We start from the raw sequence: 72,089 nt of genomic DNA, 5'->3' as shown, positions 1-72,089 counted from the left end.
AAAATATTTATAAGGGGAAGTCATGTCTGACAGCATTAAGACCACTGCCATAGAAGCTCAAAGTTCTTAGCACCCATTTCTTTCCTACCCCAGAGTAAATTCCCCTAGATACTCATCCAGCAACTCTTTTGACTTCCCCTTTTTAGGTGTCAGAGCTCTACAATACACAGGAATTTTTTGCCAACCTTCAAAGTTACAATCCTGAAAAAGTTCTATAGTTGGCAAACCACAATCTTGTAGAAAGTGGAGTGGAAAACAGAGGGGGGAAAAGTTACTTAAAAAATCAACAACTACATGTTATAGTCAGCATGTATTTCCAATACCAACCAAATTCACTGGCAATAACTACAATACCCTTCTCTTCAATTATCTTCTTCAATGAGTGCAGAAAAATATGGCTATGATGTAGTAGTGACCTGCTGAAAGCTGATTCTCCTCACAAGTTTCTGAATAGCATTTTCACAAGTCTTGAGCCAAACACTGTACCTGACTAGTCTTCTTCCATTAGCTCAGTGCCTGAGGGTAGGTCTATTCTTCAAGGCCTGACTTCTCTCTGTAACCTATCTCTCAGATCTTCCACATAGTTTACGGGGGTAAGTAGGAGTATTTTTTTATGGGGACTAAACAGAATGAAGTTTACTAAGGTTTTTACCAAGTTCTGATACCTGATTATAAAATTATGTGATATCAAAGCCTCATTTAGCAAGGCATAGTTGGTGAGGGGCTGTACATCTAGGCTCCTGCCTCCTTATGGATGCCTGCTGTTTTCTTAGAGACTCACTTCCCAATCATCAGCTTATAGACCCTAACCTAGCAGTGTGTCATTTACTTTCATCTTATTCCCTTCTCTTACTGTGTTCTGCCTACAAATGTGCACATTCATTTGTCCAGCAGCTATGTATTGAGAGTCTGTTTTGTGCCAGGTGCCATTCTAGATGCTATCTCTATTCTGGAACTCTCAACCGCAATATTTTCCCAGATTTCTCCTCATTCTTCCTAAACTAAGCAGAAGTGAGGTGTACCCATGTTACCTTACAAATACATTTCAAATATCCAAAACCATGCCAAAGTAAATGTTTTTATAGACAAAAGCAAATAAAAACCCCTCCAAAACCAACTGTCCAGTTCTCTTAATGGTTCATAAAAAGGACATGAAGGAGGCAGCCAGTAGTTATAGAGTAGATGCAGACTAAAGAGAACACAATTAATAAAATGGACCAATATCTAAAGAAAACAATTCTTGCGCTAGCTGTAATAAGTAAAATATATCTATGCTAGATAAGGAAGAAGAGATGTTAATGACCAGCAAATAAATTCTATTCAGCTGTTACTAGAAAGGGATACTATAAGATCATTTCCAGGAAAGAGTTGAAGCCTAAAGAGATGATAACCGCATACAGCGATCTTTAGTAGATCTAAGTACAGCATAGGATTCAATTTCAGAGGCAACCAGATGAAGCTTCTTTCAGTTCCCAGAGTGTAGCCATTCTCTCATCTCCTTATCACCTCCTCCATACTTTTCCCTGGCTAACTTTATTCATCTTTCAGGTCTGAGCTTAGAGGCCAACGTCACTTCTTCCAGGAAGCATGCCCTGACAACTCCCAGGTCTGGGTAGGTGTCCTTCCTAGGTGCCCTCTATCATAGCACACTCATTACTTTGTTAGGATAGAAGTCTGTCCTCCTCTTGAGAGGCAAGAAAGCCAGTCTGACCTGAACTTTCAGAGAAGTTACTATTAATAGATCACAAAACGTACCATATAGAAATCCATATCTTTGTAAAATGCAAACTCACAACTATCATACAAGATGGGAGCACAGTAAAACTATGCAAGGTTTATATATTGCCTTAAAGTTTACAAAGCACTCCATATCCATGATTTCATTTAATCTTCATCACAACCTTGAGTAATATTAACCCCATTTTACAGAAAAGGAAGCTAAGACTCAGGTTTGGGGCTTTCTCAGAGGCTCACATTAAATGACAGATCCAGTCTCAATCTATGTCTTTTATGCCAAGTGTTTTTTCCATTACTTCCAGCATATCAGGCATTCAGAACAATCAATCAAAAAGACAAAAGAATTCAGGAAATGTATTTCCTTTTTCCTTCTGTGTTTCAATTTTACATTTTTATACAAAATAAAAGTATTTCTAACTTTCAGTCAAAGACATCCTTTTTCCAGTAGATCAAAGGACTTTTAACGTTGGGGCTGGTGGGGGGGGAATGCCCTACTTATATACTACTGAAATTCAACAATTAGTTTTTGAGCTCAGCACTGTGCTAGACTCTATGAAGGATATAAAAGCATCACATAATGGGATATCTGACCTGAAGAGTTTACAATCTCCTTAGGGAGACAAAAATAACACTAACAAGGTAAAGCAGTGCTATATTATAAACTGAGTGCTTCCAGGACTGAGAAAAGTAGACAATAAGACAAGCTTAACAAGTTCTAAGGCAATGGGAGGAACTAAGATGAACCTTAGAAAATGCCCAGGATTTGGCTAAGTAGATGGGGAGGGCAAAAAGAAAAGCCATTCATAGAAGACCGTACTGGAAATGAATATGGCATGTTTCTGAGGCGGCACCAGGAGCCTGGACTGAAAAGAAGGTTTCCTTTACGGTGGCATTGGACATAAAGTCAGGAGAGTGATAGGGAGAAGAGACAAACTAAAGGGGGATGGATTAAGGAGCAATCATGTTTTTGATGAGAAAAAGGACATGAAGGAAGCAGGGCTAAGGAAAATAAATTGAGAGCGGAATGGATTGGAATGCAGATAATACTAAGGTCAAGAGAGGCAACTAAATGGCTGATGCCCTTCCTTTGTGGTCCCAACACCCACTGTGCTTATCATTAGCATAGCTGTACCAATCAAACTGTAACGGGTTGTCTCTTCTCTTATCTGTCTCCTCCATTAGACTTTCAGATCCTCTAGAGCAGTGACTACATTATTCATCCTCCCACACTAGCACTGTGCCTAGCACCTGGTAGGCACTCGATAAATGTTTGTTGAAGGAATTAATCATTCCATTCAGGTATCTGGTTATGTGAGACAGATTAGGGTGGCAGCAATAGGAATCATTAATACAAAGGACATTTTGAGGAAGCAGTTCACGAGATGATTTGATAGGTACAGGAAATGTGGTATGTGACATATCTTGAGTGACTACTTCAAATCTGGGTGCCTGGGTACAGAGAACACTAAGAAGCTTGGAGAATAAATCCCTCAGTAAGACAAAGACCTATCTTAATTTTAGACACACTGAATTATCTTGGAGGTAACAATATCCAGAGAGAAGAGCTAAACAGCAAGCCTGGGGGATAACCCACTCTTTGAGGATGAGAGATGAGGAGCCAATATTAAGATGTTACCAACATGCATTTGTCAGGGAACGTTTTCAGCTAAAATCTAGCTAGAATCTTAAATTTGCCCACTAATAAATGGACTCAAGAGGCGCCTACTTTTACATGGAGGTTAACCTTTCTTTGCCCTGAAAGAGATTAATTTTTAGTGTGGTAGGGAAAAAGGGCTCAGGTACTAAAACAACAAGTACAGTGCCTACCACAGGATATGTCTAAATCAGAGTGTTATGACGGTGATCAAAACCAAAAGAGAAAGTAAATACTGCACTTTGCCATTAAAACAGTAGGAAAAGTAAAAAAAAAAAAAAAAAGAAAGAAAGAAAGAAAAAGAATTGGGATGTAGACCTACTAGAGAAACCAAGTTTCAGGCAATCAGGCATGAGCATATTTATTCCTAAACAAGATAGCATAAGTTTTAACTGAAAACCTAGTATCATCTAAAAACAGAAAATTATTCATTTTAAACCAGTATTACTTTTCACTTACCTGAAGAAGCTCTTGTTTGAAACTTGGTCTAATTGGTGTGAAGTAGCCAAAAAGTACACTGGATATTAAAAACTATAATCTGAGTATAAAGTTTGACCTACTTATGAAAACTCACTGTTTATAAGACATCCACAAAATAAGGAGAAAAATACATATTTGTGGGTAGCTAGAATAAGGCAACATGGTAAACAACTTACAATATTACTTGGACTTGGAAAATTACAAACATACTCACTGCACTGTCCCTGTAATTATAATTATTACAATGTTCTTTTTGGAGAATGTAGCATCCAAACATTGAAGCACAATAAGCTTTCTATTATCCGGCATGGATGGGGGATTGAGATCTACTCATATTCCATTTAAAGTTACCATTGCCATATGTAAACTGCCTTTAAAAGAACTGGATGATGATGAGCTATTATTCAAACTAAAGCTATCTTTAACATAAAGCTTTGATTCAGAAGGCACTTGAGAAACTTATAGTGGGCTTCATTTGAGGTCAACTTAGGCATTTATTGTGCACCTTCTATATGTATAAATTGAACAGAACTGAGAATTGGCAATAATTTAGTTCATTCTTATAAACAAATTACCCGATGGTGTGGATTTTTGGAACGTATGTAGTGTCAGATACAGTTCCAATTTCTATAGATACTGGCTCAGAAATTAGAAGCTATCGCATTTAACTCTTTGTTTTATCAATATATGATTATAAACCACCTTACATTCTCCAAAAATGAAGAGTGCAATTTAATAATTGCATAATAAATGTCAAAATATTTTGATAGCATATTAATAAATATTTTTAATGTATGTAATAATTCTAAAGAACATCAAAAATGTGTTAGAACATGATGGAATAACGCATCAGCATACAGTGAGTGGTTTATTAACATGAAAAGATATACACACATACACATACACATACACAGCTATTCTTGACGTTCAAAGTTAATAACATACAAACAGCTTCTCTATCTAAATGTAAAGACTATGTCAATTTGATCTAATAATTTCTGGAGAATCTTACTACCCTTTTAGCCATAATTCTCTGACTGAATTGTCTCAGAATATCTAGTTTTAAATAAGTAAGACTCAGAATCACTCCATTTCATTTGGTATGAAGCTCATCTTTGTTTACGTTTACCTATCAACACTTTTAAAAGTAACCGATAAAAAGTATTAAGGGGAAAAATAAAAATATATATTTCTTTTTTGGGATGTTTCTTTTGAATTATCCTAAAATTTATCCTTTAGTTTAAAATTTCTCAAAACCCAAAGGCTTCATTTAATGGGAGATCATATCTTTAGTTCATGCAAGAAAATGGAACCTGTCTATACTCTACTGAAACCAGAGGTACGTAATTTTCTGGAACCAGAAAATCGAGACGTCATTACCAGAATAAACTTATTTCATCAATACATTAAAATACTTCAGAAGACACTTTTTAGAAATGGATACCTGGTGAAAACCACACAACAATTCTACAGTTATCCACAACTGCCTGAGTTTACCAGAGAGGTGAGGTCTAGTTTTCTGGTTCTATTCAACTTTGAAACAACAAAGCCAGCCACATTTGCTTACAACATCTTTTGTCTTTCAAACATAGGGCCACATAGGGATACCTGCTGTGATCTTTCCCTGGAGAATCACTAATGTAAAAACCAGATCAGGTGCTCTAATTTAGATATGTTAAAAAACCACAGTGTTTAAGCAGCTTTCACCCACGTTCTACAAAAACATTTGAGCAGTTAATCTTCTCCAACTATGAGATTTAACATGGTTGACCTAATACCGTAGTAACTTCACCAAAATATATCCCGTAATGGTTTTTTTAAAGTCATACACAGATCTCCACACTAGAGAAAGCTCGGAATGTGCTACGCAGTAGTTTACCTGATATACCTACTGTTTGTTGTAGTTGCAAAGGCTACTGATTTCCTTGTTCTCTTTGCTCATCTCTTACTCCAAATCTAATGGTCTTCTATTCAAATATGCATTTGAAACTTTGCTCTTTTAGGACCTGATCCCAAAACTTTGATGCAATAGGATCATTCAAATTTATGCTAAACATTGTACTACTAACAAAAAAATTATCTCTAGATAACTTCTCATTCTTCAACAATTGAAATTAAGGTGTTCTGATGCTTAATAGTATTTTTCAACAAGGGCATACTCACTGACTGGGTAAAAGAGTCTTTTATGACATGGGTTATTGAAAAAGAAGTTCCCTACAGAACCATGGTAGGGCTATGTCTCTAACTCAGCTGAGTAGATTTATTTATATAGACCACGATGAAAACTCATTATTCACCTTTAATTTCTTCAATTCTGTTTTTCCTGATAGTATATTATGTTTTATATGTTCACAGTCTTTACTGAGAAAAATCAAGCTTCATATAGCTAGAAAAATGATTAAAATCCGGCTGTCTTGTAGTTAAAACTAGTTGGTTGGTTCTTTTACGTCGTTCCAATTGGATATTTTGGATACAAAACTGATTACTTCAGCCTCTGTCTCGTTCTTCCCTAAAATTAGGAGGCTACCTTTGGTTGTTTACACTCTGTGGCCACCACCTCCCTTCTACCTACCTATTTTTGTCTAGTAATGGTCTCTGTGTGACTCAATGATGGTTGTGTAATGTGTATAAGAAGGAAAGAATTGGTCAGCTCTCTTCCTAAACATTATTTTGGTTCCCCCTTTCTTCTATCAATACTGTATTATTCCACTACTAGAGAAGGTTACTTAAAACTTAATAAAATGTTAAAAATATAATTCACTTTTCATTGTCTTGACTATGTATAATTAATTTGCAGACAGTGACAAAGTTCAGGAAAGAATTAAGTCAGAAAGAATAAATATTTCTGAGGAAAAGGAAGATTTATCAAATTAGACTACACACACCCCTATAAGGCCAGCTCTATTCTGACATACAGTGGAAAGATTTGGGGTGATCTGTCCCTTGAACCTGTAAACAGATTTTAGTATCATAGCAGTAATCGCACTCACTGGCATGTGTTATAACTCTCACTCTCTTGTCTGAGTCAAGGATTCTAGCCCCTTTCCCTCTTCTCCTTCAGTTTGAGTTGTTTCATCTGTTTGATATTTCTTATTTGAGTTTTCCTTTCTCTTCTTTGAAAAGAATCATCCTATTTTTGAAGTTGTTTTAAATTAGGACCAATAATGACAAGTGCCAATTTGCAGGGATCCACAACATACCAGGCACTGAATTTCATATTTCTGACTTAATTCTTACAACAACTTTACAGATGATGAAGTTGAAGCTCACATAAATTAAGTAACTTGCCTATACACAGCTAGGAAAGGACTTCACTAGGAAACGTCCGAACCAGGACTTCAGCCTCCTGCTGTCTAACCCCAAAGCCCAGGCCCTTTCCCCTCCACCCCCTTCAAAAGCCTTTCTTATCCGTCTCAGCAGACAGCTAAGTGTCTGAGACTTGATAATTTTTTAAGAAGCGTAAGGCTATCAAACCACACCTTAGCTGGTTTGTTATAACACATTCTTCCCGATTTTTTTAATGGTTTTTTGTATATTTTACCAACTTTCAAGAAGCTAGTGTTCTTTGGTAAACAAAAAATTTCAAAAGTGACAAGCAACACTCAAATTAGCTGTTCATATCAGATATAACTCAAGATACAAGTTGTTCACACAGAATTCTTTTTTTTTTAAAGATTTTATTTTTCCTTTTTCTCCCCATAGCCCCCCAGTACATTGTTGTGTATTTCTAGTTGTGGGTCCTTCTAGTTCACACAGAATTCTTGACTGACAAATTTAGCTTTTCTCCTAAACAACCATAGTAGCAGTAATAATAAAAATAATAATAACACCATCTTCTACTATCATTCAATGAATACTTAATGAGCCTGACATTTTCAACTATTTATTGAGGAATCTTAAGTGATTTTTAATCTAGGTGATTAGATTAAATCACCTAAGGATTTCTGGGATTATAAACACAGAAAGCTGTCTGGCTGTGTGCAGGAACTGTCTGCTTGTCTAAGGAAGAGTGTTAAGTTAAACCTATCCCCTCAACTAATTTGTGTGTGTAGGCACAACCCAAACTGACGTATTTAACTGATGTATTTAATATAGCTTTTCTTGGTAATAACCAAACTAGTCTAAAAGTGGGGCTAATTAAATCATTATAAAGTCTCCTGGTGATAGGGACAAAAACAAAGTTAACATAATGGAAAAAATAAGAACTAACACCTCCTATTTCTCTAAACTGAGAAGATGTGAAGATAAGGTGTCAAGTATTCCAGGTGGGTCTCCATCCAGCTCCTCACCTTCCCTTCCAGTTCAATTTCAATAATCAAGCAGCCTTACTCCCTTTTAGCTTGCCTCCACTTTACCAATCCACATCCCCAAGACATCCGGTCTACAATGCCTTTTTTCGGGGGGAAGGGGGTGGCCAGCAAAAGAGGGTTGGGGTTTGAATAAGAACTGTAGTCAGTAGAAACTTCCATAAACAAAGCATCTCAGCCTTGCCATAGTTGAGCGAGAGTTAAACTAAAGGTACTATTTGGCTGATAACACTAACAGGGTAAGAGAAGAAGAAAGGGACTCATTCGGCTTCACTGCTATCCCAGATGTATCTCATCCTGACCCTTTTTTGTGTCCTCCTTCCCCTGGACACAGTTCAGGCCTGTGGGCCCTGTGTGTTTCCCAATCCTCTGAGGAGTCTTAGGCTAGACTTTATTCCTTAGAACTAATGTGTTAAGAGCATGATAATCTGCTCTTTGAAGAATTCATCTTTCAATCTCTTGCAACCTTATCATACTTGTCCCACTTAATTTATTCAAAGCATAATCACCTCAGGTATGTTGCTTAAAAATATGTCCTCTCACCAAACACAAGGAAATTTTGGAGAAAAGAAAGGCATTTAGGTTATCAAGAGTTTATTTAAATTTTCTAATGACTGCTTTCTAAATTCTGATATTTAAAACATCACTCGGACATTCAAACCTTAGAGACAGTCAACGAATTAACCAAAAACAGAACAAAAAAACCTTCTGACCTATTCTCCCACCCCTTTCCAATTATAAAAGATCATCAATTTTATTGTCTTGCTTTTGCTGGATATTAAAGTCACAAAAGCATTCTCCAAAAGAAACATTCTTTAAAATGAAAAACAAGCATTCTACAAAAAAATGAAGCTGACCAAGTCAGTAAACAACTACCCAACAGACAATTCTTTACAGTACAATATTAAAGTCATGAATGTCAAGGAGTCTTTCCAAAACAAAAGAAAAAAGTTATAAGCCTGCATTTTCAGAATTATAATATTTGGCAGATTCAAACACGAAAACAAACAAGACTTTTTGATAGACTCTTAAATACATACTACTTACATGACACCTTGTAGAACTTTCTGGGGATCAGGGTCAAATAGCCTGTCAACATAGTGGCGACTGCTAGCTGTTACTTCCTAGAAAGTGGGGGAAAAATTATGACATCTGAAGCCATGCAAATCACAAATTCACAGCATCACCCACAACATCAAATAGCTATTTAATCTAACTTAAGGTAGATGCATTAGAATTTCTATAAAATACTTATTATATTAAATCATTCTGAGAAAAGCTTGTGACAAGATAAACAATAAGATGGGGAAGAAAGAAGATATCTGGTCTCACTAAAAACATAACTAGACAGTGGGACCTTGGTGGTGAGCCCTGCAAGGTTTGCCAACAAAAGAACTGGGAGTAAGTGTTAAGAAGCAAGCTGAGTTTCTTAATTAACTTAATCACCTACATGTGAATAGCAGATAGGACTGTTGCTTCTGTTCAGTATCCATGAAAGGCAGAGAAAAGCTGGCTCTCGGCAAGGAAAAAGGATAAGGACCCCAGGAACAGTCTCCGAGGGGCAGTCTAGGTCCAAGAGGAAGATCCTCGGATTGATGCAGAGGATCTGCACTGCTAGGAGGCAGGCACATGCAAAATGTAAAAACCAAAATAAAGCAGTTGTCACACTTTCTGTGAGGGAAAAACAACTAAGAATAAGAGTGATTTATCAGGTCCAACAGGATTCTCTAGTCTCAACTGGCTGAGGCTCGGCAGAAGGGGGAGAGTTAGTGCATAAGGAACAAGGGCACTTACCTCCTTTTATTTGTGTTGTGGGGTTTGTCCGCTATGTTATTTCTTGTAATACTTATTTCTGGGGGGTTATGTTTATCTTTTATATTTAATTTTCAATACTTATTATTTAAAACAAAGAATGTATGTCTAAGAACCAGAGAAAAAGAATTTTTGTCCTTTGCTGTTTCTTTCTGAAGTCTGCTGGAATATGCTTATGTACTGCCACTCATTAGCAGTAAATTATTATAGAGAGGAGGAAATACTTTTCCAATCTACCCAGAACTCTTGATCAGAAAAAGAGTTAACTGCCAAGACACAATGCCAGCTTAAGCTTCTGAGTCACCAAAAACAACTCTGGAGAAAAACTGCACAAATTCTAATTTCCTGACAATATAGTTAATCCAAAATCAAAGCATATTTTCACATTATGAGCTTGCTACCAGTATATCCTCATAGGCAAATCAAATTCCCACATTTAGTACGTACTCCATTTATGAAGAACAAACCATGGCAGCAAACAAACAAAACTGATGAAAATTCTTGTGCCCACCAGCATACCATTACAATACCTAATGGGTACCAACAGGGTCTGGTTTCCTCAACATAACAGAATCATAGGGTTAGAAGGACTCAATAATTATCTGTCCCAATCCCTTGGTTAACAAATGAGGGATGATCTTTACCCAGATTGTCAAATGTCAAGTAGGGATGTAAACAACTACACAAATATATCAACAAACAACATAGGAAGAGCAAAATCCAGAGTAAAACTGAAAACAACACTCCTGTAATAAAAACAGATGAGTTTTGTCACTCTATTTGAGCACATGGCTTTCCTGGCTCTCCAATACGGTAAATGCTTCTGAGCATCTCACCCCCTTAGTCTCTATCTAGGGACTGATCTTTGATTTCACTCTTTCTCTCCACACTCTCCCACAGCTCTACATCTCTTGCCTCTCAATGAGGTTTAAAAAAGGGTACTTGGGGTTAAGACTTGTATCTTTTTTTTTTTTTTTTTTTTAATATTTTGCTTTTTTTTCCTTTTTCTCCCCAACCCCCCCCCCCCCCCCCGGTACATAGTTGCATATTTTTAGTTGTGGGTCCTTGTAGTTGTGGCATGTGGGACGCCACCTCAGCATGGCTTGATGAGCGGTGCCATGTCCACACCCAGGATTCAAACTGGCAAAACCCTGGGGCACCGAAGCAGAGTGCATGAACTTAACCACTTGGCCATGGGGCCAGCCCCCAAAACTTGTATCTTAACATAAATTTCACCTATTAATAGCAATGTTCTTTACTGTTCTGTTCCTGGTTCATTCAATTTAACAAGCACTGAGTACCTATTATATGCAAGGCACTGAGGAAGGCATTAAAGACCAAAAAAAAAAAAAAAGAATTTAGTAAGGCATGGCCCCTGCCCACAGGAATTCATGCTCTATTGTAATTGTGTTTACATATTTATACTCCCTACTAGAATACAAAATAGAAGTATACACACATAAAGGCAGCACTGAGGAGGGGTTAATGAACTGGGAGAATCAGTGAAAGCTTCTTAGAGGAGTTGGTTTTGGAAAGTGAACAAGGAAAGAAAGAAGGAATTAGTGTCATAAACACAGCCATAGGGCATGTGAAGCCAACACACACACACCACCTGCAAGTATACCAGTTGCTGGGCTGAAAAGTCTGGAAAGTACAGAGGCAACCACAGAATGTAAAATACAAAAGGCTAACCAATAGGTGGCCCATGACTGGAGAGTTCAGACTGCCTCTTGGTCAAAGTTCTTTGCCAGGTGCCAAAGAAGGTACAAGAGGATGTTAAGAAAGAGCCTTGCATTCAAGGAGCTTCAGTCTATAAGGAGGGTCAGTCATGTACGCAAAAAAATGATCCTCTGAGCTGCCTAGGTAGTAGCAAGCTAAGGGGATATAGTAATTTATTCCATCTTATTTTACTCTGTGCATTCGCCCAACATATTTATTTTTCTGTCTGCGTGGGACAACTCTCATTATTTCACTGCTTTCCTTTGCAGATCAGGTCACTTTCCCCCTCTTATCTCTCCACTCTTCTCTTAAAACGCAGCCTGGAAAATGTAAGAACTTGAGAGAGAAGGTAATTGGTGCAGATATAAATAGGTTGGTCAGGGAAAGCTTCTCCAAGGTGACATTTGAGCAAAGATCTGAAGAAGGTGAAGGAGTAAGTCACGTGGCTATCTGGGGGCAAAGCTTTTTAGGCAAAGAGAACTGCAAATGCAAAAGTTCTGAAATGGGAAGCGCCTGCTGTGATACAAGAACAGGAGGCCATCATAGCTGGAGCAGAACGAGCAAAGGAGAAAGCAGCAGGAGATGAGGTCAGTGAAGAGGGGCCAGATGGTAAAGAGCTGTTTTGTCCAATATGATAGCCACTAGCCTCAGATGGCGACTGAGCATTTGAAATGTGGCTAGGAATTACATTTTAAATTTTTTAACTTTAATTAAAATTTAAACTTAAAAACCAATACTGGATTCAGTTATCAGGAAACTGTTTAAGAATGTTTAGAACTACTTGGGTATGTAAATCTACTTTTTCAACTGTAAATTTTATGAAACCTAAATGCCAGTCAAGTATTTCTGATCAAAATTTAGCATCCAAATTGTGCAAAATACACACCAGATTTTGAAGACTTGATATAAAAAAGTAAAATAATTTGATGTTAATTCCTTATATTGATCACATGTTGAAATAATATTTTGATATATTGGTTACATTAAAATTAATTTCATCTATTTTCTTTTTACTTTTACAGCATGGCTGCTAGAAAAACTACAATTACATATGTAGCTTACATTATTTTTCCACTGGACAGTGCTGGAGTAGAGCTTTGTTGATGACTGTAAGGATTTTGATCTTATGGCATGAGTTGGAAAGCCATTAGACAGGTTTGGGAAAACAGACAGGTTCTGATTTGTTTTAAAAGGATCACTCTGGTTGCAATTTTAGGAACAGACAAAAGTATGGAGTGGGCTAGAGGACGAAAGCAGGGAGGCTAGGTAGGAGGCCATTTCAGTAGTGTGAAATGCTGTTATTTCAGAGATGATGGTAGCCTGAACAAGAGCAAGAGTTTAAGAGTAGTAAGACTTATTCAGATTCCAGGTAAATGCTGAAATTGAAATGACTGTCAAATTGGATATGCTGTCAGACTGGATTCGGGGTGTGAAGGAAAGGAGGAGCCAAGGATAACACTTAAGATTTTTGCCTGCACACCTAGGAAGACTGGGTCACCAGTTAATGAGATAAGGAAGACTGTGGGAGATGCCGGTTTGAGAGAGAAGATCAAAAGTTCACTTTGGGACATGTTAGGGACAGTTGATCTGGGCACTTCTTATTTACTCCAGAAATATGAGAAGCACTGGGGTTCCTTCTTCCCTCCTGCCCACAGAGGCAAGGTTAGGAGGGTTTCTGATGTTCTGTCCTTTCAAGATGTGGCTTCACTCTGACCTCAAAACAACAAGGGCCTTTTAAATTACTTTCTGTAGCTTCCAGCAGCTAGAAGGGATTGTACACATGGTGAGTCCTCCATCCTCCCAACCAATAGAGTGAATGTGCCAAGCAGCCAGCCTAAAGCTCAAGGTACAGTCTGTGCCTATGAAGGAGAGGAGAGCTAGCCAGGGTCAGACTACGATCTCCACTTTTTGGCACAAGGCTTCAAACAAACGACCTAGCAAGACCTCAAAACCCAGCTCTGAACTCATTTTACACATTCAAAGCTGCAATAAAGTCACCACAAATGTACACATTAAAAACCTGTTAGAGTTTATGCTTAATAGTACTCCCCCCAAAATTATATTATGTGAAAAATGTACATGGATCCCTTCAGCAGAAAGTTTGTAGACACCAAATTTGTGACTAGAGAAGAGCTGAATCTACTGTGTGTAGAAATGGGTACTGATCATTAAAAAAAGAAGAGAAGCTTGAAGCAAACTTCTTGCAGGAAAACAAAGACAGAAACGGGTAATGAGTCGCCTTCTGTTGTGGAGAAGTATTATGTGGAAGCAAGTTCCCTTTTATTAGGTGAGCATCTATGATAGGCAGCTTCTAAGACGGCCCCCAGGGATGCCCACCTCCTGCTAGTCAAGCCCTGTGCAATGTCTCCCTTGAGTGAAGACTGGACTTAGTGACTTGATTCTAGCAAACAGAATGCAGCAGAGGTGAAGAGATGTCATTTCACAGTTCTGTCTGTCTGTCTGTCTCTGTCAAAAGCCAGCTGCCATGCTGTGAGTTGCCCTGCAAAGTGGCCCACCTGGCATGGAACTGAGGCCCTTAGTCCAAGAGCCCACATAGAACTAAATCCTGCCAATAACCATGTGAGCGAGCCTGGAAATAGATTCTCCCTCAGTTGAGTCTTCTGGTGAGACGTGACTCCTGCTGACATCCTGACTGCCACCTCAGGAGAGACTTTCCGGCAGAGGCATCAGCTAAGCCACACCTGAATTCCTGACCTACAGAAACTGTGAGATAGTAAACATTGTTTTAAGCAGCCAAGTTTTAGGGTAATTGGTTACATAACAATATAATAGATGACTAATAGACCTTCAAATTTGTCACCAAACCAAGGTAATTTTAAGACTGAAAGAGGGAACTATTAGTAACTGGTACAGAATATTACACATAAACCAAGAGTGTTGGAGACAAACTGAGCCATATAATCCACCTACCTTTTATTGGTCTTTTATAGTACAGTAGACCCCCTTATCCAGAGGGATACGTTCCAAGACCCCCAATGGGTGCCTAAAACCATGGAGAACAGAACCCCATACACACTATGTTTTTTTGCCTATACATACATAACCATGATAAAGTTTAATTTATAAGTAGGCACAGTAATAAATTAACAATAACTAACAACAAAATAGAGCAATTATAACAATATGCTGTAATAAGTTACTTTAGATCTTATCAACCTCAGCATATGATTATTTTTCTTTCCTTATTAAGTCGAGAACTTTCACCTTTTCACTTCTAGGAAGGACTTCATGGCTTCTCTTTGACATATCTGAATTACCAGCATCACTACTCTTGTGCTTTGGGGCCATTATTACGTAAAATAAGGGTGACTTGAACACAAGCCACAACTGATCTGATAACTGAGAAGGCTACTAAGTGACTAACGGGTGGATAGCACGTACAGCATGGATACACTAGACAAAGGGATGATTTCCATCCCAAGCAAGAGGGAGTGGGGCAGTGTGGGATTTCATCACACTACTCAGAATGGTAGGCAATTTAAAACTTGTGAACTGTTTATTTCTGGAATTTTCCATTTAATATTTTCAGACCACAGTTGACCACAGGTAACTGAAACCGCAAAATGTGAAACTGTGGATAAGGGAGGACTACTGTGTATACAGGGTCCGATACTATCCATGGCTTCAGACTTCCACTGGGGGTCGTGGAACGCATCCCCTGCGGATAAGGGGAGACCACTGTGCAAAAGAAAAGAGGAAAAACTTAAGGGCACACTAGAATAGTCTCTAATTGCCCTCCTGAATAAACTACCCATGAGTGGGGTGAATTAAAATTCTGCCTTTTGAAAAAAAATTCTTTAGGAAGGATTTTGAATGTCAAATTACTAAGTCTTAGACTTGCCATGAACAGGATTTAACTCAAAAATTGGGAGAACTAAATGTGTTCAACTGAAGTTTTTGAGTGAAACGGTGAGTTTATTAGACAATGAAGAATGGTAGTTTAAGGGTTAATAAGGAGATATCAAACTTTTCTTTCTGTCATTGAAGTCTTGCTCTACGTCTATTCACTATGACACAGCATTCTTTACTTCTAACGTACTCAGGCACCGGGCGGCAGAAAGAACAAATGATGTGGCATTTGAAGACTTGAGTTGGAGTCCTAGTTCTAACACTCACTAGCTTTGTGACTTAGGGCAAAAATAAAATTTTGAGACTGCTTCTTTAACTATAAAATGGTGATATTACCACATAGCTTGGAGTGTGGATCAAATGAGATAATATACAGGAAAATCCCTCAAAAACTGCAAAAGTACCACACAAATACTGATTTCAGGGAAATTCAATTTCTGTACAAAAAAGTTAATTGCTTTAACAAGTGTACTAATGTGCACTAATGCTCCTCTTGGTTATTTATATTCACGGTTAAAGCCTAATTATTCAAAGATTCTTTTCCTCACCTGATAGTAGCTTTCTCTCAGAGCAAGCTAAGTACTTAGCAAGAAATAAATATGCACTTAAGGGCTGAACTTAAAAATCTAACTTTCATTACTAGAGATTTTTAAAGCTGCTAAAAGATGTATAAACATTTGTACAGTTTTTATCACTAACTTTAGCTATTGCCATGGACTCAGAGAATAGAAGATCACAGTTTAGAATACCAATGTATAGTTCAAGGAAGAATCAATTTACAGTGTTCTCTTTCCCATACAACCAACCCAGAAAGAAAAGGTAGAGAGATAATATTTCTATGATACCTGACACTTATTTAGTATGTTACAGTTTACAAAGCATTTTCATATCTATTTACTCATTTAAATTCATGTGCTCTTTAGAAATTAAAATGTTACAGTTCTCAAAGGAGAATTCTGACCCCTAAGAAATGAATGTTTAAACTAGTGATTGCCAACCAAAATTTAATGCTGATTATTCCACAAACTACTAGGAACTTCAAGATAAAATTGTTCATAATGTTCATCATTCAGCAGTGTCAGGGAAAATCTTGGTTTTGGGGAGAGATAAAAGAAACACGCAAAAAAACAGGACGTTTGAACTTTATAAAGATTTAGTTTAAAACCTATTTCAGGCTGAAATTCAACAGGTGAATATCTTTAATTTACCAGGTATCATTCTAGGTGGTGGTAACAGAGAGAGAAGATAAGAGTCTCTTACCCTCAAGGTGTTCACAGCACAGAAAGGAAACAGATAGAGAAGCAAGTAAGTTACAAGTGTAACTTGAAACACAAGATAAGTGTAACCATGAAAGTGGATACAAGATAAAAAGAAGCTGATACAGTTAACTGAAGTACTGAAGTTAGGGGTGGAATGGGCTATGATGCCTAAACAGTGAGGATGAGTAATCTGAAAGACTAATATTAACTTGCCAGGTGAAAAAGGGAGGAAAAAAAGACAAGGACTCCAGGTGGAGAGCCCAGCACACACAAAACAAAGTTCTGAAGCCATGTGATGTGTTTGAGAAACGGAATTTAGTATTATAATGATATAGTACACACTTGGGAATACAAAACAAGCTGAAGTTGTACTCAATTCAGTCAGCCAACAAATATTTAAACAGCTATGCAGGCCCTGTTCTAGGCAATGACTAAAGACCGCCCCCCCCCCCCAAACAAAAAAGAAAAGAAAAGAAAAGCCTATCTCCGCAGAGCTTGTGTTTCAGCAAGGGGAGAAAGATAAAAAGCAATAAACATAATAATTAAGTGATACAGAATATTAGGGGGCTATACATGCTACAAGGGGAAATGTTTACTAGCACATTTCCATGTCCTTATACTAAAAACTGTCACAAGCTGGGGGGAGGGAGAAGTATAGGAGAGAAAGGGAGGTAACTAGGATACATCTACCATTCAGAAAGTCCCATGTTCTCGGCATCTCAGCAGTTCTAAATAGGGACAGCAATACTCCCTAAGATACATTTTATAAATCCATGGAAGTGATTTTGGCTGTCAAAATGACAACAGGTGTTACTGATTTCTAGTGGGCAAGGACCAAGGATGCCAGACGTTCTGCAATGCATAGGATGACAGGCCCACATCCCCAAAGACTTTCCACTATGCAGTCACACAGGCAAGAAACCCATTTTTAATTATCTGAGCCTAGACTCTAACTCTATTTTATATATAAACAGAAACTATGTTTTGAATCACTCTGCTATACAATCAATTTTCCAAAAATGCAATTAATTCTCATATGAATAAAGAAAAGGTTGTACTTTGTCTTGTTAGGAACTTTACCACAAGTTGTTCATTTTAGCAAGTCATATCAGGGCCGGCCCCGTGGTCGAGTGGTTAAGTCCACATACTCCGCTTCAGCGACCCAGGGTTTCACGGGTTCCGATCTGGACGCGGACATGGCACTGCTCATCAAGCCATGCTGAGGTGGTGTCCCACATGGTACAACCAGAAGGACCTACAACTAAAATATACAACTATGTACTGGGGGGCTTTGGGGAGAAGAAGAAGAAAAAAAAAAGATTGGCAACAGATGTTAGCTCAGGTGCCAATCTTCAAAAAAAAAAAAAAAAAAGAAAGAAAGAAAGTCACATCAAAAACAATACCACTTACTGTATTTAAGTAACCATTCCATCATACCTATATCAGTCTGTAGCGAAGTGGTCACATTCACAGCCAAACTACGGACCTTTGCAAATATATGACTACTTTATTACTTCTTTCTAGTACAGAAGTACCTGAGTATTTGTTCATTTAAATGATATAAATTAGTTTCCTGCTCTTTCTTTCTTAATACAGCTGGGGCATTATGCCAACTCTTAAAGTTACCTGTGAGGATAGTTAACTTATCTATGAACTTCACTTCAGGACAGCCAAGGAGGCTCCACAAAACACATTTTAAGAGGAAGGTGTTAAGTCTGGTAGAGGTAGAGACCACTACCTGAAACAGCTACCACTCCAGTCAGCTGGAGCCCCAGAACCTCTTCCTCATTCCAAAAACTATTTGAAACCAAAATCTGGTTTTCTGATGCCTCCAAAACTTTCAGTCCAAAAAAAAAAAAAAAAAAGACTTCTTTTGTCACTTTCACAATTTTCTGAAATCCCAAATAAGTCTACTGCTTAGATCAGTCACAAATTCACATTATTCATTTTAAAGCTCAGGGACACGACATGTCTGCAGTTGTCCCTAAAGAGATTAGGGCTGCCAGTGTCCAGAATATCAGAAATCAATACTTTAAAATCAGTATCTTACTAAATTGTGCCTTAGTTTAAAATCATATGTTTCCCCCTTTGTTCTGGTAAGATAACCTCACAAAATCCTAAATACTGCCTCACTCTTGCTTGAAGAGTTCTGGTGATGCAAAGCATTTCTCTGCCAGAGTTTGTTTCACTCTGACACTAACTGCTAGACAATTCTTTCCTAATTTTGAGGGGGAAAAAATCTGCCTCCCTCTGGAACAATACCAAAAGGATAATATCATCAACAAAAAAGACTAACCTTTTCCTTGCAGAAAGCTATCATGACCTTCCTACATAGTATTCCAAAATCCCCACTTGCCTCCAAAACGAAGAAAAATTGAAAGAAAATGCCCCAATGCTACTTAAAACCCAAGAGTTTGGAGGATTTCCCCCCCTTTTTTTTTTACTTTTTGTATTCTGGTAAACTTTTGGCCCTGTTAGGACTCAGATTCTCATTCAATTCTTTCAAATCCTTTATACTTTCACATAGCATTTTTGCAACTATTTTTATCCTTAAATTTTCTTTGTCATGGGATTCATTCTTCAGTGTTTGCAGAGGCTCACATCATCCTCCCTCCGAAGATTAATCAAAGCCTTGATAAACTGCAGCCTCTGCAGCTAAACTGCAGCTTTAAAGTTCATAAAATGGCACTTCACAGTTTGGCTGGATCCCATCAGTGTAGAATGTAACATACTTATGACAACTGAGATTGTCATATAATAGAATATAATATGCTTTAATTTCACAAACACAATCAAGAAATACTTAAATATATCATTTTTAACTTAATCTACTTGGATAAGAGGCAATCCTGACCTCTCAATAAATAAAGGCTGAAAAATCAGACTTTAACATGTTGAGAGAACATATTTTAAAATAAACAGTAAATAAATCAGTGCTTATAGAGTTTGAAAATGAAATTCTCACATGTAAGGCAGTGCACATATGTTTTAAAATTTAGATGTTTGGAAATCTGACTCTGACACTTTATATAACAGCATATGACAGTGGGCAAGTCAGCCTCTTTGGTGCTCAGTTTTCCCCAATAAAAAAATGGCAAGGATGAACTCAAGATTATCTGCAAGTTTCTTCCAGGCAAAGATTCCATAATTTCACATTGACACAAAGGAGGATTTTTATTTCATAATAGAAAAACCAGGGCACAGTTAGATTAAAAGGGATATGAAGAGTAGCCTTTACTTTTTCTGTAGTGAGTCTTTAATGTAGTAAAATATTATTACAGCCCTTGTATAACATCAACAATTGCTATTAACATGCTTTGGTAGTCACAAGAACTGGGAGCAATTTAGCATTCATGCTTCTTTCTAATCAAGCACTGCAATGTTTAGCCTTTTAAAGTATAGTACAAATCACAAAGAGTTATTTGGGTCTGGACAATCTTTAAGGTTCCTTCTCACTATTAAATTCTATTTGTTTACTCTTCAATGTGGACGGGACTGTCTGAAGACTGAGGGCCAAGAAGAGATCCCTCCAGAGAGAGTAAATAAACTAAGTAAGGACCTATGGTGCAAAACAGCATAATCTGAAAGTCCAAGGGAGCAAGAACCATCTTTGCGGCGTAGGAATGACAAGGGTTGTGAGGAGTTTTACCAACATTGAGATACTCTCTAGGTTGGCTGAGGTTCATTTAGATGCCTCCCAAGATGATAAGACAGCCCAGGAAACCCACTAGGATGCATTCAAATGCCTAGTTCTCAATCCTGACACAACAGAGTGGGGCTATTTAGACATGGGTATGGTGCTGTCCTGGGCCAAAAGAATAGTTCAAATTATTATTCACGACTGCAATCATGAATTTTAAGATCGCAATGACTTAGAGATCCTAGGTACCATCTTTTATGGTACACATCAAAAGCAGTATTGTCCAGATAGACTAGCTGCCTCCTGATTAAAAAAAAAAAGGCCTTATTTGCTTCAGATTCTTAGAGGCAGTAGACACCCTTGCCTCGGAGCTATCCATGGTGCTTGACTCAGACTCAGCCCACCACTTCCAGCAATTGGTGCATTAGCTAGCTTTCCTATTAAAGTACAACTCAGGATCTGTCTGACCCATTATCCACACTGCAACCTGTGACAATCATGCCAATATTATGGGCCACTTGTGATCTCTGTCTATTCCACTTTGCCTGTGCCCAGATCCACAACTGCCTTACTTTGTCCTAGCTTGGATCTCTAGCTAACCTAGCTCTACCTCCCGGGCCTGCTACACCATGTGCTACACAAAGCTCTTTCTGTAGATATGGAACACTTTGTGGAAGATCACTGGCATACTCTGGGCAAAAGATTATGATTCTTCAGAGCCAAGTCCCCTACATGACACCTTACGTGAGTTTTAAAACCTTATTGGCACAATTTTTACCATTCCAAAATGATTTTAAAATTTTGCTACATATGTTTTTGTGACTGACTTTGGGATGAGTAAAGAACAGCATTGTTAACTCAAGACTGTTGTGTGGGTTTCAGGGATTCCATCAACCCCTTGAGATTATGCAATTCTTTAGGCAGATGCATATTTTTCTGGGGAAGAGGGTGTTGAGACTCTTATCATTAAAAGGTTTAAAACCACTGATCAATATGCTGATGACTCCCAAATGACGATCTTCACCCAGGTTTAAGCACTAGACCTTTTTATCTATGGTGTAATAAACACATTTAGTCTTTGTCCCAGTTTCTGGCATAGAGCTCCTAAAACCCTTGGCATTTCCTGAGTGATATGAGTGTCTCTGCTTATTCATAAGGAGCTCCTTTTGAGCACACCTGAGTTTATGCTAATGAATGATTAGGCCAAGGTGTCCCTAGAAATTCTAACCTCAGGATGGGACCGGTCACCAGAAAGACCAAGTGATTAGAAGGTTGGAATTTTCAGTCCCACTCAGCAACCTCTGGGAAGGCAGAGAGTTGGAGGTTGGAGACTAAAGCTCTATAAAAATTCTTAAATAAAATCTGATGAGCTTCCAGGTTGGTGAATGCATCCATGTGCTGGGAGGGTGGCACACCCCAGTTCTACAGGGACAGAAGTTCCAGCACTTGGGACTCTTCCAGATATTGCCTTATGTACCTCTTCATCTGGCTGTTCATCTGTATCCTTTATAATATCCTTTATAATAAACTGGCAAACAGAAGTAAATGTTTTCCTGAGCTTTGTGAACTGTTCTAACAAATGATCGAACCCAAGGAGGGAGGCATGGGAATCTTTGATTTATAGCTGGTTAGTCAGAGGCACAGAAGAACAACCTGGACTTACAACTGGGATCCAAAGTGGGGGCAGTCTTGTTAGAATGGAGCCCTTAATCTATGAGATCTGACACTATCTTCAGGTAGATAGTGGCAGAATTGAGTTAAATTGTAAGACATCCAGCCAGTGTCCACAGTAAACTGGAGAATTGCTTGGTGGTATAGAAAACACTCCAGAATTTCCAACTGTCTATTGGACACCTCTAAATGGATGTCCAGAAAACACTTCCAACTCAGCATGCCCCAAGTGACACCCATTTTTCCTCCTTACTCCCGTAAGATGTTCCTCTCCTAATCCTCATCACCTCAGTAGATGATACCACCTAGTTGTAAAGGTAAAAATCTTACGAATCACGCTTGATCATGATGACGACTTTCCCTTTTCTCCCTCCCCTTATCCAATCAGTCACCACTTACAACTTTTTGAAAGTCTAATAAGTTCTTAAAACACTGCTGAAGCAAAAGAATCATATGTTCTATAATCATTTCCCAGGTGGTAAAGATCTCCAAATATTAATAAGTCTTAGAGGCGGGAAACTCTTCCCACTGGGCCACAACTGTTCCTTTTTAATAGAAAGCATGACACTGTCTCATCGTTCCCCCTTCCCCAATAACTGAATTACGAATTTACTAGAGGCTGTAGCTAACTCTTCATTCTTCTGATTTTATGGAATGAGGTCAAAACAGTTTTCTTTTACCAAAGTGACAAGTGGAAGCTGTTTCTGCAAAACAGCTCTTATTTGGAATACCTTTCATTCATATCTAAACAATCCCAGGGATCACAGCACCACTGCTCAGTGAAGGCAGATGTTCTCCAATTTCCAGAAAGTAACAGGAATTTTCCTTTGTCAATAATTCCATATCTTTATGCAGAAGCCAACATGACAGATGGCACTACAAAACAACTGCCAAATCAGAAATCAAAAAGACACAAGCCAAAAATCACTGAAATTCCTGGCCCCTGGCACTATTTTAAAATTTGTAATGAGAACGGGAGGAGATAGGAAGCTTAGATCTCCAAGTGAAATCAGAAGACCCCACATGAAGGTGTGTCTAATTCGTGGTAAAGCTTAAAAGACTTCTTGAGCATTTATTGTCTGAATTCAGATGGCAATCTTTCCTTAAAGAGACAGCAAGATGTCTGAAAACATCTCCCATTCTTTACACACTGCCAGTAAAGATTAGGAAGTTCATACTGATTAATTTCTTTTAGAACCACCTCCTGACATACTGTGTGCTTATTAGTGCTTTGTAGAGTAAACCAATGGCAAACCTTAAAATACAGTGACCAGATTTTACTTTGCATTTACTACTAAAAACCAAGAGAAGCCAAATTCATGCTTATAGGATTGGTTGGGCTTAACTTCACAAAAAATTTTTTTCTAACTATTGTCAGTTGTCCATGTAAAAGAGCAAATCAATACACAGCTTAAGGCCAACAAAACGCTTATAATTATCAAGAACAGAACAAAATCAAGGGACATCTAGATTTGGAATATCCTACACAATTTTAACAGCTGCTTGTCAAAAAGGCATAACGGCACTGAGAAAAGATTGTAATGGAGGCAATTAAAATTAATAAGTGTCTTAGTGTTTATATCAGCCTACAATATGATTCAAAAGTGTTTTATTACCTTGCCTCTCTCAAATCATAACAAAGTGACCAAAGTAAAACGCAATCATCCTCTTAACAGGGTCTCTTACAAAGCATAAATTTTCATTTTGATTAAGTACAATTATCAATTTTTTAAAAACAGGTCGTGCTTTTGGTATTATGTCTAATTCTTCACCAAGCCCAAGATTCTGCAGATTTTCTTCTGTTTTTTCTAAAAGTTTTATTTTGTTTTACAATTAAATCTATGATCCATTTTGAATGACTTTTTGTGTAAGATATGAAGTTGAGATCAAAGTTCATTTTTTAACCTATGGTTAAGAGAATGAAAAAATAAACTACATACCAGGAGAAAATATTTGCAAAGCATCTATCTGACAAAAGACTCATATCCAGATCATATTAAGAGTTTTCAAAACTCAACAGTCAAAAAACAAATAGTCCTACTAACAAGTGGGCAAAAGGATATGAAGAAATATTTCATGAAAATATTTCATTCATATTTCAATAAAATGTGGATGGTAAATAAGTAATGAAAATATTTTTGACATTACTAATCCTTAGGGAAATGCAAATTAATACCATGATGAGATATCACTATACATCTGTTAGAATGCCTAAAAGAAAAAATAATGACAATATTAAATGCTGGTGAGGGTGCAGAGAAACTGGATCTCTCATATATTACTGGCGGGAATGTAAAATGGTACAACCACTCCAGAAAAGTCTGTCAGTTTCTTTAAGAACTAATCATACATTTACCACACAACCTAGCAATAGCATTCCTGGGTATTTATCTCAGAGATAAGAGAAGTTATGTCCACAAAAAAACGTGTACATAATCATTCACAGCAGGCTGTAATAGCCAAAAACTGGAAACAAGCAAAACCTCTAACAGGTGAATGGTTCAACAACCTGCGGTACATCCATACCATGGAATACTACTTAGCAATAAAAAGGAATAAACTATTGATACACAAAACAACTTGGATGGCTCTCTCAAGGGCATTATGTTGAGTGACAAAAGCCAATCTCAAAAGGTCACATACTGTATGACTCCATTTACATAACATTATAGAAAATGACAAAATTATAAAGATGTAGAAGAGATTAGTGGCTGCGAAGGGCTAGAGACAGTACAGGAGGGGGAGTAGGTAGCTGCGACTATAAAGAAGTAGCATGAGAGAGATCTTTGTGGTGACAGACTAGTTCTGTATCTTGACTGTGGTAGTGGTTACACAAATGATACACAACTATACACATACTTATACCAACATCAATTTCCTGGTTTTGATATTGTACTATAGTTATATAAAATGTAACCAATGGGGGGAACTGGCTGAACTGTACACTGGGATCTCTCTGTACTATCTTTGCAACTTCTTATGAATCTATAATTATTCCAAAATATAAGTTTTTAAAAAATGAAATCAATGTAAAATCATCCAAAAGTTGGGGAAATATGGGAGAATTTATAAATTTGTTGAAAGGGTGACATAATGCTAAATGCAAACCAAAGAGGGATAGGGGTGATCATGGTGGAGCCTAGAAAGATAGTTGGAGAGTTTGTCCAACTCCCCAAAATAGATAGTTCAAGCATTTACTGAGTACCTAGTATACGCAAGACACAGTGCTATAAATAGTAGTGAGATTAAGAAGAAAAGGGCAAGCCCTTACCTCTGAATTAATTTACTCTCTAAAAAAGTAAGACAGAATAATTATTAAAGGCCTCAGGACCTCTGCAAATGCAGTTCCCTTTGCCTGGAATGCTCTTCTGTTTTTCTAGCTAGGTCTTACTCTCATCCTTGAATCCTCAGATCGTTGTCACTTCTTCATCCTCCATATCATCCTCACCATCCTCCATATTAGATCACGTTCCCTTATTACATGCTTGTATAGCACTCTGTATTTTTCACTCATAACACTAATCATCATTCACAAAGAACTGTGTGAAGATTTGATATCTATTTTCCCTATTATACTAAAATCTCCAAAAGGTCAGAGACAGGTCTGTGTAGCTACCACTGTATTCCCAAACCCAGTGCTATGCCTGGCAAATGATGGAAGCTCAAAGAACATTACATAAATAAATCCATACAAAGCTATAATTTATACGTACAAATGAGTGGGCAGATAACATGAGTTATGGGGTTTGGAAGAACCCAAGAGCTTGAGAAACTTAGTTTATATGGCATAGAAGGTTCACGCAGCGGATAAAGAATCTTATATCCAAAGCTGAACATAAATGTCAGCCCTTTGGTAATAGGAACCCACTAAAGAACTGAACCAGGGAAGCAGTGTGTCCAATGTGTTCTATGGAAAAATTAATGTGGAAAACAGACTTGAACTGAGAGGCTAAGACACCAGGGGCAGTAAAAACTGCAAGGACACTGTGGTAATGCAGGCACAAAATGATAAGGTCCTGAATGAGAGGGTGGCCATGGGAACAGACAGATGTGAGAAACGTTAAGAATGAAGAGCCAACAGAACTTCAAGACTGATTAGATATAGGGTCACGAAAAGAGGGAAGAGTCAAGAGATGATTCAAGAGGTTTAACAGTGAGCGATCAGTGAAAGATAGCACCTTTAATAAAAATGGGAAGTCATGACTAAGTCCTTCTATTAAGAGAAGGAATGCGCTTTGTTGGAAGTGATGGGTAACTAACACAATTAGATGGAGAAAAGTCAAGGCTGGCAAAGTAATGTGTACATTAAGTCACAGTTAAGGTTATAAGAGTAGATGAGATCTCTCAGAGGGGAGAAGGTATAAGGGGCCTTAAATGGAAATCCTTTAAAACCTTTTGATTTGCCTCTTGCTTGAATTATGTTTATCAAGCTATGGAGTCCTTCAGACTGTGAGCTCGCTGAGGGCATGTCTGATCTCATCTTCGCATTCCCTGAAGCATACATTACAGGGTGCTGTGCTACTGGGGCACAATAAGTAGCCTATTAAAGGAATCAATTATTTTCAAGATAACTTCTGATTAATATTTCCTGTTCCACTTGGACTTTGTATTTGGAAAAGTGGTGTTGTGAGTAGTACTTTGACAGGTACAGGCTTCACTTTAAATTAGCAGAATCAGTGAATTTAAACAGTTTAAATCATTTATCCAAAGCTCTGGTTTCCCAAGGCTCTAGGACTGAAGAACTGACAGACTAGACTTTGGGACTGTGAAAACTTAAAAAAAAAAAAAAAAAAAAAAAGCAAGCCCCCAATGAGACTAAAGCTAAAACAAATCCCCACCAGAAGTAAGAAATACTTTAGTTTTTTGAACAAAATTAAACAGGAAATATTATTTACTGAGGGAGTAAGATAAATGAAAATTTCAATTGTATGCACTATACTAGTGGACAATGTACAGAAAGCAAAGAAGCTTCAGGTGAAACGAAGGACAAACTAGATAATTAAAGGGAACTGAGAACAGTCAACACATACTTTTAAAAAAAAAACATAATGAGGGAAAAGTCACTGGCCTGCTCTCCCACCAAACTTTCCTGGGTATTACACTCAGAGGTGGAGTAATGGGGTAATCGGATTCAATACTTATGTCAACAGTATTTCCCCATTTGCAGTTTAGAATAAGAAAAAGGACTACTCGAGTGGATCAGGGGACAAGTTCGTTGACAGCCCCCCCCAAGTTAAATTATCAAGGTTGCAGTACGCCACAACGCTCTAACCCTGAGTCTTAAGGAATTGTCCTAGGTGCTTCCAGATAGGTGTGTTTGCGGAAGAAGCCAGGGAAGAGAAAAGAAACCAACTGGAGTCCGACTCCAGGAACCTGACAAGTCATTTATAATCCAACTGCCCTCTCAACATCAGTGACTCTCACAACAAGTCTAAAAGATCGTCACCCAGTCTTTGTCTGCTTGTTTCCAATAACAGTAAACAGATCATCGGTAAACTGACTATTCTCAGAGTTGGACAGCTCTAATTGGTAGCAAAACCCTTTGAAGTTCTCTCTCAGTAACTTTCACGCCTGGTCCTGGTTCTCTAAAGAGCAACACAGGGAAGGTGGAAGTCGTGCTTTTATTTTTTAAAATCTCTTAAAACAAACAACAAAAAACCTAGGTATTACTTGCCGGCACGTCAATACGTTCCCTCCTTTCAATAGTAGGAAAATCTGATCTTTTTTTTTTCCCCCAACGTTTGACTCTCCTTTAAAGGAAAAAAGAAGGCCAGGCAGAGGTTCCTTTAGCCTCAGAGCTGCGACCTCCAGAGCCGAACGGAGAAAGGGGCTTAAATAGCTACACACACTCAGAGACGCTGCAGCTGATACGAAAGCCCCGCTGCCAAGAAGCAAGCAGCTCTCGCCAAGTCCAGCCCGTAGCCGGTGCTGGGACGCGACAGAAGCCGCACAGACCTGGCCCGGCCGCCGCGATGCCGTGGGGGCCGAGGACCCCGCAGCTCTTCTCGCCACAGCCGCGGGGGCCGAGCGGGCGCTGCCCCCAGGCCGGCGGCTGCCCTCCGCGGGCGCAGCGCTCGGCCGCGGAAAGCGGCAGCGCTCAGAGGAAGGCTCAGGGAAGCGCCCGGCGAGGCTCGAGCCGCGCCGCCGGGCCAGCTGCCCGGACGCCGTCCTGAGCCCCGGCAGCGGCGGCAGCGCCGGAGTTGGAGACGTCTCTGGCTCGGCCGGGATCCCGTCTATCCCGCCTGCCCACCCTCTCTCACACCCCGGCCCAAAGGTGAGCCGGGGGCCACCCCAAGGGGTGGGGCCCAGGAGGTACGCCGCGTTTGGGTGAGCGCTGCGGGCCGGACCCGAGCTCCCGGGCGGGCGGGCGGCTGCGGCGGGTCACTCACCGAGAGGACGCTCATTCGGATTGGGGTCTCCAACAGGCACGCCATCTTGAGCCTTCCCACCGGCCGCCGCCGGCGCCGGCGCGGGGGCCGACACTTTCGACAGCGAACTGTCGGGCCAACGACAGACACCTCTGCAGAAAGTCAGGCAGGGGGACGAGAACAGACCACGCTCTAGACACCGCTGAAGTACGGCCAGGGCCCGCAGGAGGGAGCAGAGGGAAACCGCGCCAGGGGCCTCCTTACGAATCGTCCTCTCAGAAACAGCAGCTACTCCCAGTCTGGATCAGAGGTGGGAGCGGGCAGCAGTTTCCGCATGCGCAGAGAAGATCTGTCGGCCCCACCTGCCGCTCGCGGTGGGCGGACCCACACGGGCCGGGTCTCGCTCCGACGCTGCTAGTTTCACCGATTGATTCATTGCAATTTATGAGTTAGCTTATTCATGTTCCGAAAAACGAGTATGTGGCGTCACATACATAATTTGAAGTTCACTTTCACATTCATTACCTCACGCTTTCTTTGCATCAAAGTCCTAGCGTCATTATCTCCATTTTACAGATGGAGAAACTAGCATCTCAGAACCAGGTCTTCTGCCGCCAATAAGAGGGTTTCACGATGCAACGCTGAAGTGTGACCTGCATCAGCATTATCTGCCCGACTCATTTATTCTGGTGTAGTGTTAAGAATAGATACTCAGGAGCCAGAAGGCTCCTTTAATTCTTGCTACTTCAGTTATGAGCTGTATTACTTCCGGCAAGTTACTTAACCTCCTTACGCTTCCGTTTTCTCTTCTGTAAAATAAGGGTCTTGAGGATGGAGAATGTAAAGCTGTTAGAACATTCCTGGAACGTAGACGGCGTTATATATGTGCTAGCGTTTCTCCAGCCTCTGAGTCAAGTAGAAAAAAATGGGGGCAAATATCTGAATAATTTACACGAAAACGCCCTGATAACTGAAGCCGTATAGAACTATGCTTCTAATTATATTTTCTGACTGATTAATTCAGTTCTCCCACTCTATTTGTATGTGTGTATGTGGACAAAACTGCCCCAACTTGGCTAGACAGCTTTCATTTTCTTGCTGCTCGCAACAAGTAAGTTTTCACAGGATTATTGCAATGAGCCTATGACATTACTTATCTTCCTTCTGTTTCTACAGCCACTCCCTATTCAGGCTATTCCCTCTCCCCTGGACTACAGCAATAGCCTTCTGACTGATCTTGTAGCCTGTGGCCTCTCTTCACTTTGCTCCTCACTGCTTTCCTATCTTCCCCCTGTGCTTGGTTTCTAAATTTATTGTAGCACTAATCATCCTTCCTTATGGGTCTGTGTTCCCTAACAAACTGTTGAGTTTCTGGAAAGTAGGAATTTCATTTTAGGTTTTCCTTCTGTTATAACACGCTTTCCCAAATTTCAGTAGTCCTCGTGCCACCCACACAATCTTTGCCAATCTGCACCCAGGTATTATTATTTACTCAATATTTTTCTTTAAAGCCAATTTCAACTCATTAGATAATTTTAGCCTCATCCTAAACCATAACACTGTAAAATCAAGTTTATTATGCTCCTTATTTTTATTCTAGTGCCTATTAACATAACTACAAAAAGTTAAATGTCCGTGCATGTATCACCTAAAATAGTGTCATGTACTGCATACCAGAACAGAGCAGAGCAGAGCCCTTACACGGAACATACAGAGATATCAATTGAATTTTCAGTTGACATTTGTATGATCTAGAGTTGTTATAGCTGCATTTGATCCGCACTTTGTCCGTTAGCTCAAGCAACCCAACCTCCAGGAAGCCCCTCCCCCAAGTATAGGTTAGGTGACCTCTGCCCCACATCTTCATGCATCACTCTGTCCTTGCCACTAACATAGCATCTCCAACAATATATTGTAATTTTTTTTGTAATTGTTTACTTGTTTGTCTCCCCATTATATACCTCAGGGCAAACCTAAGAATTTTATCTTCTAGGTCTTTTATCTCATTGCCTAGCATAGAATAGTCACTTAGTGAATGTTTGTTGAATGAATTTTTGGCTTAGTTTGGCTACCCCCAAAGGCAGATCCTGGGACAATGATTTGTGTGCAGGTAGTTTATTTGGACGATGTTTGCAAGAAACAGAACTGATGCATCAGGGAGAGTGAGAAAAGAAAGAAGAAAAAGTCAATATAGGGTCCATTATTGAAATCACTGCTTATTCCTTGAGGACCTTGTAGGAACATACAGAATGCCCCCCTGGATATCCATCTTGAGGTTGGAGCATTTAGCCACCTAAGTTGAGGGTTTGTATTTGTTGAGGGTTTCCCAGGGGGCTGTTAACTCTCCACCCTCCTGGATTGTTCTTGTGCATGGAACAGAGAGGGCTTCCTTAACCTGATGTAGAAAAGCAGAATCCATAGGCTCACTTTTGGGGTGGGATAAAGGAATACAGGCAGCAGGAATCTGAGCTTGCAGCAGAACCATCATTACAGCTGTGGCTGAAATTAGAGTGGGAGGGGCTGGGGAATGTGACTCAGGGCACCCAGCACCTCTGCTACCCAGGCTTTCCTGTTTTATTTCCAGAAGACTGACATGGCCATTTTACAGGAAGGAAGCATTGATCAGCAAACCCCTAAGCCTGGGGATCAAGGATCTCATTTCTAGTTCAAATTTTGCTGCTAAATAACCTTGGGTACCCTCCCAAATCTAAGTAATGAGTAGAAATTGAGAGGTAATAAGAAATTTTGATTCAGCCTCCACGGAACAGCAACAATAAAACTGTTAACTTTGGCGCTGTGTTAGGGAGAGGGAAGTACCCACTGACTCCCTGCAAACAGGAAAGAAATTTCTCTTCATCCTCCCTTGACTCTTATCTCAGAGGAGTATTAATTTCTGAAAAAATAATGACAACAAAGTGTGAGTTTAATAAAAGAAAAAGTAGAAATGCATAAATGCATAATAGAAACTGAGTAGCCAAAAAGAAATCTGAGAAGTATTTGTAAATATGTCAGTGGAATTGCCAGGATAGACAAACAAAGCTGTATTTTTGAAAGTTGAAACATACCTAGGTACAAAGAGGGAAGCTTAAAGTGTAGAAAGATGTAAACCAAGAACTGAACAGCCCCAAAAGGAATTTAGAAGAATCTTTAAAAATATTTGAAAACAAATGAGATTCTTTAAATAAAACATAAAGGGAAAATGGACTAATAATGGTGCAGAAGAGAGAGAGTTCAGTTCGACAGACACTAACTGCGGATTTACTTGGGCACACATCGTACAAGGGATTCAAAGCAGAATAAAGGTATGGCTCCTGCCTTTAAGTAGACAGGAATAAAAGTGAGACTCTGAGAGGCTCAATAATTTGCTTAAGGTTGCTCAGGGAGTAAGAGGCTAAAACAATTTGCGCTCAGTCTTCCCTGTTTGAAAGTCCTTCTCAGAGCTCTCAGTCCTCTGGGACCTGACAGACTCTCCCACATGGGACTACTGAGCAGTCATTTAAGCAATCAGCCATTTAAAGAAAGTCTACGAGGGCAATGCGATGAAATAATGCATCATTAATTCATCAGGCATTTGGAGGGTGTAAAATAGGTATATGCATAAAGTGGAAGTAGTAAGATGTTGAAAAAGTCTTTTATTAGAAACTACAGTAAAAAAAGAAAATGCTCTTTGTATATCTCAATTACTGTTATGGTGGAATCCTAACTTACAGATATAGAAGAAATGATGGAATTTGAAAGCCACCGCTTGACAACCATGTAAATTATAATTGTTTGGGGCAAGAATCATCAATGAGTGTTAAAACTAATGGATGAAAATATGATGAGAAACATGATATTTATGCAGTCTTAAAGCATCTCCCGACAAGTTACTAATGATAGTAGAAACTTGGTAGACATCACTTTATTCAAGTGATTATAGTTAATATCACCACGAATGGGATAATTAGATGCCACAATATGATGCACTGAGAAGCACACAACATCACTTCTGTAGTATTCTTGCCAAAAATGCAGGAGTATAATCATGAGGAAACATCAAACAAACCCTGAGAGACAGTCTACAAAATAACACACCTACATCTTTCTAAATTGTCACGAAAGACAAAGAAAAGCTGAAGAAGTGCCCTAGATTAAAGGAAACTACAGTGACATGACAACTAAATGCAGTTTGTCATCTAGGATTGAATCTTGGACAAGGAAAAAAAAATTTCTCCCTCTTGCTACAAAGGACTACAGTGGGAAAGTTGGCAAAATTTGAACAAAATCTATTGATGAGGTGCCATTGTTATTGTCCTGCTTTTGATAATTGTACTGTTGTTATGAAGAGAATGCCCTTGTTCTTAGGAAATACACAGTGAAGAATTTAAATGTAAAAATTGAGTCACTGTGGATTAAGCAATTGTTTTTTCCTTTCCTTTTTTTTTAAAAAGATTGGCACCTGAGCTAACATCTGTTGCCAATCTTCTTTTTTTTTTCCTTCTCCCCAAAGCCCCCCACTACATAGTTGTATATTCTAGTTGTGAGTGCCTGTGGTTGTGCTATGTGGGACGCTGCCTCAGCATGGCCTGATGAGCGGTGCCATGTCCGCGCCCAGGATCCAAACTGGTGAAACCCTGGGCCGCTGAAGCTGAGCCCACAAACTTAACCACTCGGTCATGGGGCCGGCCCCTGTTTTTTCTTTAATAGTGAAAAAGGAACTCGTTTAGAGAATAATAATAAAAAAAGAGGACCAAGAATTCTGGAAATTTATTCATTCAACAAAATATATATACTAAGTACCTACTATGTGCCAGGCACTGTGCCCAGGAGTGGTATTACAATTGTGAACCAGATAGATACATTCCGTGCTCTTGCAGAGTTTTCCAGAAAAGGGTGAAGACAGACAAGAGAACAAGTCATTAGAATGCAGGATGCTAAGTGACAGGGTATGGGGCTAAAGGAGCATCTAGGAGGGGAACCTCACCAGGACTGAAGTCATAGGAGGTCCTGCTGGTGGAGGTGGCACCCAAGCTCTGACCTGAAGTGTCGACAGGAATGGACCAGGCAAAGCCCTGTGTGCTACTCCACAAGAGCCTGGCTTGTCTGTAAACATTTGTCTAATTGAACAATTAAGGCACCATTTCTCTGTATTTTGATGTAAAACCCTGTCAGATCCTCCAAAATCAATCAATGCTAGGACAAGAGCCCCAATTATTTATAGGAAAAGAGACACAAGAAAATCAGAAGGTCTTCAGATGGCTATACCATCTTCTGGATTGCCTGGGTAATAACAAGAAACCACTCCTCCCCTCCCCCCGCAACAATGGTGACCACGTTAGGCAGATGGGTTTGAAAATAGAGAAGTGAAGGTAAAAAGTTAGGCAAAGTAAATCCAAACTTTTCACCATTTGCAATACAGGAATGGAATCTGGAAGTCATCAAATCTATAAACAAGAGATGTTGCTTTTTTTTTTCTGATGAAATCAGAAAGTCCAATGATATGTCTGACAAGTTTAAGATTCAGAGACTCGAGACACGACACAACTCTTTTATCCTTCAGAACTCTTTTATGCCTCTGAGATGGTTGCCTCTCTTTGACTTAGTTTTACCTCCACAGACTGCTCTCTCCTTAAAGTTTCCCTGTGGTTAAGAGTGTGCTGCCATCAGGTGGTGGTAGGTGCCCTAATGACCTAGTTCAATGATAAAATACAGATCGCAAGGATAGATGTTTTTCCTGATGTTTATAACATTTTATTTATAAACTGACTTGAAACTTGTTGCCCAGACATCTCCATAGCTCACTCCCTTATTTCATGAAGGTTTCTGCTCAATATGTCACCCTATCAACATGGTCTTCCAGCCACGGTATATGCACTAAGTACCTTTCCCCACCACACCCATTCCCATCCCCTTACTCTGCTCTCTTTTTAACTACCCATCTTTTAAACACAGTCCTTCCTTCCTGTGTCCTTTATTTTTATTCCCGAGCTAACTACCGCCAATCCTCCTCTTTTTGCTGAGGAAGGCTGGCCCTGAGCTAACATCCATGCCCATCTTCCTCCACTTTATATGTGGGACGCCTACCACAGCATGGCTTGTCAAGAGGTGCCATGTCCGCCCCAGGGATCCGAACTGGCGAACTCAGGGCTGCCAAAGCAGAACGTGCACACTTAACTGCTGTGCCACCGGGCTGGACCCTCCCTGGAGTTCTTTTAGGGTTGAAAACATCTGCTTGTTGCCTTTTACTTGCATGACATCTTGGCTGGTACAACATCCAAGAAAACAGAACCCATTCTAGGTATTTTAAGCAAAAAGACTACAAATTGTTGAAAGGACTAAAGGTGCAAACAGGGAGAGAGTATTTTCCTTGAGATCAGGAACAACAGGAAGTTCACCACCACCAAAGGAGCCTGGGGTGCTGAGCTGCCACCCCCACTGCCAGAGTCCGAAGAGAAGAGAAACAGCTTTTACCTTTCTTTTACCTTCTAATCTCACACAGGTGTTTCTCATTCAGAAAACCTAATTCAGACCTCAGCTGGCAAGGGAGTCTAAGAAATGTAGTTTCTTGGTTTTTAGCCCCTGCAATACATGGATGGGCAGAAAATAAAGATCTATCTATATATTTTTTGAGAGTAAGTTGTAGAAATGATCCTTCTTTACCCCTACCTATTTCAGTGTATGTTTCCTAAAAACAAGGAATTCCCTTATCTAACCATAGTAAAATTATCAAAATCAGGAAATTAACACTGATACAATACTAATTTGCAGACCTTATTCGGATTTTGCCAATTGCCCTAACTATGTTTTTTATGGCACTACATTGCATTCATTTATCATGAATCTTCATTCTCCTTTAATTTTTAATCTTTCTCAGTCTGTTCTTGTATTTCATGACCATCATATTTTTTAAAAAAGACAGGCCAGTTATTTTTCAAAATCTTTCTCAATTTCAACTTGTCTGCTGTGCTGTTTTTCAAGATTAGATTCAGGTTATTCACTTTTGGCAGGCAGACCATGGAAGTAATGTATGTCATATCAGGAGGTACATGATGTGAATTTGTCCATTCCTAATGAGATTAACTTTGATTACTCTGTTAAACTGGTGTCTGCCAGGTTTCTCTGTTATAGTAAGTATATAGTAAGTATCTTTATAGTAAGTATATAGCAAGTATCTTTTGGAAAGATACTTTGAGAGTATATAAGTAGTCTCAAATAATAGATATATTGATGTAAGTCAGCAAAAGTGAGGCCATCTTGTTTCGATAAATGGCCCCAGCCCCTCCTCTGTGTGACTACTCACTGCTCTGCACGCATGTACTCTAAAAAATTCACATGCTCTCCTAATTGATGGCCTCCTGATTACATATGTACTCCCCCAATAACTTGATAAATTAAAACTTTGTTCTATGAGTTTCTCTCCAGGAACAGGCTGACCACAGGCAGGAAACACACCTACAAGGTATTCCATCACAGCTGACAGAAGAATGGAACAATAAAAGACCCTGGAGTTGGTCATGACTGAAGGAAACCCCCTCCTTACTACCCATTTTCCCTATATAACTGCCTCAAGATTCTGTAATCCTTGAAGATGGGTTTTTGAGACATTAGTCACCTGTCTTCCGATTTGCTGGCTAATCTAAACTTCCTTTCTCGATCTCTAACTCATTGTGATTTACTGGCTCAGATCTCAGTGAGCAGAGCAAGCCCATTGCTCAGTACCACTGAGACTGTGTAACCATCTTATTAGTCTTCAATGTTTTACCCAATAGTTTTAGCATTTATTGAAGACTCTTGCTTGATACAATTATGATGATGATGGTGGTAAAATGGTAATTTCTAACTCCAACTTTCTTTCTATATTTATCAGTCGGCATTCTTGTGTAAATACGAGCTCTCTCTTTCCCCATTATTTATTTATTTATATCAGTATGGAATAATAGATTCCTACTTAATTCAATGGGCTATAATCTGTTACTATGATTATGCATTTTGATGCTGAAATTGTTTCAGAGTTGGCCAGTGGAAAAACCTTCACTTGGCATTCTTTTGATGCCCCAGATTCTTTGAGCACTTCCTTGCTTTCTGGCACAAAATGATCCAGGCTCATTTTGTACTTTCTCTGCCCTGGAATTAACCACTTCAATAAGCAGACTTGATTTCTTTTAGAGGAGGATAGTATTTAGAAAACAAGGTCTGGTCATACCTAACAAGTTTTGATTAACAGCTGCTCAGCCTCATCCCAGATTATGCTCTTTTTAGCATGTTTCCATAGTTGACACGTGGTTTCTTTTTTCATCTTGCTCATTATTGGGTGCCTTTATCTGAATACTATCTTTTCTCTGATAGAATCAGGGAAGTTCTTTCCCACTAGATCTGAGAGCTGTTTGTTTTCCCCATGGGACCACACACACATTTTAAGAGCACCTACGTGTTCAGTGTGTGGCCCTTCATATTTGCAAAGAGAATTCTCTTCATTGTTCACACAATCCATTTGTCTCCAACAACCTTCCCATTTCTCCTCATTCAGAATGGGAAAGAAGGTGAGGCTTTCTATTTAGTTTGATTCTCTCTGGATTTGAGAAAGTCAGTGAGAATTCTCAAGTTTGTTGACTCACTAGTATGGCCTTGGGAAATGGGGTGTGGGCTGGGAATAGAGTTAGGAGCTAGCCATGATGCACTTGTTCATCTCTATTCATAATCTTCCATTTCCTTCTTTGACCACTAGTTTTTGAATGTAATGGCATTAAGCTATTGTTTCCTGTCAACCACAAAAGACGAAAATTCAAATTGACTGATATATTAAAATTTTGTTGTAAAATCTACATGGAAATCACAAAGAGATAGCACTGCACACCTAAGAAAATGACTAAAATTTAACAGACAGATAATATCGAGGGTTGTTGAGCATATGAAATAATAGGAATGCTCCTATGTTACTTAGAAAAGTGTAAATTAGCACAACCACTTTGGAAACTGACACTATCAATTAAAGCTAAGCATATACCTACTCTATTACCGAGAGATTCCATTCCTGGGCATAAGCCAAGGGAAGTAAGTGCTATGTCCACCAAAAGATTTTACAAGAATGTACATGGTGGTTTTATTCATAATAGTCCCTAATTTAGAAATAATCCAAATGTCCGTCAACAGGAAAATAGATCAATAAACTGTAGTATGTTCACACAATGGAATGCCACACAGCACAATGAAACAGCATGGATGGATCTCACAGACATTAAGTGAAAGAAGCCAGACACAAAAGAGTACATAATATATACTGACATTTATATGAAGTTTAAAAACAACCAAAGCTGATCCATGGTGATAGAGCTTAGAACAATGCTTTTCTTTTGGGGTAAGGGGCTAGGGAGGAAGCACAAAGGAGTCTTTTGGAATGCTGGAAATATTTTATATCTTCATATGGGTGGTGGTTAGATGGGTGATTACAAATGTAAAAATGCATCAAAATGTGCACGTAAGATTTGATTTCTTCATGTTACTTTAAGTTAGACCTCAATTAAAAAATTTTTTTTTAAAGATTGGCACCTGAGCTAACTTCTGTTGCCAGTCTTCTTTTTTTCCCTCTTCTTTTTCTCCCCAGGCTCCCCCAGTGCATAGTTGTATATTCTAGTTTTCTAGTTGTAGGTCTTTCTGGTTGTGCTATGTGGGACACCGCCTTAGCATGGCTTGATGAGCGATGCCATGTCCACACCCAGAACCCTGGGCCATGGAAGCAGAGCACAAGAATTTAACCACTCAGCCAGGGGGCTGGCCCCTCAATTAAAATTTTTTACATGGAGGGAAAAAAAGATCCAGAGAAAGACAACTGCTGTAGATTAAAAATCAAGTGGAAAAAGTCAAATTTAGCAATGTTGTAAAAAGCATCTGTTCTTATATATTTCAAAAATCCAATGCAGAAGGAAAATAAAATATTAAAAAATAACTGAAAATTTAGATTTCCATCTTTTTCTACCCTCTTGATATCTATCTTCCTTGTAAATTTGAAAGGAATTGCCCATAAATCACTCTGGGTAAAATGTCTTTCAATGGATTTATGTCTTTGACAACTTTTTCGGTGTCTTCTTATTGTCATTGTTCCGTTCACATCTTCTGTTTCATTTCGAATTAATTTTGGTGTCTTTGCTCCTAGAATATTGTTTATCTAGTTTTTTAAAAAATGAGGAGAGATGGATTTGTTATTCTCTGCATTATTTAGATTAGATTACTTTCCTTGATTAAATTATCCGGAGGTGTTTTATTTACTGGTTCGTTTCTGTCTCGGCCACTCATTCTTCAACCGTCATTTTGGTCCTTTTCCCTCAGGACGTTTTCGAGACATTCATCTACTTTCACTGAGCCTGCAGTCTAGTTATGCAAACAACCGTTTGGCAGGAAAATGAAGAGTTCCGGCCCCTTTAAAAAATATACCTGATAATTTTAGAAACTCTTCGGGGGGCATAGTTTTAAAAATCCTCAGTGAGTTTTAAAGCTGTATTTTAAAATTATTTTTATCTTGGGGTGTCTTTTAAAAAATCTTTTGTTTAATTTCTAACCCACTACCAGGCAATTATCTTTGCTGTGAGAGGTTCCTCCTAGGGAATTAGCCAATCGCACCTGCTCACTTGTTTAGCTTGGTTTAACTTTACCAAAACAAACTCCAATTCTTGGGGATTTTATTCACTGTTCTGGTTTTGATTTTTATCATTTGTCAGGCTGCGAGGACTCAGCCGTGAAAACAGGCAGAGCCCACGAGTCCACGGGAAAGCTCCCCGGAATCCTACTGAATCCTTGCCCTTCCTGATCCCTCTCTCGCGAGACTTGGGAACCGGAAGTGAGTTATATTGCGGGAGTCTGAACGAGGCCGTGGCTCTGTTAATGTTGGCGGGAGCTGAGATCTGTCTGGTGTTCGCTGTCCGGCCTGGGCTGGCTCTGGTCTAGGGGCTCGCGGGCAGCTCTCCCCGCCTCGGGCCGGCAGAATGCGGGTGGCCGTGGCCGGTTGCTGCCACGGCGAGCTGGACAAGATCTACGAGACGCTGGCGCTGGCGGAGCGGCGCGGCCCGGGGCAGATAGACCTTCTGCTGTGCTGCGGCGACTTCCAGGCTGTGCGCAACGAGGCCGACCTGCGCTGCATGGCCGTGCCGGCCAAGTACCGCCACATGCAGACCTTCTACAGGTGAGGGGCGCGGCCCGGGCCCCGGACCCGGCGGTGCGGAGAGAACCCGGACTAGGTTCGAATCCCCCCTGCCACGGACGAGCTGTCTCCCTTAGTTCCTGTCTTTGTTCAGCTTGTGTCTCTAGGAACTGACCCTTAGTAGATGTCACTTTCCTTCTTTCCACTCTTATCTGTTTCGGAAGAGATCGGAGCCTGAGGGGAAAACCTGGAGGAAGAAACTGACAGGTTAATCTGCCTTGTGCTTGATAGGTCTCTGGGACTAGTTCATTTCATGATCCAGGAGTTTTATTGGACGCCTGCCGTATGCTAGTCCTGGTTCTAGAAGCTGAGGTTACATATAGCCGTGAACTCGACGAAGTTCTCGACCTCATTGAACGTACACTCTCTTGAAACTCAAGGTGGCAGCTCTTCATTCTTAAGGACAAGGATGGATCCTGGGCAATCCGTTTAGAAAGAGCTTTTTAACTTTTTAGGATGAGCTCGGACTTTGCCTGCGGACCTTATTTTGCTTTTCGGCTATGCCTTATTGTCTAGGCGCGCCTAATTGCTTTTCTCTATTCCTAATTACTGTTATGCCAACTGACAACTTTTCTTTTATGTTCTAGATATTATGCTGGAGAGAAAAAGGCCCCAGTCCTCACAATCTTCATTGGAGGAAACCATGAAGCCTCGAATCATTTGCAAGAGTTACCTTATGGTGGCTGGGTGGCGCCAAACATTTATTATTTAGGTATGTGTTCCTGGATGATTTCTTGGTTTGATGGGATGGAAGAGCCTGTCAGGATTTGTATACCAGTTGGGCAGCGTCTTGAGATGTATGATGTTTTTGCAATGTCTCTTCATTAGTTAATCATGAAAATGTAATTAAAATAGTTAATTTAGGTAGTTACTCATGAAAATATGTCCATGGTTCATCTTGTGTTTTCAGCAAAAGTTAATATAACTGCAAAGACCTTGTACACTGTATTGCAATGCCTTTATTTTTTCCTACTCTTTTTATTAACTTAGAAAACAAAACTTAAATTTTTGTAATGGAAATTGTCAAACATACAGAAAAGTAGAGAATAGTATAATGAATCCCTAGACCTATGAAGTGTCTTCAACAAGTATTATTATTCTACCATCCCTACTTCAACTCACTCTCTCCTAAACTTTTTTGTGGAAGAAGGTGAATAATATTTTAAAGCAAATCCCTGTCTTCAGATTATTTTGCCTGTAAATACTTAAGTACATATTTTTAAGTGATGAGGATTTTTAAAAATACCACAATTGTAGTACCATTATTGTCTCTAACTAAAGTAACAGTAATTCCTTATTATCTGTTGCATAGTTCATGTTCAGGTTTCTCTGATTATTACAAAGATGTCTGTTTTACAAATGATTTGTTCACATGGGATCCAGACAAGGTCGACACATTTCATTTGATTGTCATGAATCTGAAGCCTATTAGACTATCACCATCCCCTTTCTTTCTTTTTTCCTCATTGTGTTTATTTGGTGAAGAAAATGGGAAAATTTGTCTTGTAGAATTTCTTGCATTCTGAATTTTGCTCATTGGAATTTCTTGTGTTATTTAACATGTTCCTTACATGCTCTGCATTTCTTAGAATCTACATTTAGATTTATAGACCTGATTAGATTTAGGTTGTATTTTAGGCCCTTTAAACTATACAGTCCCTTCATCTCTTTATTTAAGTGGATATTTTTTTCTAGAACGTTTTACAAGTTTTTCTTTCTTTTTTTCTTAAAGATTGGTAACAACTGTTGCCAATCTTCTTTATTTCTTTCTTCTTCTCCCCAAAGCCCCCCAGTACATAGTTGTATATTCTAGTTGTGAGTGCCTCTGGTTGTGCTATGTGGGACGCCGCCTCAGCATGGCTTGATGAGCGGTGCCATGTCTGTGCTCAGGATCTGAACTGGAGAAACCCTGGGCCGCCAAAGCAGAGTGTGCAAACTTAACCACTCGGCCATGGAGCCAGCCCCTACAAGTTTTCCTGATGATGAAATCATAACTTTAGAAATTTAATTTCTTTATGTCATTACTGATGGATCATCTTTTGACAACTGCAGTGTTGTGAAAAGATGAAATGGTCTGAAAATGATCAGTCAGAAATGAAATATAGAAACTGCAGATTCTTTATATCTTATGCTTCTTGACTTACAGATTTATGACACATAAATCCATCATAGGACATTTTCCCTTATCTGCCCCCTCCCCATATTTCATTAGGTACCAAATGATATCTCTTTCCCTCTTAATACACTGTGTCTCATTGCTTCCTTCCTTTCTGCTTAGTCTCTTGGCTGATCTGCTCCGAGGCCTCCCTCCCCTAGTCTACCTTAGATGTTGTTGGCATGTTACTATGTAAAAGAGTAACCTTCATCATGATAGTTAATTTTCAGGTAATTTTAGGACTGCATGGAATTCCAGTCCTCTAAACTGCTCATTCAGTTAGTAAAGAGATGACTTTTGCCTGTAGTAATTTTATATAACTGTGTAATTTTTCAGGTTTGGCTGGTGTGGTAAAATACCGAGGCGTAAGAATTGGTGGAATCTCTGGTATTTTTAAATCTCATGACTATCGAAAAGGTATTGTTGTTCTGAGAATTGTTTTTAAACTTTAGAACTTGCGTGCCACAGAGTCACTTAAAGCATAATATAAAATTTGACTTTTCGTTAGATTTTTTCTATGAAATATTTTATTAATTTTTTATTATAAAATATTTTATACCTATGAAAATACAGAGAACACTAGAGCTTGTTATCTGTGTATCCGCCATCTGGTTTTATGGAATTTTGCCATTTTTAGTTTTGATTTTTAAGAAATAAAACAGTGTAGATATAATGGAAGCTTAATGTTTATCTGTCCTGAATCCCAGTCCTCCCCTTTATCTCTCCCTTTCCTCACCAGGAAATCACTGTTTTGAATTTGGTGTTTATCATCCACTTAATTATTTTATATCACTACCATGTATGTAAGAGCTTTGAACAACGTATTATGTAGCATGTCTTAAACTTCATATAAATGTATCATTTTGCCTGTGTCTTTCTGCAACTTGCTTCTTTGTTTAACATGTTTTTGAAATCCGTGTTGATACTTGTACTTCTAATCTATTCATTTAAATTTGTGAATAGTATTTTATTGTATAAGTATACCACACTGTACTTATTCATTCCAGTATAGCTGAATGAATTATACCTTGATTTTCAAGTTAAAGGAATAGCTTGGATTAACATTGATTTCAAAATTTCATAAATTAAATTGGCAGCTAAAACTTATATCCTCAATGTAACTCTTAAGTCAGGGGTCTGTCCCCTGCTGCCCCGCTCCCCGTGATTCTAGACTGTTGGCTTGGGGAGCAAAAATAGGCTGTGTCCTACATGACAGACGTGGGCACAAATGAAACCACTCTTTGTGGGACAGTTGGTAATATCTGTGGATACTATCAAGATACTCGGACCCAGGAATTTACAAGTGCAAAATGATATATACAACTTTATTTATTTCAGCCTTGTTTGTAATAGCAAAAAGTAGGAACTAGTTAAAGATATCATGATATGACTATACAATGAAATCCTTTGAAGCCGTTAAAAAAGAGAAAACAAGAAAAAAGAGGAAGCTCTATGTGTAACTAATATGAAAAGAACTCCACAGTAAGTTAAGTGAAAAAAAAAAGACAGGACATGTATGAAGTATACTGCCATTTGTGTAAAAAAAGAGAGGATAAAGAAATACGTGTTTTGTGTGCATAGCTGTATCCCTGGAATCAAATACTGAAGCCTGGTTACTGGCGGTTGCTCCTAGGCAAGGTCCTGAGGGCTGGGGGACAGGAGTAGGAGGACTCCCTTCCTTTACTGAGTTGAATTTATATACCATTGTAAGTACACAATTCAGAGATTTTAGTAAACTTGTAGAGTTATGCACCCTTTACCACCATTCAAATTTAGGACATTTCTGTCACCCTTGAAAGTTTTATGCCTATTTGCAGTTAACGCCTGCTCCCCGCCAGCCCTGGGCGTCCACTGGTCTACTTGACAGGAGGAACACTTGTTACTCTATACCTTTCTGATGGTATCTTTTAAGTTTTAAACCAAGTGAATAAATAATGTACTCCAAATTAAATGTAATTTATTTTTAAAAAGCATAAGTCCCCCAATTATTTAGATTTATAGGTTGTGATCACTTATTAGTAGAAAATACCAGCATATTCATAGCAGTGTTTTTTAATAACCAAAAGCATTGATGACAAACATTGGTCTTGGAGAAGTGTGTGTATGTATTTGTATTTGCAGTATTTAAGAGTTGAATATAGCTTATTTCTCTTCTTCAATTCAAGGTCATTTTGAGTGCCCCCCTTATACTCCAGCTACAATAAGGAGTATATATCATGTGAGAAATATTGAAGTCTATAAATTAAAACAGGTATGTAAAAAGTACATTACAGCACACTGGAAAAAAGTTTTAAGTAATTCTATACCAAAATGATCAAGAGCTTAATTCAGTATTTCTGAAATTTGGATCTCAAGTTGGTTTTAGGAAGTTTGTAGATGAATTTTTTTTTATTTTAATGGTTGTAAATTTATTTCAGTAAGTAATAATAAAATAAAACATTTAATCCATGATTTCAGATATTATTATTTAGGGTAAAGTTAAAGAATATATACTGGAATAAAGTGATACTTTAAAGAAAATATTAAAATATTTTAAATAATGGTAATTAAGTAGAAAATAAACAACAGTAATGCTGGTGGAGGATATGGGAAAATTGTGAAGGTGGTATTGAAAACACTGGCTTAATTGGAGAGTGGATGAAATTAGGTTTTTGTTTGAGAGCCCACCACTCATGCTTGACACTCGGCTAAGCAGTTTTCACACACGATAATTCATAGAATTGCCACTCAAATTCTGTGGGGTAAGTATTACTCTAACTTCATCACATTAAAGATGAGAGGCCAAGGCTCAGATAGGTCAGTAACCTGCCCTGGACTTCCCAGGTAGTTGATTGTAGAGCCTGCCTGCCTGGACCCAGGCCCTTCCCACTGTGCTGTACAGCCTCTCCAGGAGCATCAGGATGCTCGCGGGCATTTCTTTCGTGCCTTATTCATAACAGTTCCTTACCTGGAAGGCTTTTTCCCTCTCGCCCGTCAAAGTCTTACCCAGCTTAGATACCGGCTTCCTCCTCTGAAGACCCAGTTTAGAGTCCACTTCCCAACCAGTATTCTAGTTTAAAGTCATAACTCTTCTCTGAATTTGCCTTGCACCTATTGCCCATACCAGTTATTCAGTGGTTAGTCGTATCTGTCTTCTGTTTTCTATTGTTTTGAACAGTTATTTTATTTTGCTGTAGTTTTCCAAGTATTTGTTCCAGATTACTTAAAGGTGCTGAGGATACCAAAGTATGGAGTATATTTTGTGTCCTCTCCATGAGGACACCCGTCACTTTAAATACCTCTGATATAATTTGTGTAGTAAACAGAAGGTTTTTTGGTGTATACTGTATGAGTCCATTAGGAAAAAAAATGGAGTATATCTTTGAGTTTACTGTGTTAATCACGTTAGAAGTCTCACGAAATCTGGTGTCTTTGGATCTTAAAATAGTAGTTTCTTTACCAAAAGGGAAGAGAACAATGGTTATATATATTAGAAACCCAGTGCCAAAGACCGTACCTGACTGACAGTCTTAATCAAAATGTTTCTCTGTGTACCTGCCTTGCCACAGAAAACAAGGATGATTTGTGAGGCAGAGAGAAAGCAGTTTCTCTTTGCCTAGGTGAGTGAGTAGCTTGGTATTTCTGTGACTTCCTTAAATAAAGTGTTCTTAGAGTGAATTACACAGAAATCTAGAGACCTCAGTGGGTAAATGGTTGTGTGGTGGTGGAGAGAAGGGAGGGGATTGCTTTTGGTTAATCTGTTTTAGGAGTTTTCTTTCTTTTCTTTCTCCATTAAAGCTGAAGCAGCCTATGGACATATTCTTATCTCATGATTGGCCAAGAAGTATATATCATTATGGAAATAAGAAGCAACTTCTTAAGACTAAATCTTTTTTCCGACAAGAAGTGGAAAATAACACATTAGGAAGTCCTGCAGCCTCAGAACTTTTAGAGCACTTAAAACCTGCTTATTGGTTTTCTGCACACCTTCATGTGAAATTTGCAGCCTTGATGCAGCATCAGGTAGAAAACAAAATATTTGTTCTTCGCTTAACACTTACTGAACATCTGTGGGCTAGGCAATGTTGGCAGAGTTGTAAAGTTAGAGAAAGAAACCAAAGATAACTTTCCATTTTTGAGTGGCTCAATATCCAATGCAGGGAAAGGACAAGCAAGCAATTATAAAATAATGCAATAAGTTTGTGATAAAAAGTGGTAGGATACCGTGGGAGCGCGTAAGCCAGACTATGGTGAGATGGGGATGTGGACAGGGAGAAGAAGCGATAGAGAACGTTTTCCAAAGGAATTGATGGTGCCAGGAAGAAGTGGATTATAAGGCTAATCTAGGTGGAAGGACCACTGTGTGCAAAGGCTGGAGGTCTGGGAGCGTGTTGTGTTTGGGGAACTGCAGCTAGTCCTGTGGCTGAGGCGTGGGGAACGGTGAAGCTGGAACAAGATCATACTGCCTTCTGGGCCACGCTCTGGGGTTTGGGTTTTAACCAGAAGGTGATGGGGAAGTTGGAGAGTGATGAAATTGGATTTTCCTTTTAGAAAGGTTAGGTTGGCAGCAGTTTCGTGTGTGGACTGGAGTCATGTAGAAATGGGAGGTAGAGGAGGCTGTTTGAGCAAAAGATGAGGTTCTAACTAAGGGAAAGAGGGAACACAGAACAAAGCAGGTTCTAGGGAGATTTTGGGAGCAGGATCATCAGGATTTGGTGACAGAGGGAGGAGAGTGTCTAGGATGACGCCCAGAGTTTTCCTTGTAACTGCATGGATGATGGTGCTTGATGGAAGGCAGAGAATAAATATATATTTATAATTAGGCTTTTATGGAAATACACAGTTCTTCCTTTCACTTCTGATTCTGACTGACCTCTTACTTTCCCATAAAGCATTCCAAAGGGAGAACGTTCAGAAAATGCTGGGTTAACAAAGTTAGAGATTTTTTTCCCAGAGGCTTCTGTAGAATTTCTGAGAGTCTTTAATGTGCTGAAGGGCAGTGCCTCCCTCCAAGAGTGGGATGTGGTGTGCAGTGCTTCCCAAACTTACTTGACCGAACAGTCTTCTGTGGTAGAGGTACGCTGGAACGATGGTCCTCAAACACGGTTTGCAAGGTTCCGTGTGAAAACATTCCTGTGGGCCCTTTCTGTTGTGGCCTTGTTCTCATTCCCCAGTTGCACTGGGAGAAGGAGGTGAAGTTACTCTCTTCCTTTTCCTCTGGGCCACTACTGAAGTGCAAGTCGTCTGTTTGTATCAGTCCCCTTTTCCGCAGCTGTGTTACTCTCTTCTGTCTCTTGGGGCCTATTGCGCTCTTGGATTTTATTGAAACATCTGATTCGCTACTTTTCTCCCAGTCCATCTTCTGCTGTCAACCTCAGGGGCCTGTATCTCTGCATTGATGATATATTTGCTCCCCTTTTTTTGGCTCCTCAACCTCCTCTGACTTTGCTCGTGTTCTCTTTCAGCCCTTCAGCAACACCAAAGATCACCTTTCCTCAGATCTTGGCCCTGTTGCCAAGATCTGCCTGTAATCTCTGTGCCTCCATCTCTCCTGGTACCTCACCCGCACTGAACTGGTACCTGGTCCTCAGCAGGACGTCCCATAGCTTGCTTCCTTGTCTTTTTTCCTCCATGTGCTGTACTGTTTTCAGCGAGTCACATTTTTACTGCTTCCAGTGTGACTTTCATGTTTGTGACACCCTTCACCCCAGTGAATTTCTTTCTGCCAATTCACTTTTTAAAAAATAGCTTTATTGGTGTATAAGTTACATAAAATTCATCCGTTTAAGTGTACAATTCAGTGATTTTCAGTAAATTTCCAGAGTTGTCAAGCATCACATAATCCATTTTTAGAACGTTTCCATCACCCCACAAGATCCTTTGTGTGGGTTTGTTGTCAACGCTTGTTCCCACCCTCAGCTCAAGGCAACTACTCGTCTGCTTCGTGTCTCCATGGACTTGCCTTTTCTGAACACGTCATATAAATGGAATCATAAAACATAGTCTTTGGCATCTGGTTTCTTTCATTTTCTTGTTTTTGAGGTTCATTCATGTTGTAGCATGTATCAGCATTTCTTTCATTTTTATTGTTGAATAGTATTTCATTCTATGGATATAGTGCATCTACGTTTGGTGCTGTATCTAAGAAATCTTTGCCTAACCCAAGGTTATGAAGATTTTCTTCTATAATTTCTTCCAAAAGTTGTCTAATTTTAGCTCTGCCAACTTACTTGAGAACTATTTAGGACTTTTAAGCTCTTCTGTTATCTTTAATCCTTGTGTTTTATGCTAGGATTCATGTGTGCTGTATGCTTTGATTTAGTGATCATTGTTAGTTTCTGCTTTGACTTTTGTAAGGAAATTGAAGCCCAGAGAGTTTAAGTGCCTTGCCCGTCATTGCACAAGTGGTTATAGAACTAACTTGTTTTGGAAAAGTAACAGTTGTCCCTTTGACACACAGCTTAGGGGTATGTGTAACAAGATCACTTCCATCCTGTTCAGTGTATGAATTAACTGTGATGTTTTAACATTCTTTCTTAAATCATGGTTCATATTGTCTAGGCCAAGGATAAAGGACAGACTGGCAAAAAAACCAAATTTTTAGCCTTGGACAAATGTCTACCACATAGAGACTTTCTTCAGGTAAAAAGAAAATGAAATAACTTTGCAATGTAGTTTTACTCTTCCAATGATTAAAAACAATTATTAATTTTCCTTTCCTAAATTATTAATTTGTGCTTTTTGTAATTTATGTATTCTGAGAACTCTTTGAGAATATTTAAGTTACATTAATGTTTTTAGGCTACTAAATTAAATTCCTTTTAAATTTTATTGTTATATTGAAATTCTTAGAATATTAAAAGTAGATATGTATTTCTTAAAATGCCCAATTTCTTCCTGTAGGTAATAGAGATAGAGCACGACCCCAGTGCTCCTGATTACTTGGAGTATGATATTGAATGGCTCACTATTCTCAGGGCTACCAACGATCTTATTAATGTGACTGGGCGCCTGTGGAATATGCCTGAAAATAATGGCCTGCATACAAGGTAAGTCTGACCTTATTTAGGACTTGTTCCCCCCATTGCATGCAGTTTTTGTTCCCCCCCCTTTTTAAAAAGTTTTGTATCAAAAGAATTAGTGTTAAATGAGTGTAAGAACAATTCAAGATCTATAAGAAAATGGACCGTTGAGCACCAACCCAAATAAGTGTATACATAAATAAGTGTGCCTAAAACTATAACATGGTGGAGATTTGGTTCACACATTAAAATAGTTTATACTTGTTTTAGGGTGTGAGTTAAGGACAGCTTTTTCTAAGAATTTTTTTTATTTCAAAGTGGTCCTTTACTAAATTAACTATTATTTTACTAAATGGAATTTTGATGTATGGTCTATTTTTTATCCTTGTCCCTGAAGTCCATAGTTAGATTTCATCATTTGTTGTCTGAGGCTGATAAAATATAAAAGGCTGGTGTTTTCGACTTTTATAGGTGGGATTATACTGCCACAGAAGAAGCTATGAACGAAGTGTTGGAAAAACTGAATCATGACCTCAAAGTTCCATGTAACTTTAGTGTGACGGCTGCTTGTTATGACCCAAGCAAGCCACAGACACAAGTGCAGTTGGTTCATAGAATCAATCCTCAGACTACTGAATTTTGTGCCCAACTTGGCATCACTGACATTAATGTCAGGCTTCAGAAGGCTAAGGAAGAACAGCAGTTGTGTGGTGAATACGAAGAGCAGGATGATGTGGAGAGTAATAACTCTGGAGAAGACCCTAGTGAATACAACACAGACACGTCTGCCCTGTCCTCTATTAATCCAGATGAGATAATGTTGGATGAAGAAGAGGAAGATGAAGACAGTCTTGTAAGTGCACATAGTGACATGAATACACCATCTGTGGAACCTTCTTCTGATCAAGCTTCTGACTTTTCTGGAAGCTTCTCTGATGTCAGGATCTTGCCAGGTTCCATGGCTGTATCTTCTGATGATACGTTGGGTTCCCCACTTGGCAGAGAGGGGAAACCTGGTGAGGCTGTGGACTCAGGAGATGGAAAGGACTTACCTGAGGTGACACTGAAGAGGCTGAGTGATGAACATGAACCTGAACCAAGAAAGAAAATTAAGAGGAGGAATCAAGCCATCTATGCTGCAGTGGATGATGATGACGCAGCATGAGGCAGTTTCCTTGTCTTTATATGTAGATATGTGATTTTTAAGACTATATTTTTTACAGTTAGATTTTTGACTCAAGACTTACCTTTGTAATAATGAAGTTACATAAGAGAATTTTAGTTAGGTATGGACTTTGTCTTTAGGCCTTTGTATGTTTCAGGTGTGAACATATTAAAATTTCATATAGTTACTTGATTGAGTACCTTTTTTGGGAAGACATATTACTTTCATTTTTTCAGCAAACATTGAACACCTACTTTGTGCCAGGCACTTTTCTATAAGGTGGCACTGTAAAGATGAGTAAGACAGGGATTTTTGCCTTTGGGGAGTTACTACTACTGTAAATATTTTGGTGAATAAAATATGGTATATTTATATTTGTTTTAAAAAGTTAAGTCATTATTGTATATATAATTATGTATGTGTTCTTTACATTCATTATAAATACTTTTCACAGTCAGCTCTTAATGTCTGTCAAACATAATTGAAATTGAAGATGGTACATAAGATTTCAGTAAGTAAATTACTTTAAAAACTAACATTGGTAAACATAAAATTTTATGCCTAATTGCTGAGATTAATATAACCCTGTTGACTTTGGCTTATTATATTTTAGGTTTAGCTTTAATTTTAATGTGGTTATAGTAACTGTGTACAGGTCATTTTTGACATAGTTCCTGTTAGTATTGGTCACTAGCCTGCGTTGAGTTGCACAAATTCTGCCCCTCGTGCTGCATAATGGGTTGCTAATCTTAAAGTACATTTGAAGGCCCATGTAGGAAAACTACACCTCTGTTCTGTCTCTGGTTAAAATGCCCGTGCCACCCAAGGGGATCATTGCCTTGTAGTTTGGATCAGGAGTCATGGAATCCGAGGACTGTTCCGGGATCTCATCATCCCACAGCAGTCCAGATCCAGGAGCCAGTCGAGGATGATGTAGCAGTTGGCTTCCATCTTGTCTGCATTTGATTTGAAAAAGGTCTAGGACTTTGGGTTTTTATCTTTATTGCCTTCTATTTTTTTGCTTACTTTCTTTTTTGGGTTGAATATTTAATTCACTTATTTTTATTCTCATTATTTACGTAAAGTATTTAAAAGCTATGGATTTCCCTCATTCCTGATTTAATTGAATCTCATAGTTTCTGACATTTAGTGTCTTTTCCTAGAAATTCTTGATAAAGATAAAAGCAGAAAGTAATTAGATATAAAATACATAATAGAGTTAATAAATGCTGGTTCTCAAAAAAACAAATCCTCTAGTTTACCCAATCAAGAAAGAAAGCACAAATACCAAGGAATGAATAAAAGAGAGAAATAGTCACTGAAATGGGTTATTCAAACAAACAAACATAAGATTACTCTACATAACTTGGTATAAATAAATTTGATAAATGGAGGATTAATTGCCTAGGAAAATAGAATTTACTGAAATTCTTCCTAGTAGAGATGGAAAGTAAAAACAATTTCTGTAGAAAGAATAGAGAAAGTTGTCAAATGATTATTCCCACAAGGGACTAGCCCAGTGGCATAGTGGCTAAGTTTGCGCGCTCCACTTTGTTGACCCATGGTTCACAGGTTTGGAGCTTGGGTGTGGACCTAGCACCGTTCATCAGGTCACACTGTGGCAGCGTCCCACATAAGATAGAGGAAGATTGGCACAGATGTTAGCTCAGTGACAATCTTCCTCAAGCAAAAGAAGGAGACTACCAAACATTTTAAAGGCCAGACAATCCTTAATGTTACATAAACTGTTCCAAAACATAGAAAATAAAGGAAAGTTTACAAGTTCTTTTTATGAAGCAAGTATAGCATTGATTCCTAAAGCTGATAAAGATTGCAAAAAAACCTACAAACCAATCTCACATATGAATATTGATGCAGAAGTTCTAAATGAAATATTAGCAAACAATCTATAGCACATTTTTAGATGATATAGCATGACTGATTCAAAGTTGGGTCAATATTAGGAAGTCTGTTCAAATAATTCACGTATTAATAGATCTAAGGACAAACATTATGATTTTCTCCATGGATGATGAAAAGACCTGTGGCAAAATTCAGTGTCCAATTCTGATTAAAAGAATGAAATCTAGCATCTTGTTTAACAGGGAAACACTATAAGCATTCCCGTCAAAGCCAAGAAATGACGATACCCACTACTTCCATTACATTTTAATGTTTTATTGGTGGAAAGAGCAAAACAATCAGACAAAAGAAAACAATGAGGGGAGTCAGAACTGCAAAGGAAGATGCATCTGTCAACAGATGACCTGATAGTTTAGGTGGAAAATACAAGGAAATCAAAATTAAAACTAATACAGTAAAGTAAGTACATAAGTAATGTAGTAAATGAGAAGATATAAAGTTAATATACAAACCAGTAGTTTTCACATACACCATTACTAGTGAGTGACATGATATAAACAACACCAAAAGAAATACCTAACAAGAAATGTGCAAACCCATTATAGGTTAAAATACACCTAAAAATACAAAAGTAGACTTGAACGAATGGAAAAACATCTCTTATTCTTGGATAGATAGACTCAACATTTTAAAGCTGCAATTCTTCCCAAGTTAATATATAACTTTAACATGATCCCAATCAAAATGTCAATACGTTTGTCTTTCTGGAGCTATATAAGTTGATTTTAAAGTTCATGTGGAGAAATAAGTTAGTACAGACAGGAAAGTCCCCAAAACGAACAATGGAGGTATGCTGGCCATATTAACTATCAAAACATACTATATAGCCTCTATAATTACAACAATGTAGGATTGGTGCATGAATGGACAGACCAATGGAGCAGAAAGACCAGAAATAGGCCCAAACATGAAGTTTTCATATATGATTTAAGTGGTATCTCAAACCACTCAAGAAAAAGAGGACATTTTTAATAAACAGGGTTGACCTCTGGATATCCAAATAGAAAGAAACAAGTTTTAAATATATATTTATATACATATATATATATATATATACACACACACACACACAGAAAAATTAACTCCAAATAGATCAGAAATCTAAATGTGAAGGATGAAACCATATAAATACCAGATGAAACATGGGTACATTTCCTTATAACCAGGAAGTGAACAAAGCCTTTGTAACCATCTCAAAATCCAGACACAGTAAAAGACTGATACATTTTGACTATATATAAAAGTTAGGTAACTTTTGCATGGCAAAACAAAACACCGTAAAGAATATTAAGAGAAACAATAAACTGGAAGAATATTTTGCAACTCGTCACAATCAATGGGCTCGTTCTTTGCAAAAGATGAAGAACTCATTATACAGACCCAGTAATTCCACTTCTAGGGATAGGTCCTAAGAAACATCTCCAGGAATAAAAGAAAGCATAAGCACAAGAATACTCATTGTAGCTTTACTTGTAATAGCAAAAGATTAAAAAAGATCTAGATTTCTACCAGGAGAGGATTAGTTGACAAACACCCAATGGAGTAATACGCAGCATTAAAAAAGAACATGGGACACAAAAACTTTTACATGCATGTTTATAGGAGCATTATTCATGATAGCCAAAAAGTAGAAATAAATGTCCATCAACCAACGAATGGATAGATAAGATGTAGATTCACACAATGGAATGTTATTCAGCAATAAAAAGGAATGAAGTACTGACACATGCCACAACATGGATCGACCTTAAAAACATCACACTAAGAGAAAGAAGCCAGACACAGAAAACCATATGTACGATTCCCATTTAAATGAAATGTTCAAAAACAGACAAATCCATAGAGACAGAAAGTAGATAATTGGTTGCCTAGGGCCGGGAGAAGGGAGTGGGCACAATGAAGATAATGACTGGTCATGGATACAGAGTTTCTTGTTGGGGTGATGAAATGTTCTAAAAGTAGATTATAGTGATGGTTACACCACTCTGTGACTGTGCTAACAACCATTGAGTTCTACCCTTAAAAAAAGAATAGGAGATTCCCATGAACTGATACGGAGTGAGTTTCAGGTTATAGTCAGTAAAAAAAGCAAGGTAGAGAGCAGTATATATTTTATGTGTAAGAAACAAGTTTGCTTCCTTGTCTTGCTTTTTTTTCTTTTAATTTTGAATGTGTATAGCACATGTTTCAAAAGGCAGAACTATGTACAAAGGTACTCTCAGAGATGTCTGGCTCCCATTTGAAACTCTTCACCCTGTTACTCCCTCCCCAAATCTTTTCATTCGTTTCTAGTTTATCCTAGTGTCTGAAATGGTGATATTGCAGGTAAACCTTTAAAATGGTGGAAACCCAAAATTATGAATTGTAGAGGTGATTGAGTTTTGGCCTGCAAGCATCCATTCCTTTTTCTGGTACTAGATTCTTTAGGAATCACCTCCACTACACGGGTGTCCCGCTCTCACCTGTCCGAGGGCAGTCATGAGACTTAGGTTATACCACTTGGCTGCCCCTTCCCTGGAATACGAATCCTGATCAGAGAGATAAAAAGATGAAAATGGCTGGTGCTCCTTAGTTCCAGTGGCAGCATCCTGACAAAACTGGTGAGGAATTTCTACTATCTATTCTACACCCTCAGAATTGCTCTTTTCTTAGCCTAATATTTCAGCTTTCCTTTCATTTTCTAATCCCCAACTCCCCATCTCCTTATCTCCTTTCAGTTAATACCCCTCTTGTTTAATTTACCCACGGTGAGTTTTGGTTCTTGCAACCAAAATACCCTGACTGAGACACAAGCCCCCGAGTGTTAAGGAGCTTGTAGTTAGGATAGGAGAAGAAAAAGCAGGGTAAGAAAGGTAGAGCCCTCGTCTATGATTTTCTTTAATACTTCTTCATCAGCTTAGGGCACTCACTTATTCATTCAAGAAATAGTTATTGAGGGGCCGGCCCATGGCCAAGTGGTTAAGTTCGCATGCTCCGCTACAAGCGGCCCAGTGTTTCCACAGTTCGAATCCTGGGCGTGGACATGGTACCGCTCATCAAGCCACGATGAGGCGGCACCCCACATGCCACAACTAGGAGGACCCACAGCTAAGAATATACAACTATGTACTGGGGGGCTTTGGAGAGAAAAAGGAAAAAAATAAAATCTTAAAAAAAAAAAGAAATAGTTATTGAGATGACTAGGTCTCAGGCACTATTCCAGGGATCGAATTGTGAGAAAAACCAGGTATAATCCTAGTCTTCATGGAGTTTATAGTACAAGGAGGGAAATTAATGAAAAAATCACATCAATGACTGTGAAATTCCAACTATAACAGTGTGACAAATGAGATGAATGTGGTAATATAAGAGAAAATAAAGGGACATTTGATTCACAGGTATTATTTCATGTAATGCTTACTGGAGGTCTTGGGCAAAGCTATAAAATAAGAAAAGAAAATAAGAGATAGAAGGGTTGGAAAGGAATCATCATTATTTGCAGACCATTTATATGTAGATCATCTATATAAAAAGGGAAAAAGCAAAATAAAAAGATTTGTACAAATAAACAAGATCAACAAAAGTTTACCAGATACAAAAAGATCTTTAAAAGTCAGTAGCATTTTTTCTAAAACAGTAATAACCAGTAAGAAAAAATGATAGAGGGCAACGACAAAAATGATAGCATTTCTGGAAATCAACTTACTAGAGAATGCATAAGACTTCAATGGAGAAAATTTAAAACTGTATTAAAGGAAATAATTTAATATTTAAATAAATGAGGAAATAGCCCACGATTCTGGATGTGATAGGTTAACATTGTAAAGGTGTTAATTCTTGCCAAATCAACAACTACCAATTACCTCAAACCTCCTGAGAGAGAACATTGACTCCATCCTGGTAATTTAACAAATCTGGAAAGTTAAATTTTAATATAAATTATAGTAGTGAAACTACAAAGTAGATTCAAAATCAATCTTTAAAAGTGTGGTAACAAGAAAGAACATTGTGAAATATTGATGTCACCACAATCTTTATTTATTTATTTAGAAGATCTAATTGGCTTTATTCAGAGATTCATGAATTGGGCAGCATCCCATCTAGCAAGTAGAGAGACATGCCCACCGCTATCTTTATTTTTAACACGGAGAATGTGGAGAGGAAAGGTGAGGGAAAAATATCACAGGATTCCAAAGGATTTCCATCGCTTTCCTCTGTCCACTTTGGACTTCCCTATGTATTGACTTCTTGAATCCAAAGTGGGAAGTTCCTGGTGATTTCTTGAATTCTTCATTAGTAATTTTATCAAACTTCTGAACTCTCTGCATAAGTCTGTGTTCATCAGTCATTGTGGGGATACTCAATTGTTGTCTTTTAAATTTTATTTTTCGAATTGGTTACATATTCACGTAATGAAGAATTCCAATAGTACAAGGTGCACGCTATGAAGATCTCTCTCCCATCTCCGTCTCCCAGTCACTCAGTTCCTCTCCCTGGAGTCAACCAACATTATCAGTAGAATTTCTCTTTATATCCTCTCTTTTGAGAAAGATAGTAGTAATCCACACATTCTCCTTTTTACCGTGCTTTTTTTCACTTAAAGTATGTATCTTGGAGGTGATTCCATGTCCACATATAAAAATCTTCCTTGTTTTTTAATGGGTGCATATCATTTCATTGTAATGTATAATGGATCCATTGTAATGTATAATGTAATCCAATGGATGTAATCTTAATTTATTAAGCCTGGCCCTTCTGATGGACATTATGTTGTTTCTAATTGTTTGGAAATAAAAACAATGAAAATGAAAATATATGTCATTTTGCTCATTGCAACTAGATCTCTAGGATAAACTTCTGGTAATAGGATTGCTAGACACAGGGTATATTGGTTTATAATTTTGATAAGTATAGCTTAACTGTCCTTTGCAGAGGTTGTACGAATTTATGTTCCCAGCAATGTGTGACAGTGATTGTTTCCCCACACCTTTTCCAACACCTTATATGATTAAACTTTATAGGCATTTGCTCACCTGGGAGATGAAAAATCGTATCTCAGGGCAGCTTTAGTTATCTGATGTATAAGGTTCAATGTCTTCCCTATATTTAAATCTATTTGTATTTCTTTTACTGTGGACTGCCTGGTCATAGCTTTTGCCTAATTTTTTACTAGATTGAAGTTTAATTTGTTACTTATTTATAGGAGTTCTTATGTAATAGGGAATTAATAACTCTGAGTTACTATTAAGGAGTCTGTAATCACTGGATCTTTATGTCTTTTTATAAAATAAAATTGGAAAATAAAATAAAACACAGAATGAGAACACCCCACAAAGCAAACGTATAGTTACTGAATTATTGTAAGGTGAACACCCTTGTAGCTACCACCCAGGTCACCAGGTGGCTAGAACTTTGCCATTCACCCCAGAAGTCCCTCCACGTGCCCTATCCTGATAGCAACACCCTCCCTTCCTCCTGGGGCTGTCAGTGTGGGAGGTTCTGATCCCAAATAGAGCAGATTTTTGCCAGCTGATACTGCAAGAGTCTTATTGAATTACGAATTGCCGCAGGCCACATTGGATTCCTTGTGCCCAGGGACCAGCAAGTAAAAGGAGCAGTTACACTGGCACAGGTAATTGACCCTTATCAACAGGAGGAGGTCAGATGGCTTTTACACAATAGCAGCAGGGAGGCATATGCATGGACCCTAGGAGACCCACTGTGGGGCCTCCTGGTACCTCCTTGCCCTGTTATAACTGGGAACAGACCTGTGCAGCAACCCTGAACTGAGAAAGGGTGTGATTCCCAGGGTTCAGGCATTTCAGGGAGATGAGTTGAACAACCAGCTGTGCTACCAACACCTGATGAGGTGACCTCTGAGGGCGAGGTGAACTCAGAATGGATATTGGAAGAGGGAGTGAATGAATTGCGGCCCTGAGATCAACTATTGTTGACAGGGGCTGTAGTTCATCCTTTTAACCTCCTTATTAGTTTCCTCTTGGGATGAAAGGTCCGTGGGAACCATGGAAGCCCTACTCCCCAAAACTATGTGGAGAATTAGGTCCATGCAGCTCAAGGGATGCACTGTGATGGCCATGACAATGTGCCTCACGGACCTTCAACTTGAGTGAGCATACTGACCAATGGCCCAGCTACTGCATCGCTGAATTGTGCTGAGGCCATCCCTCCCCTGGGCTCCTCCTAGTAATGACTGCGGGTAGCAAGAATACTGAGGTAGACCCGTTCCTGGGAGACACAGGACTCCTCTAGTGGCTGGCTTTGGTTTGAGGACTCCTTGATGACTTTGCTGAACCTTCCTTAGACAAGGCTAGCCTGAGCAAGGCAGCCTAGGACACTGCCACCCAAGCTTCTCTCAGATGTGCACTGTGAGGCTGACAGCTGTCCCAGTCTTACGCAGCTCCCTTCCTATTTTCTCACACAGGCATTTCCCCTAATAAAATCCTTGCACAGGTAATCTCATCTTGGTGTCTGTTTCTTAGAGGACCTAAACTAACATAGCTTGCATGTGGGGAGTAAAGAGAAAGAAGAGTCAAGAATGACTCCCTGATTTCTGACTTGGGTACTGGGTGCACGGTGAGTGTCAGACACTGCGATAAGGGAGACCAGGGATCTCAGTTTGAAGAGAAAAGAGGTAACAAGAGGATAGATTGAGGGGTGTGTGGAAGGACAGAAGGAAGGGAAGGCTGAGAGATCGCAGGCAAGGAGGACAGTTCCACCTGTAACAGGTTTCTCTTGCAGATGAAATTGCCTCTAATCCACTGGAGGCTTGGTCTCAACTCTCTAAATCTGAAGAGCAGCTCCAACCTCATCCAGGGCTCGAAAACAGACTCTCATGAAAACATATGGAAGGAGATGAGAGAGAACCGTGGGGTTCTCTGCGGCGGGGTTTCTGTCTTAGTCAGCTTGGGCTGCTATTACAAAATACCGAAGACTGGTGGCTTAATCAACAGATATTTATTGGTCACAGTTCTGGAGGCTGGGAAGTCCAAGATCAAGACGCAGCTGGGTTTCTGGTGAGGACCCTCTTTCCTGGCAGACAGCCCCTTCTTGCTGTGTCCTCACATCACCTTTCCTTGTGAGATGCATGCTCCTGGAGAGACAGAGATCTCTTTGTCTTCCTCTTCTTAGAAGGGTCCCACTCTCCTGACATCATCTAAACCCAATTATCTCTGAAACATCCCACTTCCAAATACCATCACACTGGGGTTAGGGCTTTGACATAAGAATTTTGGTGGTGGTGGTGGTGGGGGGGAAACGACATAAACTTTCAGTCCATAACAGTTTCTTTCACCATACGGGGAAGTGCTCATTCTCACAGCCACTCAGTCTTTATAAAGGTCCCGTGTCATGTGGACACTTGGCATAGGTGGCTCTAAGATGGTTCCAATTCCTTACAGGAAGGGGAAACTAAACCCTGACTTATTATAGAACTTAATGCAAAGCCCCTCAGACAGCCCTCCACTCTCTGGCTGGTTCCACTGTTTTCCATAGGCTTCTGGCAGATCCTGTTCTCCAGCCGGAAGGAGCGGTGTCTGGGGCACAACTGCTTCACTGAGAATGATTATTCTCCCTTATCTTCCTGCCCTAACCCCCGAGTCCTTCTTTTATCTACCAGTAAATTTAAAAAGGGGGGAAATTACGTGAGTAAGCATAGCAATTTCTAGAACAAACTGAGGAACACATTCTTGATAGCTCTGCAAGGTTTTATAAGCAGGAGCATGTTTGATGGGTATGGCCAAGTGGAGAACGAAAAGCATTATCTCCAGAGAAACGCAAGGCTAGAACCATTTTCTTAGAAATGCAGAACTCTAAAATATTGACATGGGATGAGGGGATTTTACTCTGGCACAAATTCACTGATTTTTAGTAAAAAATTTTCTTCAAGACTTGCTGTTGATAATGTCACTCCTTAATGCGCTTCCATGGTTCTCCCATGGGTCCCCCAGTGTTAAGCTCTGGTGATTTCTCCGTCTGCAGCGACCTGCCTCTGTCCAAGCCATCTCCTCTCCATTCATGCAAACCCAATACTCCAGTCTTTGTTCCTGCTTCAGAGCAGCGGTGAAAGGAATTGACAATGTTGATAAGATATCACTCTGAGTATTGGTTTTGCCTTGTTAATAGCTGAATGCTTTAACACGTTTATCGGTCCCACTCGCTTAATAAATACGTTAAAAACCGGAACTGTGGTTCTAAAGCCTCCAAAGTAAAGAAGACAAGTATTGTTGGCTTGAGTATTTCCTTTTTGCAATAAACTGGAGTTCAAAGAAGCTACAGAACTAAAGGGTGTGCTTTTCACGTGTAATTCAACTCAACAAACATTTCTTGTTAACAATTCCTTTAACTCTTCCGTCTTGACACAGTAAATCCTTTATAGCCGAGGGAGCCTAGGACCAAACACTGAGCTGCCTGCAGTTGAGGTTATCACCGGAACTGTGGTTCTAAAGTCTCCAAAGTAAATAAGACAAGTATTGTTGGCTTGAGTATTTCCTTTTTGCAATAAACTGGAGTTCAAAGAAGCTACAGAACTAAGGGGTGTGCTTTTCACGTGTAATTCAACTCAACAAACATTTCTTGTTAACAATTCCTTTAACTTTTCCGTCTTGACACAGTAAATCCTTTATAGCAGAGGGAGTCTAGGCCCAAACACTGAGCTGCCTGCAGTTGAGGTTATCAGAGGTTATCCATAGGGCTGGAGAGCTGGGGAAATTTCTGCTCTGGTTCTGTGGTTTACCTTCCTGTGTTGCATTTCCTTTGCACTAGCTACAAATATCTGAAGAACAGCATTGTAAAATAGAACACTAGATTCGGAGTTTTTTGCCATCCTGTTCATTTATTTGCGGCTACATCAATCTACATTTCCTAAGGCCTCATCACTCAGCGACAACAACCCTAATCCATTGGATTGACCAAGTCTGACCTACATTACAAAGGAGGAGGTAAGATCTCTCTCACAACAGGCAGAAACTCCTAAGAAAGTAGACAGTATCTGGATGCATATGTGACTGTCACCAATGTATTCAGATCCATCCATTGCTTAAAGATAAATCACTACTCAGATACCTACAGTGGGTTCCTAGGAGTTGCTTGGCTGGTTGGAGAAGGCCTGAGATTGTGTGGTGAAGATGTCTGGAGGAATTTTGAACAGAGTTAATGTCACAGAGGGTCAAAGAGCAGGGACACTCCTTAGGTGATATGTAGGAGAAGCTGTGGGTAAGGGGCATCCAGAGTGAAGGTACTGATGCAAGCTGTGGCCCATCCTTGGAGCCTCTGGGGATCCATGGAGTCCAGGTTAGGAGGTGCTGCTGTGGGATCTGCCCACACAGAGAGAGAGTTAGTGTGGCACCGAGCAGACAAGGCAGAAAGGGGAGCAGAAGGAAGGAAATTCAGTTCTGCTCATCACACCAGAGGGAAGGCTCAATGGATGGATCTGGGCATCCTGGGAAGCTCCTGGCAGAGTGGCCCAGATGACAGAAGGCCTCCTCGGAAAGACTTGGGAAGGACATCAGTTGTGGTCCTAAAAATGCCCTAGGGATCAGTGACTGACTGCTGGCTTCTGCGCATATCTCATCAACTCTCACATGTGGCTGAGTATTCCCTTTTTGAAAGTTCACTGGGAAACAGATATCATTCATCTGAAAACAGCAGCAACAACAACAACAACAACAACAACAACAACAACTTAATGTTTGTCATCAGGGAGTCCAAATCTACAGTAATAGTGTTCCATTTTTCTCCTCTTTTCCTGGGTGGAAAGTGTGAACTGCTTCTTTGGTTTACAGGGTCCTTTCATCCTCACCACGAGCCTGGGCTCAGTTATTTCTGCACTCTACAAAGGAGCTGAAGATCCAGGCAGCTTAGGGACTTGCTCTGGTGCCCTCAGCCTGCATGGGTAGAGGCATGACTCCAAACTCAGTGCTCTTTCCATCCTACCCTCTACTTGGTTCTTGGTCAGACAGGTCCTACTTCTTGTGCTTGGGGTTTCACTGCATCACGAATGCTCCCTTTCATCCCTGTGACAAAGACCACCAACTATTTCACTGTTCTCTGCCTTGACCACTTGTTCAGTGGTTTTGGCCACTGTGCCAGCAGTTGGAAGGCACCAGAGCACATGACCCACCTTAGACACAGGCATGAGGAAGGTACCCCTCCCACAAATGGAGCGCTCCAGTTACCCCAGTGCAAGGGCAGAACACTGCCTCCCCTCGCCTCTGTAATGAAAGAACAACCAATCTATCCAACGACAGGGGACTTTGGAATGATGCCAAGGTACCTGAGCCTAGAACTGATGAGGTCCAGAGAAGAAATTCAGCTCTGAAAGGAAGAGGTGTGTGAGACCCTATGAGCTATTCTTGGGCAGCCTCAGCCACGTAGAAAACGAGAAGCCATCTGTTGCTTCCCAACCTTCTTGGGAGCTTCTCAGTTGTAATCTGAAACTGGCCCCCGAATGTGGAGGGCAGGGAGGGACAGAACAAACAGGCAGAGCACTCCAGATTGGTAGGTGGCAAGTTTAATAAGCAAGGGAACTTACATGGTTTCTCTTGGCTGGCTGCAAGACAATGTACTCACCCACTTGCCAAATCTGACAAGTTTATATAGAGGCCTTAACAGGGCTTAGTCACATATGCCATCCAGATGGTCTCAACACCACATTTCTATGTCAAGGCTGTATCCTTGGGGCTGCTTCTGGGAATGGGGAAGGCAAACGGAACGCACATTCCTAGGACGTGGGAGGAGATGGGGAGCCTCCAATTGCCTGGGTCCAGCTCAAGTGTCAACCAGTGGTCATGTCTTCTCGATGACTTCCCCCAACACCATCAATGAGCGGGAAGGTTTAATTCCCTTGATGTAGGACTTGCTATGTCAGGATCCAAAGTCGCTCAGGAGGGGAACTCTCTGTTCACACAAGAACATCCAGGGGGAACCGGGATACCTGTTTATGGACAAAAGAAGGCTCTGGACTGAAGTTAGGTGGTTCCCTGAGCAGAGGATGGCTCCAAAGAGAATTACTAAGTGCTCATGTAAGGAGCAATGAGGAGCAGACCACAGGAGAATGCTACCCTGGGAGATGTAGGGACTGCCACATCAGTGGAGGGCGATGAAGCTGACCTTGTGAGACTGGGAGGAAACTCATACCCCACAAGGGGGAACTTGGGGCAAAGGGACCCTTCCTGAAGCCACTGTAATGGACACTGGGGAATCAGTTCTTGTTCTAGATCACCAGGCCTTTGAACTACCGGGTTTTGTCCGCTGCTTATTTGTGGTGATGGATTTTCTTTTCTTTTAATCAAACCTTGCGCAACGTTTGGGACTAACTTACAGGGTTGTCTGGTGAAGAAACCTCCCCAAGTCTTTGCTATGATTTTGATTGAAGCTAAGTCTCTCAGGGGCACATTCTGTTGGTTCTAGGGTTGTACTATGACACAATTTTCTCCAGGTGTGAAATCATTGCTTTATAACCCTCCTGATAGATCCGTGAACAGGCAGGATTAGTGTGTGAGTCACCTCAAATATCATGTGAATCCCTTCTTGTCCCCAAGTCCCTGTGTTTAGAGTAATTTAGGAAAGGGAGGAGCTCCCTGGGAAAGTCTTGTGTTTAGCGTTGACCATCTGCCAATGACTTCCTTCCCAGTGTTGAACTGGGAGATTAGGAGGTGATTTATCAGAAAGTATAGCAGGAAAAACTTATCATTGCTAAGACCTCAGATATTAACTAACTGCAAGTTTCTGGCTAGAAGGTAAGCTCTGATTCGTTGGTTTTGTATTTTCTAAAAGAGTTACATGGCATGCAAAAAACAGACCACTGAAGAACTGAGATCCCTGCTCTCCTGGAGTTATGGAGAGGGAGGTCCCGCAGGTGAAGGCTCAGAGCCTGGGCTGTGGTGACAGGTGACCCACGTTAGAGTCCCTGCTCTGCTCCTGGTTACCTGTGTGGTCTTGGCAAGTTATTTAACTCCCACCTTCGGATTGCTTCTTTGGTTAATTTTCATCTTAGTTCTATTAGTTTTTCAGTAAATTATCTTGGATTTTCTAGGTAGGTAATCCTATATTCTACAACTTGTGATATTTTTGCCTCTTCCTTTCTAATATTCATAGTAGAAATACCTGTCTCTTGTTTCATTGCATTGCTTAGACTTATCAGAACGATGTTGAATAGTAACAGTGACAATGGACTTCTATATCATACTCCTGGTCTTAATGGGGATGTTTGAAATGCTTCATATTAAGTGTGATGATTACTGTGTGTTCTGGCAGACATCGTTTGTCAGCTTAAGAAAGTTTCCTGGTGCTTTTTAAAAACCATGAATGGATGTCAGATTTTATCCTTTTCTTGGCATCTATTGAGTCAAAATGACCATATGGCTTTTCTTCTTTAATCTGTTAAGATAATGCATTTCATTAATAATTTACCTATTAACTAATTAACTATTTTTGTATTTTGAATCATCCTTAAATTCCACAGATAAACTCTAATTAATGCATTTTTCTTTTCCATATTAAAGGACTTGATTTGATTGTATTTTATTTTGTTGTTATTCGTGCTGTCGAGTCAATCCCCATCCTAGCGACTCTGTGTACAGAGTCTGTACAGAGTCTGTGAAGAGTACAGACTGCCGGGTCTTTCCGCGCCACTCTCTCACCTTCTGGTGCTCTGTCAGACAATGCTCCGCTGCTCTTCACAGCGTCTTCACGGACCATTTATTCGGAAATGGGTGGGCAGGTCCTTCTTCTTAGTCCGTCTTAGTCTGGAAGCACCACTAAAGCCTGTCCACCGTGGGTGACCCTACTGGTATTTGAAACACCTAGAGCACAGCTTTCAGCATCACAGCAATACCCAGCCGCCACAGTATGACGACCCACAGACGGGTGGTCCAGTTCCCTGACTGGAAAATGAACCCGGGCTGCAGCAGTGAGAGAGCAGAATCCACCACTTCTTTTAAAAATCTAAGCTTATAAGTGATATTTATGTATCATCTTCTGTGTGCTGTCTTGATCAGGTTTTGTGAATATCATTTTTAATTATCTGTGTTGATTTGAAGGAGCAGGCTGAGAGAGGAGGACATGCTGAAGGAGCTCCAGCTCTCCCTGTGGGTCGTCCTGCTGCTTGCCTGTGGCTTCCTCTACCAGCTCTCCCTGAAGTCCAGCTGCCTCTTCTCCTGCCTGCCTCCCTCCAAGGCCCTGCAGGATCCAGAAGCCCTCCTGGGCCAGGGACGCAGCATCGTGTTTCTGGAGACCTCGGAGAGAATGGAGCCATCCCCGCTGGTCTCCTGTGCTGTGGAGTCAGCTGCCAGGATTTACCCTGAGCAGCCTGTGGTGTTCCTTATGAAGGGTCTCAACGATTCCACACAGCTGCCCCCAAACTCCACTGCCTCGGCCTTTTCCCTCCTCTCAGCGATAGACAATGTTTTCCTCTTCCCTTTGGATATGAAAAGGCTGTTTGAAGACACGCCATTGTCTTCATGGTACGCTCAAGTAAGTGCTCAGAGAATCTTAGAATGTCAGTGTTGGGAGGGACCATAGAAAATGAATCCAACCTACTCATTTGATAGATGGGTAAACAGGGTAAGGACTCAGTGCTGGAGATGAGACTAGAACCAAGATCCTTTGACTCTTGCCTGCCTTCTTTCTACTATGTTGAGTCCTGATTCAAGTAAACAGGAGAGATTGACATCAGGCTTATCTGTAGCCTGATGTCTTTTGTTTCCAGCCTTATTTCTTAAGATCTAGGTTATTTTTGAGACCATTTTTTTCTTTTCATTCTTTAGAGGGCAGGCAGGGTATGGAGTGGGCAGCTCTTTTTTTTTTTTTTGGTGAAGAAGAATGGCACTGAGCTAACATTCGTTGCCAATCTTCCTCTTTTTTTTTTCTCCCCAAAGCCCTAGTATGTATGTTGTATATCTTAGTTGTAAGTCCTTCTAGTTCTTCTATGTGGGATGCCGCCACGTCATGGCTTGATGAGCAGTGTGTAGGTCCACGCCCAGGATCCAAACTGGTGAACTCTGGGCTGCAGAAGCAGAGGGTGTGAACTTAACTGCTACACCATGGCATCAGCCCTGAGACTATTTTTTTTTTTTTTAAAGATTTTATTTTTTCCTTTTTCTCCCCAAAGCCCCTCCGGTACATAGTTGTATATTCTTCGATGTGGGTCCTTCTAGTTGTGGCATGTGGGACGCTGCCTCAGTGTGGTTTGATAAGCAGTGTCATGTCCGCGCCCAGGATTTGAACCAACGAAACACTGGGCCGCCTGCAGCGGAGCGCGCGAACTTAACCACTCAGCCACGGGGCCAGCCCCAGCCCTGAGACCATTTTTAACGGAATGAGTCTCTATGTCTTTTCCAGGTGTACAGAACATCTATTTTGTCAGTTTAAACTGACAATTTTAAATCCATCTATGCTGGACTATTTTGCACCTGAAGGGGCACTAGGCAATATTTAACTTGAAAATGATGTAAATAGAAAATTCATGAAGGATCAGGTGGAGTGTTGCTATGTGAGATTGGGTTATGTTAAGATATGATCAAGAAACTCCTGGAGCTCTTAGGAATTTTGCAATCTTCATCTTGGTAACATCGCATAATAAGGAAATAATATTTCAATTACATATTTCTCTCACAGAGGACCCACAACCAGGTAAAACTTAAGGAAGTAATAGCCCAAGCACTCAATGATTCCATAATGTGGGCTTTAAGCATGGCTTCTTATAAAGACTATCACACAATATGGAATTAAATACTCTTACATTATAACGTAATTAGAATTATTTTAGATATGCCCTGGCCCCTGCCACATCTATATGGAAAAAAAAGACCTGAAGAAAATATACAACACACAGTGCTAGTAGGTGTTTCAGGGTGACTGGATTAGAAGTGAATTTAGTGACGAGAATATGTTAATTTTATAAATAAAATTATTAAAAAAATAAAAAGTAATTTTAAAATTGACATCAAAATAATACCATTTGCTTGCCATGTAAAGTCCTGTCTAAGTTCTAATCACAGGCTGGACCAAATGCCAGCAAACTCTTTCTCTGTAAGGGGCCGGATGGTAAATATTTTAGGCTTTGCAGGCCAAGAGGCAAAATTGAGGCCATTAGGAAGGCACATGTATTAGTTTCCTGGGGCTGCTTAACAAATCACCACAAACTTAGTGACCTAAAACCACAGAAAGTTGTTCTCTCACAGTTATGGACGCCAGAAGTCCCAAATCAGTCTCACGGGGAGCAGATAGCAAGGTGCTGGCAGAGCCCCATTCCCCAGGGAGGCTCTGGGGCAGAGTCTCCACTCCCTGCCTCCACTTTCACCTCCCCCTTTCCTCTGCGTGTGTGTGTGTGTGTGTGTGTGTGTGTGTGTGTGTGTGAACTTTCTCTCTGCCTCTCTTTCTCTCTCTCTTTTTTTTTGCTGAGAAAGATTTGCTCTGAGCTAACATCTGTGCCAATCTCCCTCTACTTTGTATGTGGGATGCCTCCACAGCATGGCTGATGAGTGGAGTAGGTCCACACCCAGGATCTGGCCTCTGGAACCTGGGCTGCCGACACAGAGCGCGCAGAACTTTAACTACTCGGCCACAGCTGGTCCCTGTCTCTCTCTTTAAAGGACACTTGTGATAGCATTTAGGGCCCATCAGGATAATCTCCCAATCTCAACATCCTTAATTTAATCACATTTGCAAAGACCCTTTTTCCAGAGGTAACATTTACAGGTTCCAGGACTTAGGACCTGGTATTTTTGAGTGGCCATTATTCAGTCCCCTACCATATTTATATATAAAAAGGATAGCTGTGGTCCCATCCTGCCTCATTCACTTGGGGACCAGGCGGGCTGTCCTGGGTGGAGGACACACTTGCATCTAGTTGCTGTCAACTGGAGACATTTTCTGGACTAAGCGACAGCCTGAGTGTGTGTGTGTTGGCGGCAGTGGTCAGTTTTGCTCTTGGCCCTGTTTCATTTCTAGATCCTAGTGTGCCCATCTCTTCTCTGAAGAGCCTGAAATCTCAAATTGGGACCCGTCAGGAGGAGGTGGAGTGACCTGCCGGGTGGAGATTTCACCTGCAGTTGTCAGCAAGGGTTCCCAGCAAATAGGTGGTGACCAGTGTGGCTCTGGGCAGCGGCAGAGCAGGCCGAGGGCCAGGGGGGCAGGCGCGGGCAGTGAAGAGGGACCGGGTGGAGGGGACACGCAGGCTGGGTCCCTGTGGCTCTCAGTGCTAGCCTGCTAGACAGCGCTCTAGGACTGCACAGGAACAGGCGTGTGCTGGCTCCAGGCCTGGTTTCCCGCACGCCTGGGCTACATTAACTTTACCTGCATTGGGTTTTGCTCCTTGGAAAAAGAAATCTCTACTCAAATTGTTTTGGGAGATGTTGCACACCGCATCCTTTTCTCACAGACTAATCACGCACATGAGGAGACGGTAGGCTCTGTGTAGTTCTGAACTAAAGAAACTTTAATTTGATTCAACCCAGGATTTTCCAAATTTATTTGAGCATGGAACCCTCTTTCAGCATGACATAAATATTTCCTTGGAGCTAATGTTCTGTGGAGCACAGTTTGATTTGCTCTGAGCTGTGCCTCATTTTACTATGTTGGGTCTTAGGAACAAGGTGGGCCCTGGGACACAGAGTGTCTGCCCCATCCGAGCCTGCAGGGACCACATAAGGCCATGCATCTACAGCGGTCACACCAGCATACCCTTGGGGGGCTGGGCTGTGGCATGCTCTGCCCCATTGAGGCCACCTCAGGATAGCTGGGGACCAGCTGTTAGGGATGACCCAATGTGCCATGACCTGCTGGTGACCCCTGGGTTTGCTGCACTGGTTTGGCAACTGTAGGCCTTGAAGATGCCCAGGGAGGAGTACTGTGGGGTGCTGAGGGGATGAGCATCCAGACCCTAATCCCCTTTCTGGTGCTCCACCCCATGGGGTCTCTTGTATTTTAGGTTGACGGTAGCCCAATGCCCATATCAAGCCGGGCTCTCTCCTCCTCTGGTTCTATGTGGCTTTTGATATCCTTCATCTCTGGGTCTGTTCATTAACAATCACCAATTGACCAAATAATCAACTTTACTTATTTTTACCAAAACCTTGTTTCTTCTGAATGATTGGATCTCTGGAGCCGGACTGCCTGGGTTCAAATCCATCCTCTTCCTCTCTTACCTTGGACAAATTATTCAACTTCTTAGTCCTTTTAGTTTTTCACTTGAAAAATGGGATTATTCATAATACTGATCTTTGAGGATTTGCGTAGCTTATAAAGAGCTTGGAACAGTTTTTCATAAAATTTAGCTATTATTTTTTATGAGGTTTTCAGCAATTGTATGCAGCACGATGATGTTAACAACTCGTGGGAAGCTTCCTGCAAAGTATTAGTTGACCTGCTCTCATTTGGCTTCATCGCAGAATTTTAAAGAATGTTCATTTTGTGATAAGCCAAGGATTGTTGTTTAATCTTTTAATCAACCTATTTCAATTCAGAAAAATCTATTTTGCTTTCTGTATTCAAAATTTTAGCATCCCACTTGGGAACAATGCCATTTTCTAATGATTTATTTTTATTCTTTTAAAAGTCATTTTCTGTTTTGCTCACATTTTAGCATCTGCAGTCATCCTTGACTCCTCTCTCCCACTCCACGTCCCACCCGTCAAAATCTGGACGGGCTTTGTCTTTATCGTGTACCCAGCATCTGACCACTTCTCTCACCTCCTCTATCATCCTCCTTCTCCACCGTAATCTCTTGCCTGGATTATTTCAACAGCCTCCTAGCTTGCTTCTCTGCTTCTGCCATGGCCACCTCCCAACCACCCTCCCCCACCCCCCATCTGTTTTCCACACAGTGGCCAGTGTGACCCTTTTAAGACTAATTCAGATCACATCACTCCTTTCTTTTGAACCTTACAAATCATTTCAGTCTTCACCCCAGCCTACGTGATCCACCCTCCCTCCCCACCCCAGCCCTCTCTGATCTCATCTCCCATCCCTCTCCCGTCACCACTCCGTTTTGGCCACATTGCCTCCTTCCCGTTCCTGTAAAGAGTGAGCGTGCTTCTGTCTCAGGGCCCTTGAACTGGCTGTTCCCTCTACCTAGAACCCGCTTCTCTAAGATGTCAGCAGTGTTCACCCACCCACTTCACTCAAGTTTCTGCTGGAACTCAAGATAAGATAGAGCTCTACCTCGCTCCCTTAATAGCCCCTTCACTCATCTTTTTTCCCGTCATATCCCTTATGAACACCCAATATAATATATTATATACTTATTTGTTTATGGACTATCTCTTCCCAGTTGGAATTTTGTCTGTTTGTTCACTGCTGTGTCCTTAGCAATTATAATAGAGCTTGGCACATAGTAAGCAGCCCCTCAATGAACGTTATTAAAGAAATTAATTAGTGAACAAAGGCATGCATGCATGCATTTTAAGATTCTTTTACCAATTTCTCAAAGAGCATACATGTTGACCCATTCTATAGTTTCCTAGCTTATTTTTCTTTATAGTTTTTAGCATTTTTAGGATGTTAAGAGTTCTTTCTTCAGAGTTTCATGTTTGTGGTTAATGTATACCCTGCTGAAAATGACTCACACAGTTCATTGTGAAATCCCCCCGGGGTTCTTCTTTCCCCTTCCATTGCTTTAATTATTGTTATTATATTTTTAACAATTTCATGAAATCTTTAAAAGCTACTAAAACCTTCCCATCGATACTGATTGCTATAAACTTTTTACTTAAAGGCAACTTTTTTGGGTGGAGGTGAGTTTGGTAAATTTGCAAAATTCGGCATTCGGGAGGCTGGCTTGCTTCCTCCTCTCCAGCTACCCTGGGGCTGCCCTCGGCTGTGAGCGTCTCCCTCTGCCCCTGCTGCTGGCGGCTGATTTGCACTTGCTCCTGCAGGTCAACAGCAGTACAGAGAGACACTGGCTCTACGTCAGCTCAGACGCGTGCCGCCTGGCGGTCATCTGGAAGTACGGCGGCGTCTACATGGACACCGACGTCATCTCCATCAGGCCCATCCCTGACGAGAACTTTTTGGCTGCGCAGTCTTCTAAGATCTCTAGTAACGGGGTGTTTGGATTCCTCCCCCGCCACCCCTTCCTGTGGGGGTGCATGGAAAACTTTGTTGAACACTACAATTCAGCCATTTGGGGCCACCAGGGTCCCGATTTGATGACGAGGATGTTGAGAGTATGGTGCAAACTCGGAGACTTCCAAGAGGTGAGCGACCTCAGGTGTTTGAACCTGTCCTTCTTACACCCCCAAAGATTTTACCCCATCCCCTTTCGACAGTGGAGGCGCTACTATGAAGTCTGGGACACAGACCCGAGCTTCAACGACTCCTACGCCCTGCATCTGTGGAACTACATGAACAAGGAAGGGAGGACCGTGGTTCAAGGAAGCAACACGCTGGCGGAGAATCTCTACCGGAAGCACTGTCCCAGGACGCACAGGGTCCTGATTCAAGGCTCAGAGGGGTCGGTCACCCAGGAGCTGGGTCCAGGTGATACGTAGAGCCGAGGCTGGGTTGCTCCTGCTATGTCGTGGAACTGGGCAATTTCTGGAGTGCCAGGCTCTCACTGGATCTCCACTTCCCCAGGGGTGTGGGGGTTTACTCACGATATCAGTTAGGATTAGCTTTCTCTGTCTATAATAGAAAAGTCCCAAAGACCATTGGTATATAACATATGGAGGTTTATTTCTCTCTCATGTAGAAGAAGTCTGAAGGCAGGCAATTCAGGACAGGTGTGGTCACTACAGTGCTCAGGGACCTAGGCTTCTTGCATCTTTCTGTTTATCATCCTTCATGTCCACAGCCCGTGGTCCATATGGCTGCTTGATCTCCAGCCCCTCATGTCTGCATTTCAGGCAGCAGGATGAAAGAAGGACGAAGGGAATACCTCCTCTGTTTTATGAAGACTTCCTGCACCTACCATACAGCACTTCCCTTTACATCTCACTGGTCAGAATGTAGCTGCAAGAGAGGCTGGGAAGTTTAAGGAGGAAGAAGAAATGGGGTGTTGGGATAGGCAGCTACATGTTACATTTACTTCTGCAAGATTAATTCCAGCACCTGTTAGAGAATTGACTGGGGAAAAAAGAGACTTGATTTCTAGTACTGATTTTGACAGTCATTAATGCATTCAGTCAATAAATATTACTTGAGCCTCTTCTGTGTGCCAAGT

At 40.1% G+C, this 72,089-nt stretch overlaps 3 protein-coding genes across 5 annotated transcripts in view; 2 read left to right on the top strand and 1 right to left on the bottom strand.

The window, feature by feature from the left end:
• The window catches only part of ARMC8 (armadillo repeat containing 8), a 94,657-nt gene extending 65,599 nt beyond the window's left edge, over window positions 1-29,058 (bottom strand). Inside the window, exons 1-2 of one of the 3 annotated variants that reach the window (XM_046652843.1) lie at window positions 28,539-29,058; window positions 9,226-9,302 (exon numbers count right to left, since the gene is read on the bottom strand). In XM_046652843.1, coding sequence (XP_046508799.1) covers window positions 9,226-9,302; window positions 28,539-28,583 — 122 coding nt within the window. In that variant the 5' untranslated portion in view covers window positions 28,584-29,058. Of the gene's footprint in view, window positions 1-9,225; window positions 9,303-17,918; window positions 17,949-28,538 lie in introns of those variants that run through there. The other 2 variants (XM_046652850.1, XM_046652857.1) reach the window with 2 other exon arrangements.
• Window positions 29,059-39,333: 10,275 nt separating this feature from the next.
• Window positions 39,334-50,382, top strand: DBR1 (debranching RNA lariats 1). The gene is made up of 8 exons (XM_046652871.1): window positions 39,334-39,669; window positions 40,275-40,399; window positions 42,179-42,259; window positions 44,008-44,093; window positions 45,620-45,844; window positions 48,383-48,463; window positions 48,725-48,870; window positions 49,315-50,382. Exons 1-8 carry the CDS (start codon window positions 39,473-39,475, stop codon window positions 50,006-50,008), a joined length of 1,635 nt encoding a protein of 544 aa, XP_046508827.1. The 5' UTR covers window positions 39,334-39,472; the 3' UTR covers window positions 50,009-50,382.
• A 14,608-nt stretch (window positions 50,383-64,990) lies between these two features.
• On the top strand, window positions 64,991-71,418 carry A4GNT (alpha-1,4-N-acetylglucosaminyltransferase). The gene is made up of 2 exons (XM_046657850.1): window positions 64,991-65,401; window positions 70,804-71,418. Exons 1-2 carry the CDS (start codon window positions 64,991-64,993, stop codon window positions 71,416-71,418), a joined length of 1,026 nt encoding a protein of 341 aa, XP_046513806.1.
• Window positions 71,419-72,089: the final 671 nt, after the last annotated feature.

This window comes from Equus quagga, chromosome 1 (genome assembly GCF_021613505.1).
Source record: "Equus quagga isolate Etosha38 chromosome 1, UCLA_HA_Equagga_1.0, whole genome shotgun sequence".
NCBI lineage: Eukaryota > Metazoa > Chordata > Mammalia > Perissodactyla > Equidae > Equus > Equus quagga.
The sequence above is the reverse complement of the archived record's forward strand: the minus strand, read 5'-3'. Positions and strand labels throughout refer to the sequence as shown.

Coding starts and splice junctions, on each gene's coding strand:
- A4GNT (XM_046657850.1), top strand. CDS start 64,991: ATGCTGAAGGAGCTCCAGCTCTCCCTGTGGGTCGTCCTGCTGCTTGCC. Junction 65,402..70,803: donor TGTCTTCATGGTACGCTCAA/GTAAGTGCTCAG, acceptor TTGCTCCTGCAG/GTCAACAGCAGTACAGAGAG.
- DBR1 (XM_046652871.1), top strand. CDS start 39,473: ATGCGGGTGGCCGTGGCCGGTTGCTGCCACGGCGAGCTGGACAAGATC. Junction 39,670..40,274: donor CACATGCAGACCTTCTACAG/GTGAGGGGCGCG, acceptor TTTATGTTCTAG/ATATTATGCTGGAGAGAAAA. Junction 40,400..42,178: donor GCCAAACATTTATTATTTAG/GTATGTGTTCCT, acceptor GTAATTTTTCAG/GTTTGGCTGGTGTGGTAAAA.